The sequence below is a fragment of the Theropithecus gelada genome, chromosome 20 (assembly GCF_003255815.1).
Source record: "Theropithecus gelada isolate Dixy chromosome 20, Tgel_1.0, whole genome shotgun sequence".
NCBI classification, from domain to species: domain Eukaryota; kingdom Metazoa; phylum Chordata; class Mammalia; order Primates; family Cercopithecidae; genus Theropithecus; species Theropithecus gelada.
This window is the reverse complement of record NC_037688.1, coordinates 18580071-18652159: the sequence shown is the minus strand read 5'-3', so window position 1 is coordinate 18652159 and position 72089 is coordinate 18580071.

The following is a 72089-nucleotide window of genomic DNA, read 5'->3' as shown; positions in this document are numbered from 1 at the left end:
AAATATATGTTATATATTATAAATAAAATATACTATGTAACATAATATAGTGCTAATTTATAACATAAAGATTACATATATAACATATAGAGTTGTATATAATATATAAATATATCATATGTTATATTATATGTTATAAATATATATCATTGTCCTTATTATTTGTGATATATATTAAAATATATAAGTATATATTATCTCTACTATTATTAGTTCTTAAAAACAATCCAAATTTTCTGTAAATTCTGCTAAGGTGACAACATTGCCATGCTCTCAACCATTTTAAATATCTTGCTTACTTTTCTCTATGTCTTTTTTTTTTTTTTTTTTTTGAGACAATATCTTGTTCTGTTGCCCAGGTTGGAGTGCAGTGGTAAAATCATAGCTCACTGCAGCTTTGATCTCCTGGGCTGAAGCTATCCTCCCATCTCAGCTTCTCAAAGTACTGGATTACAGGCATGAGCCACTGTGACTGTCCACAACTTTTGATTAAAAAACAAATTTTGAGAGTATTTGGTCAAACATATTTTTTTAAGTAGAAAAAGTAGCTATGAAATTATGAAATGCAGGTATCTACCGTGAAGGCTGGCTGAGCCACCTTCATGGATTTGAGGTATTTTTCTCTTATAAAGATATGTACTTAGAAATATTTAAGGGTAAATTTTACTCATCACCTGTGTTTATTTCCTGTCTAAGAGCTTCTGACCCTCTAATAATACAAAGTGGGAGGGCATCCACCTAGCTTCAGCTCAAGGGCTCCAACAAACTTGATTCAGGCAAAGTGGCAGCAGCACGATCTTTCTCTATTAAACAGTAACTCACAGGAGACTGCTCTGAATAAAAGCAGGAGTTGATTTTGCTAAAGGTGATTTACCTAGAAGTAAGTTTCACAGGATGACTGAGAAGAGTAGCATTACGTAGTAGAAAGAAGCATGAATTTCAGAGTCAGACAATTCAGTTCGACATCCACCTTCATCATTTACACATTCTGCGGGCTTTGATGAATTTCTTAACCTTGCTAAGTCTCTAGATCTTTCCTTGTAAACAGGGATAATGCCTATCGGAAACTTATTTTGAATATTAGTGTTATAAGAGATATTAAATGTTTGTAACCTGACAGATGCTCACTATACATTCATCCTCTTATCTCATTATTTTAGAGGAAGCTACAGAAAGAGAATCATTTTAAAGAAGAGAGTTGATTCAGGCTCATTAGTCAGAGATCAAAAGGAGTATTTACTGTACTAATATAGGGAATCATTCACTCCAGAGAGCTGCATAGACACGGAGGAAGGTTCTAATGCAGGAACAGTGAAATTAGCTTAGAAAGGAGTGTCTGGGAGAGGTTGAAATGTTCTTCAGATGTAAGTATCATTTTATGGCCTCCATATAATGAGGTGTTATCATGTGTTAAACACTTAGATAAGCTTTTCACATATAGGATCACTGGGACCTTAACACATCTCATAAGGTAGACATTAATATATTAATTTTAGATGCAGAGAGACTAAAGTTAAGAGGGGATTCATAAATTTGCCTATGACCAGACAGCCACTAGATGGAAAAACGGTTTATTTGAATATAAATTAGTTTTGCTAAAATTATGCCATTGAAATACACGATTCTCTTTGTTAATTTCAAAGTTATTTGGATATGTTAAATATACACTGTCTGCAGTTGTTAATAGGGAAACAGAATCAATGGAAGATTATAAAAGACATATGAAACTAGATTATAAGCACCACATGGCATGTATGTCTGTGTGTGCATGACAGAGAGTGTGTGTAAGAATGTGTGTATATGTGCATATACACCATAATGTAATTAACTTGAGTAGGCAATGTTTATAAACCACCTAATTTATTTGAAGCATTTCACAAGGATATGAGAACCCAATGGTGAAGACAGAACTAGCCCTGCCCTCACAAATCACAGTTGTCACAATCTGATTTCACACTACTTAAGTGGCACAGTATTAGCTAGGAGAAATCTTTGTGTGTAAAAAAGGCAGAAGGAGCTTTAGGAAGGAAGGAAATGGGGTTTGGGACCTGAGGAACTGAGGAAAGTTGGTTAGGCAAAGTCCAAGAGAACTAGATAACAGCTTCAGAGTCAAACACGTAAACCCCTCCCAAACCATCCAGTGGTCTGACACGTCACTACTCCAAACATATGGCCACTGAATTAGATTTAAAACATTCTGCTTTAAAGACTTCTTAAAAATTGCTTTTTGAAGTATAATCAACATACGCTAAATGCTACATTCAGTGTAGCATATGATAAATTTTGACAAAGGCACACATCCATGAAACCATCACTATAATGGTGATAATTAGCATGTCCATCATCCCCAAAGATGCCCTTGTGCCCCTTGGTACCCCCTCCCTCCAGCCCCTCTTGGTCCTACCACCGAGCACCACAGATCTGCACTCTGTCAATATAGATTAGGGTTTTTTTGTTTGTTTGTTTACTAAAGGTTTCTATGGAGATAGTAAGTCAGTGTGTACTATTTTTAACCTGCTTCTCTAACTTAGCATAATTATACAGAAATGTTTGTGTTGTGTGTATCAAGAGTACCTTCCTTTTCTTTGTTATATAGTATTCCATTGCATAGATATGCCATAATTCGTTTATCCATTCTGCTAATAAACATATTGATCAGTTCCAGTTCCTAGTTATTACAAATAAGGCATTTATGAGCATTCATGTATAAGCTTTTGTGTGAACATATGCTTTATTTTTCTTGGGTAATTACCTAGAAGGTAAATAGCTGGATTATACAATAGGTTTATTTTTAACTTTTTACAAAACTCCCAAACTCTTTTTCAAAGTGCTTGTGCCATTTTTCCTTTCTACAGCAGTGTATGAGAGTTCCAGTGCCTACATATCCCTGCTAACACTTGATATGGTCAGTCTTTTTAACTTTAATCATACTAATAGATATTTTATTTTTGTTTTAAGTTGCATTTCCATAAAGACTAATAATAGTGCTGAGCATCTTTGTATGGGCTGATTGACAATCTATATAATCTCTCTGGTTAAGTGTCTGTTCAAATATTTTGTACACTCTTTTATTGATTTGTTCATGTTTTCTATTACTGATTTTTGAGAGTTCCTTATATATTCCACATGTAATTCGTTTATCAGATGTGTATGCTTTGTAAATGCTTTCTACCCCCTCTTGTTTGTATTTTCATTTTTTAATATTTTTTGAAGAACAGAAGTTATAAATTTTGACATACTCCAATGTATCTCTTTTTTTTCCTTTTCTAATTCAATGTCACAAATTTTCTTTCATATTTTCTTCTGGAATTAAAAAAAAAGCTACAAAGATAGATAAATTTGTCAATGGAATAGAATAAAAATCCCAGACATAGATCCACACATATATTGTTAATCAATTCTGATAAAGGTGCAAAGGCAAATCAGTAGAGAAAGGATGGTGTTTTCAACAAATGGTTCAAGAACAATTGTTTATTCATATGCACAAGATTTGATACATATCTGACACAATACAGTAATATACATAAGTTAATTAAAAACGGGTCAGAGACTTAAAGAACGTTCATTTTCACCTGGTTCTGATACTAGGAAATTATGTCACATTGGCAATTAGTAGTGTATATATAGAGATGTATATACAGAATGAGTGGAAGAATATGTGTGCATATGCTGGCTTTGTTTGGTTTCAGTATTACGGTGATGGTACCACATGGGAAAAAATGGAAGTTTCACCCAACTAGTTTTATGTTTTGGAGTAGTTTGTTTCAGATAAAAATTATCTGTTCTTTGAAGATTTCGTGCATCCAGCTAATCCTGTTCTCTTTGGGTCTTTTAAATTTTTCTACATTTCTTGGCCCATTCCTTAATATTCACACATTTTTACTATAATTAATTTTATTTTGTTCCCCAAAGTTGGTTGGTAGTCTGGCAATGTCTGATATACTGTAGGCACTTTATTTATTTATTTATTTTTGAGACAGGTCTCCTCTGTCACCCAGACTGGAGTGTAGGGGCACAATCTTAGCTTATTGCAACCTCTACCTCCCAGGCTCAAGCAATCCTCCCACCTCAGGCTCCCAGGCAACTGGGACTACAGACACGTGTCACCACACCCAGCTATTTTTTGTATTTTTTTTGGAGACAGGGGTTTGCCATGTTGCCAGGCACTTTAAATATGTGTGTGTGTGTGTATTATTAGTAATAACAGGCTATTAAAAAATAGTAATTTGGTTAAGTACCGTGAGTTTTTTAGAAAACAAATTGTTGATAGTCATGAAGAGGAAATTAATAAGGAAATAGAACCAGAAACCAATTTGAACATGTTTGCTTCTGTATTAGTCTGTTTTCACACGGCTAATAAAGACATACCTGCGACTGGGTAATTTATAAAGAAAAATAGGTTTAATGGACTCAGCTCCACATGGCTGGGAGGCCTCACAATCATGGTGGAAGGCGAAGGAGGAGCAAAGGGACTTCCTACGTGGTGGCAGGCAAAAGCGAATGAAAGCCAAGTGAAAGCGGAAAGCCCTTATGAAACCATCAGATCTCGTGAGACTTATTCACTATCACGAAAACAGTATGGGGAAAACTGTCCCCATGATTCAATGATCTCCCACCAGGTCCCTCCCACGGCGTGTGAGAATTATGGGAGCTACAATGCGAGATGAGATCTGGATGGGAACACAGCCAAATTGTATCAGCTTCTTTGCTGAGATAATGATTTACTCTACAAACGAGATTCTTCTCTGGTAATCTACATTTCAGTAAATGGCAGTAGCATCTACGTAGCTGTTTAACAACAAAGAAAAAAGCCAGATGCAGTGGCTCCTGCCCTAATCTCAGCGATTTGGGAAGCTGAGGCCAGAGGATCCCTCTAGTCCAGAAGTAGGAGCGGCAGTGAGCAACGATTATGCCTCTGCATTCCAGCCTGAGCAAGATCCCGTCTCTTTTAAAAAGTAAAACAGAGCAAGCATAATAGCAATAAAACCTCATAAAATCAAGGTTTACTCATAGATTAAAAATTTAGGATTAAAGAAAAGTAAAAAATCTGAGCTTGAAAAATTTAGATTACTTATTCAAAAATATATGTATTATAGAAAGCCGATGAGATGTAAATATTTTAATTATTTATGTTTTCTGCTGCAGCGTTTTGGTCTGAGAAGAACCCTTCTGTCTTATAGAAATAAGAGATCAATTTGGAGTGGTGGGAACTGAAATAATCGTCATCCATTTTTTCCCAAAATTAATCACTAAAGTATAAGCTCACGTCAAAAGATAATGTGAAACAACAAAATTAACAAATAATTTATACATTTAATTCGATTTTGTTAAAAAATAGCTGTCTCAAAGCTTGCTGTGTGGACTGAGAGAGTAAGAAATCCTGGATCTCTTGTATTCGCTTTTACTTTCCCTTTCACCTGAAATCTATACGTGAAAGAACTTTGAGGCTCAGAAAGAAGAAGACTTAAAATCTAAAGGATGTATTTTATCTCTGACCTTTCCAATCTTATTAAATACTCAGAGTGTCTCTCATCTGTCCATCTATTAATTTTGTGCATATTTCTCTTGATTATTAGCAGACTTGACTCTGAGGTGGGCTAAGATAGGTTTGGAAGTTCAAGAACATGAGGACAAGCTGAAAGACCAGACTGGTTTAAGAATCTTGAATAGCACACTACTTTTCAAATGGAATGCCCTTATAAGCTTGCTGCTCAGATGGACAATGAGCTGTTAGAAATTATGAAAAAGCAAAGCAAACAAAACAAAACAAATTTCTATCTCTGTCTACTTATGCTCCCTGGCTTCCTAAATTCTTTGTCGTCACTGATGGGCTCTTGCTTATACCATTCACTTGTTGGGAAATGCCTACTCTAGTATTTTATGAATACTTGAATCCAATATACCTTTGAAGGCTTGATCAGTACTGTTCATAGAAATCTCTTTTGATATCCTCAACTGGGGATAGCCACCCCATTACATGTTATTTTTTTATACTATCTAGCTTAGAGAAGATAAACATATTGACTAAATGTCAGCTACCTCTTTTTAATTGGCTGTCTACTATAACCACATTTACACTAGTTAATTTAAATTTGGATAGGATTTGCACTTCCTACATAACCACACAAGATAAGCACCATGCTTTCACTTTTCTCCCTCCATCTGTAAGTGTCTTCATTGAGTAGCTAATCTGCAATATCCTAAAGTTCTAGGAAGACTTCTTATCCTTGGTGGCTCTGCGCATAATAGATTATCAAAAGTTATTTTTAGTATATTTAAATTACCTTTGATATTGAATTAATTTACTCCTGGATCTATATTTATCATGTTGAAGATACTCCCAAAGATTCTAATATCATGTGCCATTTGTCCCACAAGATAGCAGGATACATTCATCCTTAATGTGTTGGAAGGTGAGGCAGGCCTTTATCTTCATGACAACCATCCTCCACCAACAAAAAATAGAGAATTTCTACTAATAGATTGCAGGAATAATGCATTGCAGTCAATGAGTTAACTGTTGTTTAAATCTCCAACTGAGACGCTAGATGTGGATATGTGAAAGGTAATTGAAAATGTTGAGAAACGTTAACCTATAGAGAACTATTAATACCTTAATGGTATATGAAAAAATAAACTCAGAACATAAAATGTACCATACATTTACATATATATATTTATATACACCCACACAAATACACAAATATATTGGGATCTAAATTCAGAAAATAGGGTTATACAGTAAAAATAGAAATATAAAAGCATAACATAAAATTACGCATACCTATGTTACAACCTAAACTTAATAAAACTGAACATATTTTCTATTTAGTGTGTGTGTGTGCACGTGTGTGTGTGTGCATGTGTGTTTCAGGCAGTGGCAACTTCTATTTGGTAGAATTAAGGGCCCTCTGATTGCTGACATTTTTCTCAATATTCTATATTATCTGTAATGAGCACATAGTCTTAATTTTTGGAAAACATAAACATTATGGTAACAAGTTTATCAGACAAGAAAGTTAATCTTATTTGTGTGTATGAATCTTCTCACTCTATAATTGTAACTTGCATTACAGAATTTTGCTATTTTACCAAAGATGGATAAGAAGAACAGGAAATCAACCTCTGCTGCATCTGTCTGGTTAAATACGCTCAGCTTATCAGAGAAAATGATAATTTATGTAAGCTTTTTAAAATTTATATGATATTTATAAATACTTATGGAGTTCATGTGATATTTTGTTACATGTAAAGAATGTGTGGTGATGAGTGTATCTGAGAAATCCATCACTTTGAATATTTATTGTTTCTATGTGTTGGGGACATTGCAAGTCCTCTCTTCTACCTATTTTGAAATATATAATACATTTTAGCTATAGTAACCCTACTCTGCTATTGAACATTAGAACTTATTTCCTCTATCTAACTATATGTTTGTACCCATTCATCAACCTCTCTTCATTCCCATCTCCACTCACACACCCTTCCCAACCTCTGGTATCTCTCATTCTATTCTCTGCCTTCATTAGTTCACTTGTCTTAGCTCCCACATATGAGTGAGAACATACAGTATTTGAGTTTCTGTGCCTGGCTTATTTCACTTAGCACACTGACTTCAAGTTCTGTCGATGTTGCTACAAATGACATGATCTCATTCGTTTTATGACCAAATAGTATTCCATTGTGTACGTATACCACAATTTCTTTATGTATTTATCCATTGATGGACACATACCCAGTCATTTATGTTTTCAGGCAGGCATGGCCATAGAAAGTTTACATTCTAATGACAATTTTTGAAAATATTATTTCAATAATTACTCATGGAAAAGATAATGAATGAATCTTCTAAAGAGTGAACAAATACCGAAAATGCAATAAAAAGAGATGCTAGACTTAAAACAGTCCTTCACATAAATTAGGCTATACTTAAAAATGTGTATGAAATAGTTGTTACAATGACATGGAATTATTTCATGAAATGCATACATATACACATATATGAGAAACTGGGTAACCTTTGAAAACAGTGAAAAGTGTCGTGGATGTGGAAGGGAGAAAAGTTTACAATGGCAGCCATGGCGGCGTGCTGCTCAATCTTCCTTGGAGAAATTTTCATTCAGAGTAAAGCTGTGCAGTTAGTTGCTAATGTCCTCAGGATCCATCTCAGCTTTCCTGCCAAGCCCATGCTCCTCCAGGATGGCCCTTGTCAATGATTGAACCCAAAAGAAATACTGCGACTTGGCCCTTTCCTTCCTTTCTCTCTTTCTCTCTCCCTCCCTTCCTTCCTCCCTCCCTCCCTCCCTCCCTCCCTCTCTCTCTCTCTTTCTTTCTTTCTTTCTTTCTTTTTCTTTCTTTCTTTCTTTCTTTCTTTCTTTCTTTCTTTCTTTCTTTTCTTTCTTTCTTTCTTTCTTTCCTTCCTTCTTTCTTTCTTTCCTTCTTTCCTTCTTTCTTTCTTTCTTTCTCTGTCTCTCTCTTTCTTTTTTCTCTCTCTCTCTCCCCATCCCTCTCTTTCCCTCCCTCTTTCCTTCTTTCTTTCTCTTTCTTTTCTTTCTTTCTTTCTTTCTTTTCTTTCTTTCTTTCCTTCTTTCTTTCTTTCTTTCTTTCTTTCTTTCTTTCTTTCTTTCTTTCTTTCTTTCTTTCTTTCTTTCTTTCTCTTTCTCTCTTTCTCCCTCTCTCTCTTTCTCTCCCTCCCTCCCTCTCTTTCTTTCTTTTTCTTTCTCTCTCTCTCCCTCCTTCCATCCCTCTTTCTCTTACTCTCTCTCTCTCTCTTTCTTTTTATTGGACTTTTGTTATTACTCAAATCAGTCTCCTTGAGCAATTGGGAATAAGAGTTTTAAAGGTAATTTGTTGGATAGGGGCTCAGGAAGTGAGGAGTACTGATTGGTCAGGTTGGAAATGTAATCATAGGGGGATCAAAGTGAGGGGTTTTTTTTATTATTTTTAATTTAATTTAATTTAATTTAAAGTTCCAGTATACATGTGCAGGACATACAGGTTTGTTGCATAGGTAAACATATGCCATGCTGGTTTGCTGCACCTATCAACCCATCACCTAGGTATTAAGCACCACATGCATTAGCTGTTTATCCTGATGGTCTCCCTCCCCGTGCACTCCCACGACAGGCCCCAGTGTGTATTGTTCCCCTCCTTGCGTCCATGTATTCTCATTGTTCAGCTCCCACTTATAAGTGAGAGCATGCTGTTTGGTTTTCCGTTCCTATGTTAGTTTGGCCATTTCTATCCAATCTGGGACTCATGAGCAGTCTTTGCTTTGCATCTCCCACTTAGCTATCCAGTAAATTCTCCCAAATCTGCACTACAGTCCGAGGTTTTCAATCCAGCATTCACTCCTCTTTCTTTTCACAGGAAAAATCTGCATTCTGAGTTGGAGCTTTCTCTGCTCAACCACATTTCCTCCCACTTTTTTTGTTTTATTTTATTTTTATTTTTATTTATTTTATTTTTTTGAGATGGAGTCTCGCTCTGTTGCCCAGGCTGGAGTGCAGTGGCAAGCTCTGGACTCACTGCAACCTCTGCCTCCCAGGTTCACACCATTCTCCTGCCTCAGGCCCCCGAGTAGCTGGGACTACAGGCGCCTGCCGCCATGCCAGGCTGATTTTTTTTTTTTTTTTTTTTTTTTGTATTTTTAGTAGAAATGGTGTTTCACTGTGTTAGCCAGGACGGTCTCGATCTTCTGGCCTCGTGATCCACCCGCCTCCGCCTCCCAAAGTGCTGGGATTACAGGCGTGAGCCACCGCACCCAGCCGCTTCCTCCCTCTTTTGAAAACATTAAGCCCCAATAAGTCTTTTGTATTCCTCCCTCCATTTCAGCATCTGCTTCCCAGAAGACCTAATTAACACATGCCTTTTAACTTTTCCTTCTATCTTTCTAGCAAATGTCTTCTGACTTTGCCTTCTAACTTTGTATATCGGTGGTTAGTTATTTGTTCAGGTACTTGAGAATCCACACATCTTAACTCTCCGGTTGTATACATGCATGTATGCATGTACTTATGTACAAACATGCATGTATGTATTTTGGAGAAGTATATATATATATATATATATATATATATCTTTTTATTTCGTTTCTTATTTTAGATACTTTTTCCCCTTTATATCTAGTACAAAATCACTATCCCCCATATAGGCAGTCATTCTGATACATTTAGTACATATCTTTTTCATGAGCTGTATTTAAGAAGACGGTGAATGCGTTTCAGTAAGACATTGCAAGGAAACATGTCCTAGAGAGAAAACGATACTCTCACTAATAAACAATGTCTCCCTCAAAGGTAGCTGGGAATAAAAAAGTCAGTCTCCAGCTTGTTAAGAGTTAGTTTTGTTTCTAGCCCAGGTTGCTTTTTTCATTGTTCAAAGTGTGTGGTTTTACACCTCCTTCTTCGTCCTTGCCATCTCATTTTAGAAATCTCCCTAAGAAAATATTGAACGTTTTGTGCTCTCGTCAGTAGTACATTCAGTACTTTGACCTCTTGCAAACTTTCTTTATTTTCTGTTTCATTTCAAGAGTTATATTAATTGAATCAGATCTTGAATTTAACTTTGAATGAAGAAGACTTTGCTGAGAGTTCTGCATCGTCTTTGATAAGAGAGACTGCTGATTTTCAGCTTTTATTATAACCTGTTTTGTTCTGTCAAAATGTCCTTTAATACAGACTGTTTTTCATCTCTTTAAATTAATGAATCTTGTTAAATGGCTCTTAAGGAAATCATTTTGATAATGGTTGACAGATTTTTTTTCCCCAGTTGGATAGTTATAGTTTCTTTTTCAATAAAAAATAAAAAAATAGGGGGAAAAAGTCTATTCTAAGCTACATTATTTTGTGTCTCCCTGAAGAATATTTCTCAGTGTTGGTTTTCTTGTCTGTGACTGAAGAGTGATTTAGTTGTAGAGGAAAAAATAACTTAGATACACATCAAAAAACAAGACCTCAGGGACAAAAAAGTTTAAGAAATTCTGATATTTTTGGTTTGTAAAACTCTTTTGTTAACTTTGTTTCTAGCCTTGTACCTTGTATTATGGTCTTTTGTACAGTGATGAGCTGTTTTTTTCTTTTTTGAAACTACAGTTTCATGCCAAGATGTCCTCAAAATATACTCACAGGATGACTTTAATTCTGACCCAAGACTTCATTTAGTACTGAAGATACTAGATTTTTCATATCACTTACATTTTAGATTCACATTTTAATCCATTTGGAGTCTTTCATTAAAAGTCTAAGAACATGCTATATCATGCCACCAATTACTACTCAGGACTGGGACAAGGAAGCGAGGAATAGATCAGGGATTTGAGTTATTGAACCTCCTCTACTTAAACAATAATAATTTTGAGTAAATTGTTTATGTTTGTGAATGGCATAGCCTTCAACTACTCTTAGCTTTCTCTTTCAATTACCTCCATTCCTCCAAAAATGTATGTATATTTCACACAGTATAGTAAGAGCAGATGAAAACACTAAGCTTTAAGAAACTTATCAAATGCCCAGACATATATGGTATGTGGGGACTGCAGCCCTATTCAGGACAGGAAATATCCCAAAGCGGAAGGAATGGAAGGAATGGAGAGGAATGGAAGGAATGGCTTATAAAGGAAGCCAGCAAAAGAAAGATATCTAGCAATAGCAAAAGGAGGATAGAGGAAGATCTTTACATTCCATGTTAGGAATGTTAGACCTTTATGTTCCATGTTAGGTTAGGTTCTGCATCTTTCTTTCTCTTTTTCTTTCTCTTTCTTTCTTTCTTTCTTTCTTTCTTGCTTGCTTGCTTGCTTGCTTGCCTGCTTGCTTGCTTGCTTTCCTTTTTGAGACAGAATCTTGCTCTGTTGCCCAGGCTGGAGTGCAGAGGCATGATCTTGGCTCACTGCAAGCTCCACCTCCCTAGTTCATGCAATTCTGCCTCAGCCTCCCAAGTAGCCAGGACTATAGGCACATGCCGTCATGCCTGGCTAATTTTTTGTATTTTTAGTAGAGATGGGGTTTCACCATGTTAGCCAGGAAAGTCTCCATCTCCTGACCTTGTGATCCACCCGCCTTGGCATTCCAAAGTGCTAGGATTACAGGCGTGAGCCACCATGCCTGGCCACATCTTTCTTTCACTGTGGCCTTTCTTAAGACATTGAAAGGCACTGAATAAATCTTAACTGTTTGAATGGAATAGAGAATCAGAGAAAGAGCGAGAAAGGGGATAAAATGTTCTGAAGATCAAAGCGGGATGCTGTTCTTACTGTGGGGTGTGTGTGTGTGTGTAGAGAAAGAGAGAGATAAATAAAAAAGGATAGAGACATATGTGCCAGTTACTTCCTACCTCACACCATAGAATGTAGAGAGATTCCCTTTTTCACATTATTTGTAAAGTCATCACAGAAGAGACAAATCTTTTATTCCTCATCGTCTTCACAGTAGTGTCCATGCCTAGAATCCTGGGTCTTCTGCTCAATAATTATTGTATAGCCCTAGACACAAATGAGGGGAAGAAAGTTCACTAAAACAAAAAGCAAGAGTGAAGCAGGAGGTATAAAGAAAAACAAGTTTTCTAGGCTGAGTCACTCCAAGACCCAGAGATAGGAAGGGCTCTGTCAGGGCTTTAATAGCATTATCTGCAGAATCAGGACCCCCAAGGAATGGGCTCCAGAGCCTCTCCCTCCAAATCTGGAGCAGGGATGAGAAAAACAAGTTTAACAATTTCCCCCTTCTTTTCTGATTGTTCTTTGTTTTGTCATCATAACTATTATTGCAAGTTTGTAAGAGTTTTGCAAGTTCCTGTTTTCCCATCTCTGCAGTATGGTGAGGGTCACAAGACATGCCTAAGTTGCAACACCTGTCACTGTTTAATAAACTGCCCTTGGTCTGCTTCTGTAAGCTTGCTTGCTCACCCTGCAGGTTTTGCGCCACTAAACTGGCCAACCCCCTTCAGTTGCATGTATAAAAGTCAAGCTCTGTCTTTGTTCAGGGCTCAGTCTTTGGATGTTAATCCACTGGCCTGGTGTACCTAAATAAAATCCTCCTGCCCACCCATCGGTCTCTCCTGTCCCTTAATTCCCACAACAAGAGCAGCTTCTGCTTGTTTGTAACTTTACCATGGTTAAGTCCCTTGCTCAGTAGGGAAGATTGGTCAAGCTGTTTGGATCCACGTTTCACAGGACTGGAAGGAAGGAAGTGGTCATATTTACTGATTGTGGAAGGAATCTCATCAGCTTGTCTGAGGGACAGTTCTAACCCAGGGAGAGAGGCTGAGTGGGTTATTGAGCTTTGGAGACTGATGATTTTTTTGAAATTGAAATGTCAGAGTCAAACGAGGATCAGCGAATCTCCGAAGATGAGAACAGGTAAGCATGAATAAATTTAGGACAAAAGATTATATTTGTGTTCTTTTAAGACATAATCTCCAGTATCTGAGGTTGTATTTTAGTGTGTTTCAGTTAAGAGAATGTGGGAAAGTCAAATTGAGTCAGGAGAAAGAACTCTCCAGCTGACTGCAGAATGTTCAGCATTGAGTCAGGAGAAAGAATTCTCCAGCCGACTGCAGGAACTTGAGCATTGAGTCAGGAGAAAGAACTCTCCAGCTGACTGCAGGATCTTGAGCAACAGGGTCTATATATTTTTCAGTATCAATTATAATCTGTTAATTCTGCATCTTATAGGAAAAAAAAATATTTGGTTGGTGCAAAAGTAATCGCGGTTTTTGTCATTTAAAGTAACAGCAAAAGTACTTTAAATGGCAAAAACCATGATTACTTTTGCACCAACCAAATAAATAAAATAATTAACTGAAGCTTCAGGGATTTTTTAATTCATATGACTTTCAAATCACATTTGTTTTCCCAAAAGATATTCAAGAATAAAATTGCTGTATCCTAAGTACAGCAATTCTATTTGTGGAAAGGGAAAAACAGAAGGCAAATCTTTTATCTGCCCTTGGAGTTTTCACAGCATACATTCTAATGCATTTTTTTTTCTTTTTCCCCAGGTGATAGATTATCACAAGGCTGTTAAAAATCCCAGGACTTTTAAATAATATATTCATGAAACTTATAATAACAAAACTTGAAAGTTACAGAGAAAACTGCACATGAAAAAGGTACACATAGTTTGGAATATGGACAGTGGGCACTCTGCCTTTAGTTGTGGATATTTTGAGGGTAAGTGTGCATGTGTGTGTGTGTGTGTGTGGTCTCAATAAGTTAGGGAAAAGGTGGGCTAAGCCATTTGCTTTTTTTCCTCCATATTTTATTCTGTTAAATACTCACACCACCCTTGTAAAATTGATACAAATGCTTTCATTTATAAAATATAGAGAGGTTAAATAACTTGCTGAGATCACTCAGCATTTAATGGCAGAGATAGGATTCTCACTCAGATCTGTCTGTTGCCATGCCATATTATATGAATGATAATCCTTTTTTTTTTTTTTTGTAGAAAGTGATACTTGCTCATTGTAGAAAACTTAAGAAATGAAGATAAAAAGTAAAAGCAAAATGACTTTTAATCTACCATTTAGGGATGGCATTCTGTGTATGTATCTTCCAGGTTATTCTCAGCACACCACCCTTTCTTACTTAACTACTGAGATTCTCTTTCCCTCATCTGTAAAATTGAAGCAAAAGCATTAGCACTTCTACAGTTCCATATAGCTTGAAAATTCTATGATTTTTATACCTCAAGTGCTTTCGCTTTCAATTTTTAGTTCCCTTAATGGAAAAAAAGTACTGACACAGAAAGATAGGAAAATTTCCATGAACAGTTTGATGCCTCCTTCTCAGGGATGACACTAAGGCAGGGAAAGCATCTCCAAGTAGGTTACAAGACACCTATCCATTCCTTGTTTCCTGGACAGACTTCATCTTAGTGTCCTGGCTAACATGTGACTACATCCCAGCCCATAGCTAACTTTAAGATGATTAGAACGGGAACAAGGGAAAGAAAGCTGGCTTAGGAAGGTCATAACATTTGTGAAAATTAATGTGAATATAAAATTGCTGACCAGCTCAGGAACCTTATGGAGTTATTGTTCCAGGTGCCAGCAGCAGATAGATTGATCTAAAGCAGGAGCAGTGGTTAATCAGTCACCTGCAATTTAGAAGTTTAGCCCTTCTAGTTGGCAGTATTTTTTTTTCTCCTGCATCTTGACTACCGCACTGACAGAAAGATTAGAAAGCTACATAATTGCATTAGGATAACAAGGCAGTTCAGGGAGAAGCTGATACCTGGTGGTATTTCTAAAATAATTTGGAGGAGCTGCCATTACCATCTTGTTGAGAGTTGTCTGCCTTTGTCAGGAGGGACAAAAACAAGTGAGTCTATCTTCTGTTTTTTCAGATTACTACTTACTTGAAAGATGAGTCAAAAGCAGAGACATAAAGATCAAGTGGTTTGGAAAGAAAGGACATCACTAACACTTTTTACAATGACTTATGGGTTGTTGTGTTTCTTTTTTTTTTGTTCTTTTTTTCTTTCTGTTAGGTCAAGCACAAGATTTGCATTATTTCAGACTTAGCCTTCATTTCTTCAGCTCCAAATTTCCCCTTATTTCCTGACTATCTCATGTTTCTTTTTCATCTTTCTGTCACATACACAGACACACACAAACACACACACAGACACACACACACACACGGGACACAAAATGTTGTCATAGAAATATAGAAACATAAAGACAAATACACACAGACACCAATACAGGTGAACACACAGATGTATTCCATATTGCAGGAAGATTTCTTTTTCCTTGGACAAATTGCCCTTATCATATATGCCTACACAATATGCTCAGAACGCATCTTTCTAATAACAATTCATAATTTTCCTTTTCTCTCAGCCTCAGTTTCACCAACTGTGAGATTAGGATGAACATGCCATCCTACCTAGGATTGTAATATAATTTTGAAATAGTTAACATCTTTTCAAATGAAAGTGACATAAATTCACATTGTACTCTCTTAAGCAGAAATAGGACCTTTTTTGTAGAGAAATGCATTTGTTTCACAGTATGAATGAACAGGAACAGTTCTGTGTAATGAGAGCTTAGATAGTCTCAGGATTCTCTTTCTATCTCAGTCTTTATCTCTCCACATGTAATTCACATATCTGATTCTCTGCAGTGCTGAAAATTATTTTTAGAAAATAACATGCATGTCATATTATCCAATAATAGTTCACTATTCATGAGGTATTCATGGAACCAAATAGAAGCATTGACAACCGCTTTCTTTGCCGTCCCTCTTTGTCCTTGCCTGCTCCAATTTCAAAAGTCCTCTTTGCTTGGAAACCATTAGTGACCACTGCCATTCGTGATATCTTCCTTCTCTGACACATTGAAATATAGATATAATAAAAGGTAGAAATAAATAAGAAGGTGGAGAACTTGATTTGTTAGAAATTAGATACAAATTCTTACAGAAAAGGTAATTAGTGAGAGAATAATGGAGTGTACCAAGTCTTTACCACCTTGAGAAGCAACAGAAGACAGGAAATCTGAAGTTTTAAGGTCTTTGATAATCCTAGAGCAACTTGAGATGGCTGGTAAGTGGGAAAAAAAAATGTCTAATGGCCACAACCAGAATGGAGGTCCTATTTGGTGGCACGAAAAGATAATGTAATAAATTGGCAAGCACATTGTTAAAGAAGGGAGCATACAGTGTGATCATGGAGTATTTGTCTTCCTGCATCTGGCTTATATCACATTGTGCAATGTCCCCCGGGTTCATCTATGCTGTTGCAAATGGCAGAATTCCTTTACTTATGGCTGAATAATGTCCCATTGCATATGTGTACCACAGTTTGTTTATTGGTTCATCCATTGATAGACATTTGAGTTGTTTCTATATCTTGGCTATCGTGAATAATGTTGCAGTGAACATGGGAATGTAGAGAAGACAAATATTGTATGATCTCACCTATATGTGGAATCTAAAAATGTCAAACTCTTAGTAGCAGAGAGTAAGATGGTGGTCCTCAGGGGCTGGAGAGTGGGGGAAATTGGGAGGGGTTGGTGATAGCATACAAACTTCCAGTTACAGGATGAGTAAGTTCTGGGGATCTAATGTGCAACATAGTGGTTATATTTAATATTTTACTGTTTACTTGAAATTTGCTAAGAGAGTAGATCTTATGTTCTGACCATACTCACCTCCCCCTGCCCTCACACACAAGGGTAACTATGTGTGGTGATGGGTGTGTTGTTTAATTTGATTGTGGTAATCACTACACAATGTATACATATATCAAATCATCACATTGTATATCTTGAATATATGTATATTGTTTATCGATCAATTATACTACAATAACACTAGAAGAAAAGAAGGGAGCATAATATATTAGAGAGAGAGAGAGAGAGAGAGAGAGAGAGAAAACTTATCCCAAAAATTATAAACTAAGCCTTCTCTGCATACTGAGCATAGACCTCCTCTCATCCAAGTATGTGTACTTTCACCAGTTTCTGAGAATAACCAGAGAAATCTTTGTGCTAATTCTAGTAACTTTTTGGATGTTGAGATTATTTGAAACTATTTGCACCAGTTTTTACTTTCTAAACATCAAGACTTTTTTTGTATGTATATAGTCAACAAAGATTGGACCATAAAGAACCATAATGAGTTCCAGGTCACACATGTATTTGTTTCTTCTCCCCACTCACCTCCCGGTCCAAGATCGTGGCTTTCTTGAAAGCAGTGTCTTCCATGACTTGATATTGCCTATCTATTCTTCATGTCTAACACAAGGTTGGAAACAATAGGTTTTCAATGCTTATTTTAGGAAATAAAAAAACGAATGGATGAGACAAGATACAACAGATTGAAAGGAGATAACTGAAAAAGGAATAAGTGGATATGAAAAAGAAAGGATGGGGCAAAAGTCTACCTTCTCTTCCTTCTTTCTGAAGCAAAATAAAAGTGGAATCCAGGCATGCTGTTGCTGACAGCATTGGTATTTTGCCTTTGCAGTAGGTGTAGTATATTCATTTTTTCAGCATTGACCAAAAGAAAACACACACATACACACACAAGCCTCTTACATGTTTAATTTTCCGTTTCTTGTCAACTAGGCTAACTATCCTATTAATTCTATTTTTTACTTGAAAGTTTGGCTCCCAAATCACACACCTGTTTCACACCAAACTCCAGTGATTTTACTCACATGTCTTCAATATCTCTCTCACTAGGGTCATGTTCCTGCTATGAGGCTCTTTTGGCAACTGGGAAGTAGAGCCAGTTTCTAAGAGGAATCTGTTTCCAGGCCAAATTTTTAGATGAATACATGTATTTCTGGCTGAGTACCATCTTTAAAAATACCTAGATTTTTTTAATCTTGACTTCCAAAGCACAACCCAGCAACGGGAGGAGCTTTAAAGTTCCGTGGCACACATAGTTGAATTTGTTGGTTGACTTAAAGAAAGAGAGCAGGTTTAGTACTCATAGATTCTAATCCTGGCTAGCCATTTGATTTCAGAATTTATAAAATGGGGGCTCAATCACTTGACTTTCCATCACCTTTGTGTCTTCAGTGTCTAACACAGTACCTGGTACATAAAGGCTTAACGAGTAACTGCTAATTAAATAAAAACATATATGAATAAAAATTTACCTTTCTGACTTGACAGAAACTTTATGATGGTAAACAGAAAATGTAATTCTAATTATATTTGAAAACTCTTTAAAAGGTGGGAGGAGTGAAACTCTAACACAAAAGCAAGTTATTTATTATGACCTATATCTCGAGCTTGGAAAGAAGTTAATTGTGTATATATTATGTAGGCAATTTACCTACTGTGTATCACAGAAAGTTAGAGCTAAAAGGAGATTAGAAGATTTTTTTTCAACCCCTTTCATTGCCAAATAAAAAACTGCGATCCAAAAATGAAAAATGGCTGACTTCAAACCATGTAATTGGTAAGTAACAGAATGGGTTAGCTTGTTAATGACGGTTTCGATAAAACACTGATTTTCTTTTTCTTTTTCCCAGAGAAGGACCCTTTCTTACCTGGATGGATTTTCTTTAAACCACAGAATCAAGCTAAAATGTCAAGCATCCAGACATCCCTTGGGATTGGAAAAAGCTCACAGAAGTCTGAACTGACGAAGTCACAGTCTCTCTATGGGTTTACTCAGCCTTGTTGGGGCCTTCCGCTCATAGCAGTAGGGCTGGAAACTTTGCCTTATATGATCTGTGATTAAATTTCACTCTTCCCTGGAAGAAGTCCAGGGAGGAGACGTTTGTTAGGGGAGTGAGCAGAAAAGGAGATACACTGTGCCCCAGATACAGCGTCAGATGCTGGAGAGAGAGAGTCAGGCTTCTCAGGTTTCATAAAGAACTCTGTTGTCTCACAAGTAAACAGCAACGACAACTGCAGTGCCCAGTACCACGTGACAAGTGATTTGGCAAAAGCCCACAAGTGATACTTTGTTGGCATAGTAGAAGGGATTCACCTCTTCCTATAGGTTGGGGTTTGGATGGCAGGTGACAGAAAGAGGCAATTACGAAAGGCCTAATGTGAAAAGTTATGCCCAATAAACAAGATGACAGAGTCAAGGTACAGCAAGGCTGAGAGGCATAAAAGAATCTGTCTACATAACTTCTAATAAAATCCTGTGTTGCAGCTTCTGGCCTCCAGAAGGTCTGTTCTCCTAAGTTTCTAACACAATTTATGCTATCTTTTCATGGAGGAAGGGGCTGTGGGATGCTGTCGCTTCTTTAAAATTTGGTATCCAGAATAGGTGAGAGTGAGGAAGAGATATTTAAGACAAATGTTATATAAGAAACTTGCGCCAATATGTCTGATGCTTGGGAGAGCACCCTCTGAAGCCAACCTGTTTGGAAAAATAAAAGAATTTATTCTCAGTCTCTAATCTCATGGACATCATGGTCCATGATGGGATGCCAGCTTTCATAAAAATAGGCAAAAACTGGGCCAGGCGCAGTGGCTCATGCCTGTAATCCCAGCACTTTGAGAGGCTGAGGCAGGCAGATCACAAGGTCAGGAGTTTGAGACCAGTCTGGCCACTATGGTGAAACCACGTCTCTACTAAAAATACAAGAAGTAGCCGGGCGTGGTGGCGTGCACCTGTAATCCCAGCTACTAGGAAGGCTGAGGCAGAAGAATCACTTGAACCCAGAATGCAGAGGTTGTAGGGAAATGAGATTGCACTACTGCACTCCAGTCTGAGAGATAAAGTGAGACTGTCTCAAAAAAAAAAAAAAAATACTAAAATTTCTCATAAGCCAGAGACATAAAATACAATGGGAATAGGGCTTCAATGGACAGAATTAAACATGTGTGTGGATTTTATTTACTTTTCACCGAATTAGTTTGATATATTTTAGTGCCTATATTTAATTCTAATCCTCTTCATTTATCTCTTAATGCAAGTTGAACTCAAGTATCTGCTATGCTCTAAGCCTCTGCCTTAGGTATTGATTAGGAAGGTTGATAGCCTCTGTTGTTCAGATGCTTGAATTAGGATAGGAAAAAATATGATGATTTAGCTAAAACTACTACACAAAAATTTAATAAAACAAGGTAAAATAATTATTAAGAAATGTATGTGGTGCTTAGCCAGCAAATGAAGGATAGATTATACAAAGGTATTCTCAAAAGCAAAGATTTAGGGATAAGAAATAACTTGCATATTTGGAGAACTATGTAGGTGAAACGTAAGGAAGAGTTAGGTAGAAAAGAGGGCATTATGCTGGAGAATGTCCCTAATCTTAGTTGGAACTATTGCTTTATGTGGTAAAAATAGAAGTTTAGTTTAATAATCACTGAGAAAAAAACAGATGGTGCAAATATGCCAAAAATTTTAAGAGTTTATTTTGCTGTTTCCTGAATGATAGGATATATTTTGAAAATTTTCTTCATTCTACATATCTGGTAATTTATACATGTTATTTTAAAGCTCGTATTTATTCAATAATATAGAAAATAAATAGATTACACAAAGGATGGGTGAGGTACCATTGAAGGCTTCTGAAGGCCGGTGATCTGGTTTGGCTGTGTCCCCACCCAAATCTCATCTTGAATTGTAGCTCCCATAATTCCTACATGTCATGGGAGGGACCCAGTGGGGGGAAGTTGAATCATAAGGGTATATTTTTCCCATGTGGTTCTTGTCATAGTGAGTAAGTCTCTTGAGATCTGATGGTTTGATAAACGGGAGTTCCCCCAACACCCTTTTGCTTGCCTGCCACCATGTAAGACATGATTTTGCTCCTCCTTTGCCTTCCACCATGGTTGTGAGGCCTCCCCAGCCAGGTGGAACAGTGAGTCAATAAAACCTCTTTCCTGTATAAATCACCCAGTCTTGGGAATGTCTTTATTAGCAGCGTGAGAACAGACTAATACAGCCAGATATGTGAGGGATATTAGAGAAACAAGTACCAGCAGAAAGAAAACAGTTAGAATAATGAGTGTGAATAATTAGAATATAAAACCTGGGTTTCTTCAAGTAAACCAATTATTATTGATACAAAATGATAGATCATTTGCTGGGAGAAATGCATATATATGCTTGTTGAGAATACAGCTCTCATAAAAATTACCCTCAGCTGATATGCTTATTTTTGGTTCTCAATTCAGAAAATGGATGTAATTCTGCAAATCCACGTAGGAGCCATATCTAAATGACAAGCATCTGATTCTAAAGCTTAAGTGCAGTTATTATGCAAAAATGACCTTTATACTTGCAAATATTATAATTCTATAAAAATTACACTCCTATACAGATTTACTTATAAGTAAATATTTTCTAATGTAAACCCAAGACCAAAAGTAAACCAAGATATCCTTTCTATATTAAGTCACTCTATTGTTCTTTTTAGAAGTAATTCTGAATATTTAAAAGAACTTTCTCTTTTTTCCTTAACTTTGAACAGAAGGAGTTCCTTATTTAAGGCTGATTCAACTCCTCTGACTAAACTTTGAAGTCAGTTTCTCTGCTGCCTTCTGGATTTAAGTGTTTCAGAGGAGAAGTCTGAGACCAGTTGTAGTTTCTTTACTTATTTTGCCTAAAGATATGTAGGATATTGTATTTTTTCTTATAACCAATTTTGAAAAGAACCTGTGTATGCACTTATTGTTTTGAAATAATTGTTTTTCTAAAATCTTCGTATCTATTTTATGTTCAGCTTTGGAAATACACTTTGAATTATTTGTACTTGATTTTTTCCCCCAACATTTGAGAGATTTGTTTTATCATTAATTATAATGTTAAGTGTAGATTTCCTCTAATGCTATTCATCAAATTGAGCAATTTCTCTTCTATTCCAAGTTACGGAGAGTGTAATCACGAATAACATCGAACTCTAAAATTTTTTTTCTCTATCTAATGAGATAGTTATACATACATATATATATACACACACACACACACATATACACACACACATACACACACACATATATTTTTTCATTTATTCTGTTGATTTTGCAACTTACATAATTTGATTTTTCTAATGTGGAACTAGGTTTGCATTCCTGGATAAATGCACTTTTAATATATTGCTGGATTTATTTGCTGATATATTGTTGAGGATTATTGCATCTATCTTTCTGAGGGATAATGGTCTGTCATTTTCTCTTTCTCGTATGTATTTTTCAAATTGTATTATCTGTATTGTGTTGCTCTTATAAAAGAAGTTTGGAAGAGTCCACTTCTCCTCTATGTTTTAAAGGAGAATTGGGAAAGACTGCTATTAATTCTTCCTTAATTGTATGCGATAATTCACCTATGAAGCTATCCAGGCCTTTATTTCTTTTTTATTGTTTATTTTTTGGTTACAAATACAATTTTTAATATGTCCACAACTTGTCAGATTTCTCATTTATGTTAAGAAAATTCATTCCCCATTTTCAAGTACATTATATTAAACTTAAGAAATATTTTTTAAAACTATACAAAAATGATTGCTTTGAAAAAAATAGAAGAATTATTTCCAGGGGAGCAATTTTCTTTTTACATGATGGAAAAATAAAATGTGGTAAATTTCAGTCCTGCCACCAAAAATTTAGTGTTCATCACAGAGGCAATGTTGGTCTTGTTTTACCGAGACCTCCTTATGTCACATCTGGAATGCTATGTTTACTTCTGAGTGCCCTCTATTAGACAAACATCCACTAAATTCAGAGTACTCATATTCAAATCTAGTTATGAGAGCCATGCAAACAGTGTGTGTCAGTGACATAGCCAGCATTCTAGATAAAAGAGGGGTGTTGGATTGTGTATGTATCTAATCTTAAAAGGTCAGTCTAGCTCATTGTTGCCAATTTCTTCAGGAGAAGCAACAAACTGAATTATCATGAAAATATTGGCATCTGACTTATGTGGGGTAAGTTATAATGTAGAATTTGCTTTTGGTCAATTTAAGGAATATGAGTAGTACACAGAAACACACTTTTGAATAACTAAAAATAACAAAAGAAGATTTATCGTTCAAAAGGGGTAATTTAGAGAAAGGACAATACCTGGATTTAAATATTTGCATAGCCATAACATAGAAGGAAGATCTGAAGCATTCTGTTTGAGGCAACAGCGGATGAATAGAGCATTGAGAATAATAAGTACCTACATAGCATTGTAATGTGTGGGATGATTCAGAGCATTTACTTCTCAACATGGAATATAGATGCTCTCTTATATGACTTTATGGTTGAGAAAAGAGAAACATAAAAATGTTTGAATATATTATCTCAGATAACATAGTTTCTAGGTACAATATTAGAGTTGAGAGTTAACCAGTGGTATGCTAGAGACACTGCCTAAGGGCTCCTGATATGGTTTGGCTGTGTCCCACAGTGTGGTTTTCTCATACCATTCTCGTGATCGTGAATAAGTCTCACGAGATCTGGTGGTTTTATAAATGGTAGTTCCCCTGTACCACCTCTTTCGCCTGCCACCATGTAAAACGTCCCTTTGCTTTTCCTTCATCATCTCCTATGATTGTGAGGCCTCCCCCAGCCATGTGGAACTGTGAGTCCATTAAACTGGTTTCATTTATAAATTATCCAGTCTCGGGTATGTCTTTATTAGCAGCATGAGAATGGACTAATATTCCTCCCAGGAACGGATAATGTTCCACCTCACCCAATGTCATATAGGTAGCCAGAAATTATCCTTAAATGATGTATTCACACCACAGAAAATTGGCAAATACTGTAAACTACCCCCTCCCTAAGTGTTAATTGTTAATAATTTACCAGCCTACCATTGGTTTAACCTATACGTGCTGTTGTAAAGACTGTTCTTAACTACTATTTTGTGTAGGAATTACAGAGATCTCAAGGTAAGAAAGAACATTTTCTTTAGCAATACATTTATACTAACAAATTAGAGTATTTTTTAGCTTCTCCTTAACTTGGGGATATTCAACCAGAGAGTGGATAACCAAATTCAGAGCTAAACAGAGAATATACAGACATTGGATAGAGGGATTGAAATTCTTCAGTGTAGGACCATATGCCTTTCTTTCTATATTCTTTAGGTATTAAGAATCTATATAATGGCTTTGTGAGGGAGAAAAAGATCTTTTCCTCACACATTGCTAGATTCATGGCCAAGGCCCTTGTAATGAAATACAAATTGACAAATGTAAAGCACACATGTTTATTTAATATAAATTTTATATTATATGGGATACTTTATGAAGAAATGAAGACCCCCCAAAATGGCAAATCCTGTATATTTTTACGATAGTTTTGATGAAGGAATGGACAGTCATGGAGAAGTATGATTGGATTTAAAAAACTATGAATAATGGTAATAAACTGGAACAAACCTAGTGAGACCTGTTTGTTCAGATTCTTCTCTGTGTCCCTGTGTCTTCAGAGAAAAGGATGTTCCTTTCTTTTTGGTCTAGGGAAGATTTCTATTGAATGAGGGTCTAATGATCAACGTTAGTGGAAAGTCAGAAAATTCTTTTGGAGTTTTATGATGTTTCCTGGGATAAAGTGGAAGAAAGTCAGAGGGAAAGCTTCTTGTTTCTGTTGTTTTTTCAAACGCCAAACAGCCATGTATTAGAGTAGCGTTTCCTCAACTCCACAGGCATAAATGATAGCATTAATTTCAATGGGAATATTCTCACTAAGAAAAACAAAATTTTAGTTCCTTAAATTTGAGCCAGTGTTAAGTTTGGCTTAACATACGTCATTATTAAAAATACAGCATTTTTGAGAATTGAGAAACAACTCTCAAAATCTTGAAGTTTCATTTGAAGTCGAGAGGCTGACTCATAAACCACATTAAACATTTCCTAAAAATGCCATCCAATGTCTGGAAGGGTCATTTTATTTTGGGGGTGCATATTTCAGAGCAGCGTGACATTTTCTTAGAGTCTTGTTTTATGTTGTAAAATATTGCACTAAAATTGAAGTTAAGGTTAACAGACTTTAAAGTCTATTCTTTTAAGAAAAAAATACATGTCAAGTTTGGCCTTTTATGCAAAATGAAAGCCCCCCAGAGTACAGGAGTAATGCTGTTTAACAAAGGTTAATTTAAAATTCATGTGCTGACTGCCCTTGCAGGAAGGGTTTTGGGATAGCAGGGAATTTGACAAAAAGTTTCTCTAATCATATATAATAATTTTATATTATATATAATTTTATGTATGTATAATTTCATATACATATATAAAACAATGAATAATATATATATATTTTGGAAATGAGAGAGCATTAGGGTAAAATACAAAAAGTTTTTTGATGACTATTGTTTCACATTGGTGAAATTCTGGTTTTGGACAGAGAGGGTGCACATGTCCACCTGCTGAAAATAGTCTCATTTCATGGGCACCACCATGGTGATAAGTGCTATTCAACTTTGCTCTTTCTACTTGCATTCTCTCCAGGTTACTACTTTGGAAGTTATTTCACTTCTGACCTTGGCCATTATGATTTGCAGGCAAGTGACCGCAATCATTAGCAGCCTTCACAAATCTGCTTCCCCCCTATGTTTTCTAAGGACAAGTGGATCTCTATTCCCTATGTCATTTGTTATTCATTTCCTTACACTGAATATATTGGAAAAATTATATTTGAGAGATTGTAGATGAACTTTATCATTTAAAAATGGGGTTTCAATGATCTGTAAACCTTCTGAAATATCTTTTCTAATTTTGTATTAAATTATTAAATATAAACAAGTTGATGTTGAACAATGCTATGTATTTTTTTTCTCTTTCCCCACATGCATAGAATGAAGAAAAGTAGGAAGGGTATATAAGAAAGGGAAGGAAAGAAAGAAGAAAGAAAGGGAGGCCATGAAATACAAATGAGCTGTATTAAATATTGGCTAAGCATCATGCTAAATGATTTAATAGTTTTACCATTTTATTTTCTAAAAAACTTATGATGTGCCTATTATTGTACACATTTTGGAGGTGAGTATACTGAGGCTTAACAGGGCCAAGAGACTTACTCAATGTTATAAAATAGTAAAAACTCTATAATGGGAATGTCATTAATTGTTTAACAACAGCAAACTATTGCATGTGATAAAAATAAAAATCCAATTTCTTTTAGAAAATTTTGAACTAGGTTATTAACAATATTGATCATGCTCTTTCCACCCCATCTCACATCAAAAAAAAAAAAAAAAAAAAGTATTTTAGAGTAGATCCAAGTGGTATCATTTTCAATTTGTAGTCTTAAATATCACATAGATGTCCCTATGCATTTTCTATATACAAAATATGGAAACATACCAGTATAGCAGTCTACTTCATTAATACAGATAATGTTTTAAAAACTGAGAATTAAGTCAGAAATTCACTAATGATGCAGTAAAATTGTAGACAGTATCTTATTATAGGACTATAATCACTAGTCCTAATGATTATAAGAGAACAGGACTACTTCTGTAGCTCAGATTAGATCTTTATATTCTCTTTCTTCCTGTGGGAACCTTCATAGAATTTTTTAAAATTTTTATTTCAGGTAACTGTATCCCTAACTTTCTTTATTCAAAATCTGTGTAAGATGAAATGTCATTCCCTTCCTGTACACACTCTGTTGTCTTGATATAACTATAAGTAGCCTATCATACTTGTCTTGGCCCTTTATAGGTTTTAATATAACTCACTAGAGGCAAAAAGTAACTAAGAAACAGAGAAATGACAGACAAAAATCAATCAGGTGATCCTCAGTATTTTTCAGTTTGACTTGTGTATGCACACCACATTCTATTTGTTATGTTGAGATTTATAAAATGTGTTTTGTAGATTGTATTTGGTACAATCAACTGTTTTGACTACACTACGTTAGCACTTTTAAAGAGTAGCAGGTGAAAGATCATTTCAGCTTACCTCTTGAGGGTGCTGCCTGCCATTCGACAGTTTAACCTACATTATTTTACCAGTTCATCAGAATTTCATTGTGTAATAAATGAATAGCTTACTGCATCTTAACCTCATTACTTTATAAAATTGAGTTAGAAGTAAGATCAATTATGGCATTAGTCATAAGCAAGTGTTGGTTCTCAGGGACATTGAAGCAGTTGATGTAAAAGTGATAAAAACATAAAGCATGCATATGAGGGTGAATCATCCATCTCAATCATATGTTCCTCTAAACCAAATAGACAAGCTAAGTGTTGAAATGAAAAGGCATAATTAGGATGTTTATAGTTGTTTTAGCTCTTTGGGAGAGTATAACATGTTTATTGCCCAACTTTTGCAAATTTTGGCCTTATGTGAATTTTAATGACACAATTTTTATTTATTTATTTATCTTATTTTTGTTTGTTTGTTTGTTTGTTTGTTTTGAGATGGAACCTTGCTCTGTCGCCCAGGCTGGAGTGCAGTGGCACAATCTGAGCTCACTTCAAGCTCCGCCTCCCGGGTTCAAGCCATTCTCCTGCCTCAGCCTCCCGAGTAGCTGCGACCACAGGCACCCGCCACCACGACCAGCTCATTTTTTGTATTTTTTAAGTAGAGACAGGGTTTCACCGTGTTAGCCAGGATGGTCTTGATCTCCTGACCTCGTGATCCACCCCATCTCGGCCTCCCAAACTGCTGGGATTACAGGTATGAGCCACTGTGCCCGGCCATGACACAATTTTTAAAAACATAATCCCGATAAAAAGATACTTTAAAAAAAGTGTATATAAATGCTTATATGGACACTTGAAACATCCTTTGCTTACATAGCCAGTTCTTATTCCCAAAGGTGAAATCTAACTCTTATCCCCAAAATTATCATCTACCTAGCTTTTAGCATATTGCTACGGTAATAGCAATATTGATAATCAAAATAAGACAACAATGATGATAATTTATAGCAATAAACACTGACATCAGTAAAAGACATTTAAATGGGTTGCCCAATTTAATCTTCACCCTAGCACAATTTTGCAAATGAAGAAACAGCTGACATTATATAGTATCTCTAAAACTTAACATCTCATAATTGGTAGTAGTAGAAGTTGTACCTAAATCTATGTCTACCTAAAACTGGAATTTCAAGCTCTCCACAACATAAGTAGACTGTTTCTCATATTCAAATTATACATTTTATGTGATACCTTCTTACAGAGCAGAAGGTTTTCACTTCACCATTGCCACCATCATCAGTACCTCCACCACCATTGTTCACATTGTCATTCTTATCTCTTGGCATTCTAGGTGTTTAATTCTTTTAAAAAGGATCAGCTGTATTTATCTGTAGATAGATAGATAGATGGACAGATAGATAGATGATAGATAGATAGATAACGAGCATACACACAGCTTTGGGGAACTTACACACAGTAGTAACATTCAGATATTCACCATCCATATTACACAGTAGAACCCAAGTAGAACACCTGTCACGCCTCCCCTCCATCACTACCCCACCTCTTCCACAAAGGTAATCACTCATCTGACTTCTATCATCATGAATTAGTTGGGTCTGTTTTTGACATTTATATAAATGGAACCACAATTATGTGGTCTTTTCATTTCAAATCGAGTTTATTCTGCTCAATATTACAGTTGTGACATTTGCAAAAGCAGTGGCATATAGCAGTACTTTATTTAGTTTTATTGCTGTATCTTATATACCATTGTACAAATGTACAGGTTTTTATAAGTTATCCATTGAATTTAGATCATATGGGTGTGTTGTGTCTTTGACATTTAGAATCAGTGCTACTGTAAGCATTTTCTGATCATCTCTTTTGGTGCACATTGACATGGTTTTCTTGGGTTTATGCTTAGTAATAGAAATGTTGGTGATAATGTATGCATGAATATCGCTTTACCAGATACTACCAAATGGTTGTCCAACATGGTTATACCAATGTGCTCTTCCATCTGCACCATATTAGATTGCTATTTGATACTCATCCTTTCTAACTGTTGGTGTTTGCAGTCATTTTAATTTTAGCCTTTTTAGTAGATGTGTGACTTTTCACATTTCTGTTTAATTATCTTTAAATATATTTTTGACTTTGTCATAGACATGTTATAGATAGAAGGTGAATTAATAGCCCCGGAAAAGCTACAGCAAAGTTTTATTAAAAGGATGAGGTAGATTTGGGATGGAGTTTATAGTGGTCAAGCAGCCCAAACAAGTAGAACAAATTTATATTTGTGGACATTTGTGTGCATTTATGAACATCTTGAATTGAGTAAAGGATGGAGAATACCAAAAGTTAAAAGGGTCCCAGCAAAACTCTGAAGAACGGAGGGGAAAAAAAGAGTGAACATCTTACATTACCTAAGGACACCTATGATCATAAAACCTGAATAGAGTTATTTTGTCCTAGAGAATGCCCACATCACCTAAAGGAGTAACAGAGGATCATGGAATCACGTGAGGAGTTTCTTCCTAGCTCTCATTCTACCTGAATGAAATTAAAATCTAAGTTTTATCTTTGCATCACAAATCCCAACTGCAGTCTCCATTCAAATCCAACTATCTAAAATTGTATTTATTTGATTTTAGAGATGGAGTTTCACTTATGTTGCCCAGACTGGAGTACAACAGCGCCATCTCGGCTCACTGAAACCTCTGCTTCCCAGGTTCAAGCAATTCTCCTGCCTCAGCCTCCGAAGTAGCTGGGACTACAGGCACACACCCCACCACTCCTGGCTAGTTCTGTATTTTTAGTAGAGATGAGGTTTCACCATGTTGACCAGGCTGGTCCTGAACTCCTGATCTCAGGTGATCTGCCTGCCTTAGCCTCCCAAGGTGCTTGGGTTACAGGCATGAGCCACCGTGCCTGGCCTAAAATTTTAAATTATATTTTTACTAGTCCCTAGCACTCTTTTTGGTCCTAGTGATATCTTTGTATTTTATTTTAAGGAAAATGGAGACTTCATCGACTTTGAAGAGGTCATATATTCCTTTGTAGGTTTCATAAAGACATCACAGCTTAGTTACAAACATTAATGTTGAACTTGCAAACTGAGAGTAAATAAGACCTGGATAATTTCTTCCTTTATACTTTGCCCTCTCATGGATTTTACTAGTGTTCATTCATTGTAGCTTCAATTATATTTGATGATTTAGAGTTACTCTCTTTTACTAACTTCCGTGGTTGTTTTTCATTTTTATATATCACCACAATGTAAAATTATACTATTGAATTTCTCTCTATTTCTTTTTTTTTCATCACAGATTTTATGGCTTTTTTATGGTACCCAACTGCTTGGCCTTTAATTTCCTTCGCTGGAATTGTGCCATTTTATAGATTTCTACCCCTGGGTGAATCTAGGATTCAAGAAGTCTTTTATCTCTTATTCACATCCCACAGTATTCTCTCACATTTATTCTCAAATTGGTTTTCCATGTCAGTAAACAAAACATGAAGATGACAATTTGAGGGACAGTTTAAAAAGACAAGCAACATTCACTTTTTAGTTTCTGGAGATATTTTGTGCTGAAGTCACAGGCTTTCATTATTCAAGACAAATTAAGATTTATGAAATTGCATTCCATCTATATGTATGGGCACAGTGTTGGCAACTGTGGATTTATGAAATAAAAGATGAAGATACATTTTCCTTTGGCTGTTAGAAAGGCTGTTCAAATGGTAATATGCTAGAATTATCATTTAAAAAGATCTCTTATTTTCCTGTAAAATTACAGCAGCCACTTTTAAAATTTTCTATTTCTCAGAGAAAAATGATCCATCATTATGGTTATTGAGAAATTTTCTACCTAAGCTAATGAAGGTAACCCTTCTTTTATGTTATAAAACAATGGACTGATTTTTAAACATCTATCCACAAGTATTTTTTACATTTAGGTATATTACATGGATTCCTAATTTAAAAAATTATAAAGACTATTTCTCTTGAAAACATTAAGCAGACAAAGAGTGTAATAGGATTGCTAAAGTTTGATTTTGACTTTAGCAGTTGGTTTGAAAATTAAATCTCAGCACTGAGTAACTTTTTGTTTTTAATTAGTTTCTTTTTCAGCTTTAGACTTATACCACATGATCAAATGGTCTCGCTTTACGCAAAAATATGAAATTATTTTTTACATGTAACAGGGTAACTGTAGAACTTTGTCCACAACTTCACTTTCAAGATTTTTCTAAGCTAGTATGTGATTAAATAACTAATAACTAATAACATTAATAACTGTCCTGTTTCCCACATAAAGTCTCATTCCTCTCCTCTTACTTAGAAGCCTGCCTTTTACTAAAGATGACATTAGGACAATATTATAGTTTTTGAAACAGTCAGAAAATATGTGTCTGAGATTTGAATTATTCATGCTTTAAGATCTTTCAGTCATTGTAATCTTTTTGTATTCTTAATGACAGATATAATTACTTGACCTTTCCATTACCTTAGATTTCATCTGGGCTCTTTTGTCTATCATTGCTCTTCCTTGAATCTAAAACTTGACATTCATTCCCTCATGGCTAGATGTTGAAATAGATCTCCCTGCCTCTAGATTCTTCCTGCCTAGCATACCCATTGCATTGGCATTAGAGTTTTCTTTCTAATGTAGCATTTAGCAGCATGGGCTTTGGAATTAGTCAGCCACAGGTGTCAGCTCACTGCAACCTTGCTTTCCAGGTTCAAGCGATTCTCCTGCCTCAGCCTCACAAGTAGCTGAGAATACAGGAATACACCACCACTCCCGGCTAATTTTGTATTTTTAGTAGAGATGGGGTTTCACCATGTTGGCCAGGCTGGTCTCGAACTCCCGACCTCAGGTGATCTGCCCGCCTCGGCCTCCCAAAGTGCTGGGATTACAGGTATGAGCCAACGTGCCAGGCCTAAAATTTTAAATGATAGTTTTTTTACTAGTCCATAGCACTCTTTTTGGTCCTAGTGATATATTTGTATTTTATTTTAAGGAAAATGGGGTCTTTGTAGACTTTGAAAAGGTCATATATTCCTTTGTAGGTTTCATAAAGGCATCACAGCTTAGTTACAAACATTAATGTTGGACTTGCAAACTGATAGGCAAAAAAGACCTGGATGTTTTCTTCCTTTATACTTTATAGGTGTGGGTCCAGCTCTACCTTGTTCTAGCTGTGAGCCTAAAATACCTTGCATAACCCCTCTGGGTCTCTGTTTCCAGTTTGGGGAAATTGGGCTAATAATGATACGTAATTCAGAGGACTAAAAGGAATAGCCCAGATCATGTGGGCTTTTATCATACGTAGCGCCTGATATGCTTTGGATATTTGTCCTCACCTAAATCTCATGTTGAATCGTAATCCCCAGTGCTGGAGGTGCGGCCTGGTGGGAAGTGTCTGGATCCTGGGGACTTATCCCTCATGGCAGCTTGGTGCTGTCTTAGTGATAGTGAGTTAGTTCTCATGAGATCTGGTGGTTTAAAAGTGTACGGTAGCTCCCCCTCCACTCTCTCTCTTGCTTTCACCGTGTGATGTACAAACTCTCATTTGATCTTTTGCCATGAGTAAAAGCTTCCTGAAGTCTCACCAGAAGCCATGTTTCCTGTACAGCCTGCAGAACCATGAGCCGATTAAACCTCTTTTCTCTATAAATTATCCAGTCTCAGGCATTTCTTTATAGTAAAATAAGAATGGCCTAATACAGTGTCTGTCATTAGTATTTGCCTAGTACATGCTCAAAACTAGAAGTGGTATTATATTCCCATTTTGGCAGAACTCTTTCTGCCAGGAGATGATGGATTTCTTGAGAAGAGGGAGGATATTTTTGTTTTGGTTTTGTTATTTTTAGCCTTACTGTATAGGATGGAGCTGATATAGAATAAAATCTCCATATGTGATTTTACTTCAATGACAAGTAATTCAACTGAATAATTAGGTCCACTTCGCCATTCTGTATGTCTGTAGTTAATTCTACTGATGAAACTGCCTTTGCAAACATCATGACAGTAAGAGAAATCTGACATGGCTGACTCCATCTTGCTTCTAGCCTCGCAGGCTGACTGTCTTTGCTCATTCCTGGCATGAGCCAAGCTAACTTAGGGACATATTTAGTTTATAGTTTAAATGTTAACAGCCCTTCCCCCAAACTAAACCACCCTTTTAAAACTAATGAAAGGCCACTAGGTTAGGAGGTGGAGAGGGACCTGAATTCTGCTAAGATACAAGCTTAGTTAAATGATTACCAGCCATTATTCTGGAGGTCATGAGATTTCTAACTTCCTCAGGTTCTGTGTAATTCACCTAAGACTGGTCTTTTGAAATGCCTCAGGCTTTTGCATTTCTGACAACTGGATGGTCCAACCAGGATCTGTCCTTGCCTCAACCAGTCCTGAGGCCCCCACCCAGAAGCAGACTCAGCCAGGAGTACCATTTTTCACACCCCTATGATTCCATCCCCAACCAATCAGCAGCACCCATACCCTAGGCCTCTACCCATCAAGCTATGTTGGAAGAATACCTAACGTCTAAGCCTTCTGCGAGATTGATTTTAGTAATAACTATGTCTCCCACGTACAGTGGCCAGCCTCATGTTAATTCAGCTTTCACTTTAACTGCAATGCCATAGTCTCAGAGAACTGACTTTGTCTACGCAGTGGTCAGGAAGAACCCATAAGGTGGTTACACTGATACTGCATCCTCACGACATTTATTACTGCCTCCTCTTGGGGTTCTCTCTATCTGGTGACCCCAGTTCTGGTCATATCCTTGTCTCTGAGATCAATCCTATGACTCGTATGGGAGAGTCAATGATACCCTCTAAATCCTTTCAATATATCCTAACATTCAATCACCATACATCTGCCACTTAAGTGGAACTGAATGTGTTGCTGAATTTGACGCAATTCTGGTTTGTCTGTTTGTTTAACCACTTGTAGCTTAAAAATTTGAGTCCTACATCAACCATGGGCCTTGCCACTCTTCTTCTCTTCTGTAGAATTTACTTTAGCATTCTAATTAATGACCAGAAATAGAAAGGATTTTTTTATGCAATATATGCATCACTCCAAAAAAAAAAAAAAAAGGCTGCTCTTCTCGTAAACCCAAATGATATGAAATTCACTCTCTCCTAAGACATCCCTTCCCTTGTTACTTCTTAGAAAGTTTTCCTTTGCTAAGCTGATTGCTACCTCCAAGAAACTTTCTTCCTGTCCTTCCAGTTCTATTATTTAAGTCCAATAAAGGTAAGCCTAGTTCACTTCCAATATTCAAAGACAGCTCTTGCTTACTATCTGAGGCTGTCTCATTGAAAAAGCAATTGCTTCTTTCACCTATGCTTTATGGACCTTAATCTTGTATTTTGTAAATGATAATCATTAGACAGATTTAATTTTTCTGTGTCCTTCAAAATGACCCACATCCAGACCCAACAGTAGTGTGGCCTGTCCGATATGGAAAAGTTTTGCTAAATATTCTCTGGGTACCAAACTTCCAGATCAATTTTAGACTGATTTAGTAATCCATTAGTATTGATTTTTGCTGAAATTACCATTAACTGGAAACTTAACACTTTTTATTATTTGCTTCTGATATTCATTCACCTCTCTCTTACCTTGAAACTACCAGATTGTTTTAGCAGACATATGTTTTGCCCTATTAAATTTTATTGCTAATTTCTGACTCACTCTTTTAGCACACTGCCAAAATATTTTTGGATCTTGATTTTATCAGCATCTGAAATACAGTCATTTTCCTCCTTAGGCTCCCAACCACTTACCATCCACCTCTGGAATTACTTGTCCTTCCAGCTAACTGGTAGCCAAGTTTATTAATATTTATAGCATTTCTAAAATGACAACACTTCTTCTGAAACATCTCTCACTTTCAACATAGAGTATACTCTGTGAATTCCAAATTTCAAGATATTAAGGAGAATGTCTAATTTATAAACACATATGCATATAATCTTACATCTGAATGCTTTTTTACCATGTTTACACCATAATTTCTTTCATGTACATTAAAAATACTTGTACAAGTACAAATTTGTTTATTACTTTTGCCCACAAATATGTCAGAAAGAAGATACATATTTTATAAGAATACACTAATTATCACTTTTTTCTTTCTAAAATTAAGTTTTAAGTATTTAAATATAAAAATTTATTATTTAAATTATTGACTAATTTCATTTTTATCATTACTATATTCTCCATAACTCATAAGAGCTTGAATTTCAATTACTAACAAATTTCTGAGATAATGTGTTTTAAAATCTTTCGAGGTGGTGGTGTTTAAATCCAAACAGTAGAGAGAAAAAAGCATAAGAAGAAATTCTCTGTTGCCTTTGCATTTGTCTTGGCTTGTTTCAGAATAAATTTACTTTAGACTCTATCTCCTCCCTCCACTTTCTCTACAACCTGTTGTGTCTTCTTTACCTCCCTCGGATAACTTGAGCTAATCAATAACAAAGGTCTCCTGCACAAAGCCAATGGCCTCCTAACCAATGTCCTTTAAGACTCTACCACCTCAACACAGGAAATTAAAAAGAATTTTATAAGTTAAAATCTTATTTTCCTGCCTCTGCTCTATTACTCTTAGAGAATAATTACAACAAATTTCTAATTACTGAGCTCTCAAGTTAAAAGTTTCTGTGATTTGACACCCCCACTCCAAGACAAGTCCTCCCCCATGTCATTTCGTAGAACTACTCACAGTTCAACTTGGTAGGCTTTTTTTTATACCCACTAAATCCTTTGATCCCAGTTTGATGGGAAATGCTGTTGCTTTTTCCATTCATGTCCCTTTCTTATTTTCCTATTGGGCATAGAATTATCACTATTTCAAACTAAGAGGCATAATTATTTTAGAGAACTTTCACATTTACAGAAAAATTGAGCAGGAAGTACAGAGATTTTCCATATACTCTTTCCTAACCCTCTGCCCTAGAGTTTCCCTTACCTTTAAACATCTTGCATTCCTGTAGTACATTGTTTACAATTGATACATTATTAAATAAAGTCCTTAGTCTTTATTAGGTTTCACTCCTTGTGTTGTAGTTCTATGGATTTTTACAAATGGATAATATCATCTGTGTCATCTGTTCCCTGTTATAGTATATTACAAAATAGTTAGTTTCAGTGCCCCCAAAATCATGTTGTACACCTATCCGTCAAAACCCTGGCAACCATTGATCTTTTTACTGTCACTATAACTTTATAGTTTTCAGAATGTCATATAGTTGAAATTATATAGTATGTGGTCTTTTATGATTGGCTTCTTTCTCTGAGTAGGTTTCCTTCTTGTCTTTTCATGGTTTTATAGCTCATTTCTTTTTAGTGCTGAATGATATTCTCTTCTCTGAATGTACTACAGTTTATTCATTCACCTACTGAAAGACAGTTTGGTTGCTTCCAAATTTTGGCAATTAGACTGCTGTGAGCATTCATATGCAGGATTCTGTGAGGGCATAAGTCTCAACTCTTTTGGGCAAATATCTAGAATTGCAATTGCTAGATTGTATTGATAAGACTAGGTTAAACTTTGTAATACACTGTCAAAATTTTTCCCAAATTGGCTATTTTTTATTTCCACCAACAATGAATGAAAATTCCTGTTCCTCTACCTCCTCACCAGCATTTGGTATTGTCAAGTTGTGGGTTTTAGCCATTATAATAGATGTGTCGTGGTATTTTGCTGTCACTTCAATTTGTAATTCTCTAATGATACATGAGGTTAGCATGTTTTCATATGTCTATTTTGTCATTCTTATATCATCCTTGGTGAGGTATCAGTTCAGATAGTTTGCTTCTTTGAATTGCTTTTTTCTAATTGTTATTACAAATACCATTTTTTGCCTTTATATTTTTATTTTATTTATTTATTTATTTATTTATTTATTTATTTTTATTATTATTATTATTTTTTTTTTGAGATGAGGCCTCACTATGTTGTGAAGACTGGTCTCAAACTCTTGACCTCAAGTGATACTCCTGCCTTGGCCTCCCAAAGTCCTGGGATTTCACACTTGACCCACTGCACCTCAAACATCATTTATAAAATAAAAATTTAAGGCAATATCCTCTTAAAACATTGCTTATTCCCATCAGTCTTAGTACTCTATCACTCCTTGTATGGCTCTTTAAATTCTATACATAATTCTATGAAAACGCTTGTAATAACTAATCAAAATGAGCTGCTTACACATTTTCTCCTCTTATAGATGATTGTAAAGGCTTTCAAAACAGAAGCATATCAGGATCCCCAGCCATGTGTGTTTCCAGGCACAGAAGAAGCGTTCAATAAATGATTTTGAATGGATGAATTCAGCTAACACAGTCTCTATAGCCAGTTGTCTAAGTCATTGTCTAAAGCATATGGTAAAATTTCTTATTTCAAAAACATAGCAATAACAATTGAAGGCTTTTCAGAAAGAATAAAACACTTGAAGGAGGTAACTAATCTATCGAACTTTTTTTTAAAATATTTTATTCTTTGCTCCTACTTTGTCTCTGGTTTCTCAACACTTAAAATGCCAGAGTTAGCTAGCTACATAATTCTTGCAAAATCCATTCCCTTTAACGTGAACTCTTTACCAACAAACAAAGGAAGGTCTAAACACTTATTGATCATTTCCACCTAGTCAGTAATCAGTTCTAATGGGGAGACAAAGACAGTGGTGCAATAATTTTCACTTCTTAAATGGACCCAAATTCACTGAACATCTTAAAGAAAAAATTATCATCATTTGTTTAAATTTTGTTTGTTTGAGACAGTGGCATGGTTTGGCTGCATCCCCACTGAAATCTCAACTTGAATTGTATCTCCCAGAATTCCCACTTGTTGTGGGAGGAACCTAGAGTGAGGTAATTGAATCATGGGGGCCAGTCTTCCCAGTGCTAGGCTCATAGTGAATAACTCTCATGAGATCTGATGGATGTATCAGCGGCGTCCATTTTTCCTTCTTTCTCATTTTTCTCTTGCAACCACCATGTAAGAAGTGCCTTTAGCCTCACACCATGATTCTGAGGCCTCCCCAGCCATGTGGAACTGTCCGTCCAATTAAATCCCTTTTTGTTCCCAGTTTTATGTGTGTCTTTATCAGCAGCATGAAAAGGAACTAACACTGTAAATTCGTACCCATAGAATGGGGCATTGCTGAAAAGATACCTGAAAATGTGGAAGTAACTTTGGACCTGGGTAACAGGCAGAGGATGGAATAGTTTGGAGAGCTCAGAAGAAGAAAGGAAAATGTGGGAAAGTTTGGAACCTCCTAGAGACTTGTTGAATGGCTTTGACAAAAAAGGCTGATAGTGATATGAACAATAAGGTCCAGGCTGAGGTGGTCTCAAATGGAGATGAGGAATTTGTTGGGAACTAGAGCAAAGGTGAGTCTTGTTACATCTTAGTAAAGAGACTAGTGGCATTTTGCCCCTGCCTTGGAGATTTGTGAAACTTTGAACTTGGGTGAGATGATTTAGGGTATCTGGCAGAAGAAATTTCTAAGCAGCAAAACATTCAAAAGGTGACTTGGGTGCTGTTAAAAGCATTCTGTTTCAACAGGGAAACAGAGCATAAAAGTTCAGAAAATGTGTAGTTTGACGATGCAGTAGAAAAGAAAAACCCATTTTTTGAGGAGATATTTAAGCCAGCTGCAGAAATTTGCATAAGTAGCAAGAAGTCTAATGTTAATCCTCAAGACCATGGGGAAAATGTCTCCAGGCCATGTCAGAGACCTTCACGGCAGTCCCTCCCATCACGGGCCTGGAGGCCTAAGAGGAAAAAGCAGTTCTGTGGGCTGGGCCCAGGGTCCCCATACTGGGTGCAGCCTAGGGACTTGGTGTCCTGTGTCCTACCCGCTCCAGCCATGCCTAAAAAGGGCCAACATAGAGCTCAGGCCATGGCTTCAGATGGTGCAAGCCCCACGCCTTGGCAGTCTTCAAGTGGTGTTGAGCTTGCAGTGCACAGAAGTCAAAAATTGAGGTTTGGGAACCTCTGCCTTGATATCAGAATATGTATGGAAACACCTCAATGTCCAGGTTAAGTTTACTACAGGGGCAGGGTCCTCATGGAGAACCTCTGCTAGGACAGTGCAGAAGGGAAATGTGGCATTGGAGTCCCCATACAGAGTCTCTACTGGGGCACTGCCTAGTGGAGCTGTGAGGAGAGGGCCACTGTTCTCCAGACCCCAGAATGGTAGATCCACTGACAACTTGCACTGTGAACCTGGAAAAGCCACAGACACTCAACGCCAGCCCATGAAAGCAGCAAGGAGGGAGGCTATACCCTGCAAAGCCACAGAGGTGGGGCTGTCCAAGATCCTGGGAACCCACCTCTTGCATCAGCCTGACCTGGATGTGAGACTTGGAGTCAAAGGAAATCATTTTGGAGCTTTAAAATTTGACTGCCTCGCTGGATTTCGGACTTGCATGGGATCTGTAACCCCTTTGTTTTGGCCAAGTTCTCCGATTTGGAATGGCTGTATTTGCCAAATATCTGCACCCCCATTGTATTTAGGAATATATCTACCTGCACCCCCATTGTATATACTTTTGATTTTACAGGCTCATGGGGGAAGGGACTTGCCTTGTCTCAGATGAGACTTTGGACTATGGACTTTTGGTTTAATGCTGAAATGAGTTAAGACTTTGTGAGACTGCTGGGAAGGAGTGATTGGTTTTGAAATGGGAAGACATGATATTTGGAGGGGTCAGGGGTGGAATGATATGGTTTGGCTGTATCCTCAGCAAAATCTCAACTTGAATTTTATCTCCCAGAATTCCCACACGTGAGGGAGACCCAGTGGGAGGTAACTGAATCATGGGGGCCGGTCTTTCCCTTTGCTATTATCATAATAGTGAATAAGTCTTACAAGATGTGATGGGTTTATCAGGGGTTTCCATTTTGGCTTCTTCCTCATTTTTCTCTTGATTCTGAGGCCTCCCCAGCCATGTGGAACTGTAAGTCCAATTAACCCTCTTTTTGTTCCCAGTTTCGGGTGTGTCTTTATCAGCAGCACGAAAACAAACTAATACTGGTAGAGTCTTCCTCTGTCACCCAGGCTGGAATGCAGTGGCATGATCACAGCTCACTGCAACCTAAACCTCCTAGGCTCGAGTGATTCTCCCACCTCACCCTTTCAAGCAGCTGGGACAACAGGTGCTTACCACCACACCTAGCTAATTTTTACATTTTTTGTAGAGACAGTCTCTTTTCATGTTGCCAAGGCTGGTCTCAAACTCTCGGGCTCAAATAATCAAGTGTGTGCGTGTGTGTGTCTGTGTCTGTGTGTGTGTATGTGTGCATTTATAATCTGAGAGGATGGGAAGATGAAGATGAATTTAGCAATATCTGGTACAACTGAGAAGGTATATACTTTTATCTGACCTAGAATTCATATCTAGGTATTCACTTTTTGAAAACGCTCACACACTTGAAAGCAACCCCTTATGAGATATCATTTTTAATTACAAAATACAGGGAATAACCTAAATGATCATCAATATAGTCATACAGTGGAATGCTATACAACAGATAACATAAATAATAAGGACAACACAAGTTATCATGAACAGGGCTCAAAACCAATGTTAGGCAAGTTGCAGAATGTGCAAAATGGTAGAATTTATATAAATTAAAAAATAATATATTTAGTCTTTATACAAACACATAAAGCATATGTTAAAAGTAGACCAGCGATAGAGGATTCTGGGAAGATGGTAAGGCAGAAAGCCCCAGAAATCTGTCACCCCACCTATATAGCAATTGAACTGGCAGAATCAGTCAAATGTAACTATTTTGGAACTCAAATATATTGAAGGATCCCAACTTTCAGGGTAAGGCTTGAATGATAAATTACGGTTAATTTTGGTCAATTCTAGCCTCTGGGGAAAGGTAGATTTTCTTAAAGAAAAAAAAAACAGGGTATGGTTTGTGGAAAAGGTTGCTGACAAAGCCACACATAGGGCTCATTATAACAGAGACAAGGATTAGACCATGTGATATCAAAGCTCATAATATTTAAAATTACCTTGTGCAGCTCCAGGCATTGTCATGGAAGGTAAAGGTTATTTCCCTTTTAGCTACCTAAAACCACAATGTGGGAATTTTCAGATCCTTAGCAGACCATATATGTCCAAGCACTGATTCCAAATTCCTCTAGTCTTCCAAATACTGTCCTTTCTCCCTAGGGCATATTGCCCATTCTTTTCAGCCAAGCCATCCTTCAGCATTCTGGGCCGCATGAGTGCAGCTCAAATGTAATGCCAAACAAATCAACAGAATAGCTGTCAGGCCTTCACTGGAAACAATATTAGCCTTGTCTGTTCATACTGAGAGCAGAATGGAAGTGACACAAATAAAATGTAATGGGATAAAATATATTGCTCAATGTACAGTAACAAGGAACTATTGGTTGACATTTTTTTTCTCTCTCCTCAGTACAATTCAATATAGTTTCTCCATGATTTCTACACAGTGTTAGTTAATAGAGTGCCTGTATCAGTGTCAAACACATAGTTGGAAGACAATAAATGTACTTTTAATGAACTTATAGATGAATTAAATCAGATTCAATGAATTGGCTATAGAATTTGTACTAAGATTCTATGCAGAATCTCAAAGTTGGAAAAAAAAAAAATCTTTGCATAAAAGCCATTGGAAGGCCAGGCACAGTAATCATGCCTGTAATCTTAGCACATTGAGAGGCTGAGGCAGGAGGATTGCTTGAGCCCAGGAGTTCGAGGCTACAATGAGCCATGATGGTGCCATTGCACTCCAGCCTGGGTGACAGAGGGAGATCCTGTCTCGTAAAATAAATCTATAAAAGTAAAAGCCATCTGGTGCACCTGTTTACCCTAATAATGAATTCTTTCCACTAGATTCCTCACGTGTATTTATTTTGATGCAAGTCTAATAGAAAATGTGTTACCACATGAATCACTTAATTCCAATAACATACCATCCCAAATGTCTGAAAGTTTCTTATACTAAAGTGTAATGATGGTTGTTGCACTGAGTCCATCAGAGATGGATTGTGGGAATTAGATAAATATGAAGACAATCACATAAGCCAACACTATTGCATTGGGATCTATGGCAAGCCTATGTGCTCAGAGGATTAATAACACACGATACATTTTAAAATAACAGAATATCATGCCTTTACATTTACAATTTTATTTTGCTCAATATAGTTCCCTTCTGTCTCAATAAATTGTGCTAAGTTTAAAAAGCAGATGAAAGTCAGAGGAATTGATAGGCATTTTTGGATGTCCAATATTTCCATGGTACTGTTTTGCATTTCATGCACAAAACCTCTTTTCATCTTTGCGATAAAGTAGGTACTGCCATTAATTCTACTCTCAGAGTAAACAGGTGTAGGAAATTTAAGGAACACATCCAAGGTCACACAGCAAGTACATTGCGGAGCTGGCACTTGAGCTTGTGTCTATCTGGCTAGAAAGTCCATTCTTTATTCCTGAGTTCACCACCTTCCAGCTATGTTTATCATTTATTTCCTAAACTGCTCAGGAAAGTAAAAATCCAGATATATACTTGGCAAAGAATTGACTTGCTAAAACACACATGCCATTGGTTCTTCTCTAACATTTAACATTTGTGATACTGTTTGCCGAACAGAGAGAAATGCTAAGACTCGAGACCAAATGTTTACTGAGCAGATTATTCTTGATGGCCTTCTGCTTAAAAGTTTAAAATTAAAAATAGAACACTACTCACTATTTGTCCCCTGCCAAACTGTGTGGGAGCAGTAACACAGATTGCAGGGCAAGGCTTCGGAAGCTCGAAGCTCAGCAATACATCTTCCTTTGCCCCCAGTGTTAATATCCTCTCTCCTTTTCTTTCAGGACAGAAAATAGTAACTAATAGCTTTAATAGCTGCCACTTCCATCACTTTAACTGCGAATAAGCTCAGATTTTCTTTCACCCTTCAGAATCTACAGACCACGGATGGCCACCTACGGCTCTGTGGAGTCCTGGAACTGTTGCTTTGAGGGAATTACTGCCGTGCTTCCCAAAATACGTCTCACCACAAAAATGATAAATGTTGGTAGAGGAGCAAAGATGGGATCTTAGGAGACTGTAAATATGTTCCTCAGTTCTCTGTGTATACCTTGGGTTTCTCACCCTGAGGGAATGTGGTTGCAACTGTATTACGTGGGAAGAGTAAGCAAGAATGTTCTTTTTCCTTTGTCAGAAGTCGTGGAGCAAGGAAATTTTGCCTGGGGAGGAGATGGAATGAAATGAATTATGTTCTTTTCTCTTAATCTGTTTAGGTAAGCAGCGATGTTTATATTGGTGATGGAGGGCATTGCTGTTGATTCTGCAGTCGAATATGTTGATGTGCTAGGTAGATAGGAGGGGAACTCTGAAACAAACTCTGTGATTACAGAAGACAGAGCTGAGTTTTATTTCTACCACTGCCACTTGCTAGTTGAGTGATCCAAGCCCTGTATTATAAGCTTTTTGAAACTTCATTTTCCCAGTTGTATATTAGATGGTATTAGCCTACCTAGGAGAGATGCCATAAGAATAGGGTTGCCAGATTTAGCAAAAATGCTTGGTACTTACTTAAATTAGAATTTTAGATGAACAAGATTTTTTCAATAGAAGTATTTACCAAATATTACATGGGGCATACTTATGTACTATATACTCTATATAATACATACTTATACACTGTATACTCTATATAGTATATACTTATACTATATACTCTATATATATGGTTTCTTTTTTATCTGAAATTCAGATTAAACGTGGTGTTTTGTATTTTATCTGCCAGTCTACTAGAGAAGTTAATAAAGCATCTACTAGCACAATACTTGGCACAGATTTGATGCTCACCAGAATTTATTTTTCTTTCCAATTTCTACATTTTTGTTTCATGCTCCAAACAAGGGCTCATTTTTTTAACAGTCAAAATGAGTCAAAATTGAATTGTGTTTCCCTGAAGCCACAAAATAGTAAAATATCAAATGTTCTCTTTGATGAGGGCACTAGCTAAGGAATTTCTGCTCCCTGCCATTAAAGATTCTAGGGAAGCTCAGGGTACCAAGGTTGAATCTCTTTCACCATCTCACTTCAGAAGTAAATTAGTTTGTCAGCTAGTAAATACAAATAAGTATTGCTTGAGTTTATGTGGCATCATTTTCAGTGGAGGCACAGATATTTAATTTCATGATATTGCATTTGACTATGCAGCAAAAAAGAAATAGCAAAAGTAACTTTTATTTCATACTTAGAGAAATTGAGGAACTGATTGATTTAGCAAATCATTTACTAACAAAGACCCAGTCAATCAGAAGGCAAAAACACAATAAAATCAAAAGTAAATTCCCTGAATTATAATCAAATTTTATTTTTCTATTAGACTTCATAAGATGACGAGAAGAGGAAATAAGACGGGGTATGTGGAAGTATTTAGAAATCTTCAGATAAAAGGGCAGCACAATAAAACATTGTTTTTATGTAGAAACTAAATATATTTGTCACAATTAAGTCTCTTTTCTGTCATTGCAATATTAAAATAAAGAGTAAGTGAGCTGTAGTTAAACAGCATTTAAATTAGATTAACGTCCACAAAGGTTGGTAGTATGAAAAGTAACTCTAACTTCATTTTACAGTTGGATTAAATCCAGCCTTCTATCAATGTGTTATTAAATTCAATTAAAAAACATTCCCTCTGCTGCTAAAAATAACCACTTTTTCTTAAAAGGATAATTATTAGAAAATTATACGGTTATTTTAAATATTTACCTATTAAGTTTAGTAAATACTACAATAGGCGCACAATTGATTTATCTGCTACCCACAGGCAAATGAATATTAAACTTTTTTTACTGGCCTGATATTGTAGAAAAGAACATTTACAATCCTTACCAGTCCTTAGATAATCAGAATACCTACGCTCTGCATTTGATATGGAGCTTGAAACTTGTCCCCATTTATATTTAATCTCACTTCTTTTCATTTTTCAAGTTCAAAATAAAGACCACTTTATAGCTGTAGGAACTATTTTGCAATATACTAAAAATAAATAAATATATAAGATGAGCAATGTGCAAAATATAAACTCAGTTGGCTTAGAAGTAGTCTCTACTTATGTTCAAGAAAAGGTGAATATATCTAAACATATAAAAATATTTGGAGGAAATCGATTTTATGTTGGAGTTGGCATCATTAACTGAGATTAAAATACTGGTCATGCTTTTGGGCCAGATATCTGCAATTATGCTTCCTAGCATTTTTGGAATTCTCCTTCATGCAGATCTTTAAAGAAGTAGAATATTTAATGCTGTTCTATTAATGCCAAATAATTGTTTTCAGGTTTGCTTTTTTTTCAACCTAAATATTTCACCTTTTTGTTTTTCTAAAGGCAGTGTGAGGTCCACAGGAGGAAGTCTATAGCTTTCATCTTGATTTATAGAGATGATGATAAAAGTTTAGTCTCACAGCTTGTACCCCACTCATCGGGTAGAATGCAGCCTACAGCATATGTTCAAAGACAGGTTATCCATAGCTGAATATAGTTTGATTTTGGTAAACATAGCCTACAGTAGGAACATATTGAATTTTGGTTCAATTGCACAGGAAAGAAAAGGAAGAATATTCCAATATGCAATATATTTCCCAATTAGTTTTATGCCTCAGATCTTTGTCTCATTTTGCTTTTCCCCCTCAATCCTTGGGAAGTTTAACTCCCAGTACACAATGGTCAATATACATGATAAACCTATTGATGAAATGTTTAGCCTAAATGTAAGTGTTATGACATTAATTCATTCAGAAAATAATTTTCTTGAATGCTTTATACATGGTAAACACTGTGATAGGGAAGAGGTCTACACTGCCTCAATTCTTATCAGGTTTATAATCTATTGTGAAAAATAGATACATATGCAAATTACAAATAAGGAAGCATGTTTTAGTGAAAAAGTGCAGGATGTTATGAAATAACATGACAGAATATTAGTAAAGACTTTTCTGGGAAGGGATATTTATGTGGAATGAAGAACCAGCCAGACAAAGAGTGAAAGAAAGAATGCTCTTGTCAGAAGACTCTGAAAACTTGAATGTGCTTGGCAAAGGGGCACGGTACCAATCAAAGAGGAAGTCAGATCTTGCTGAACCTTTGGAAAGTCTATAGCAGGGAAATGACAAATTGATTTACATTTTCTCTTTGCTGTGGATAGAGAATGCACCAAAGTTGGAAAGGAAAGAAGAAAGAGAATCAATACAGAAGCTCATTGGAATTGTGTGGTGGTGATGGAGGTGGAGAGAAATGTACTGTTTGGTACATACCTGCAGTCATTATTCCCAATGGCTAAGAGAAAACAAAACAAAACAAAAATCCTAGGCATAAAATTAACTGGAAAATATATTGCATACTGGATTATTTTCACTTACAGAAACATCTTTCCAGTAACCCCAGAGAAGCCTAAAACACACACTGACAAGAAAAACATTAAAGAAACCCTCTGCAATAAATGATAGTAATTAAAAGATACAATTAATGTTATATCCTCTGCAAAAGCATCATCTCATACAGGCAGGGTAAGCTCTCCTTTCTTCTTAACACACACTTCCAAGGCCCACTCTGTTCCAACAGTGTAGAGAAACGGTGTGCTCTCTTGTTGGCCATCCTTACAAGGGTTTCTCATTCATGCTTGACCTTCTCTCGCCTTGCTACTCAGCTCCTTTACAGTGTTTTTCACACAGCAGAAGTTCAACATGTGTGTAAACAGGTGAAATAAATGATTGATGGTTTCTACGTCAAATCAATGCAGGAAAAGCAAGCCCCAAAGTTGGTATTAGGCTGTGAGGGTTCTTGGCTTTGCCCAGGAAAGAATTCGTGGGTGAGCTGGTGGTGATAGACAGCAACTTTTATTGAACCCAAGCTGCTCCTTGTGGAGCAGGGCTAATTCCTAGGCTGTGCTCCCAGAGTGAGCCTTTGTGGCTACTGGCTATGTGTATTTATACCCACTTTTAATTGCATGCAAATTAAGGGTAAAGTTATTCAGAAATCTCTGAAAAAGGGGCAATAACTTTCAGGTGGCTGCTGCCATGGAATGGGGCAGTAACTTTTGGGTCATTCCCGTGGCATTTGTAAACCATCAGGGCGCTGGTGGGAGTGTCTCATGCTGATGAGCAATGAGGGAAACTACAGGTTGCTTTCATTGCCATCTGTTGGTTCTGACCAGTTTCTTCACTTTATCCTGTCTGAACTGGGAAATGAGCCCTGTAGGTCTCCTACCTCAAAAGAACTGGAATGAAAGTGGTTTAACATAGTTGTTAACCGAACAGTCACACTAAGACATGTAAAATAGGAACTCACCCATCTCTGAATTCACCTGGGAACCTGACAGAAGATATCAATGAGATGCTGGTAATGATCAAAATGGAGCATGATTGTTTAAAAAATCAGTAAAGTGTTTGTTTATAACTTTAAAGGTAAAACAAAGAACATGATGGGAAAGCTATACAGTTATCTTTGATATTCTGCAGAAATAAAATATTTTAATCCTTAGCAATCAGTAGAATGTTCTTTGTCATTGATTTGGAGTGATATGCCTTGGGATTTCTATCCACTCTGCTAGGTTATAAAAATGATTATGATATCAAAAATATTCAGGATATAAAGAAATCATAGTAGTGAACTTCAGATGAAAGTTTGTCACTGCAACTTATTCATAAGGAAGCAACCTCTATGGTCTCTCATTCTGCAACACATTTCTTAGATCCATGGTAAAAGTGGTTTAAGAGGAATTCCATTACCGGAGAACTAAAGCGTGATTTTAAGTTCTCTAGTTACACCTCTCATTTTAACTATCATCTCTAAAAATATTGTTTGAAGCATGTAAGCCTTGTTATTTAATTTTGTTCTTTGACTTTACAGAATAAACACAAAGTTGAATGACAGTGAGAAGTGGGTCCCTTCTTATCACACATAAAATAGTTTTCTGTTATAAGCATTTTTAACTTTTACCCTCTTTTCATTATAGTATCAAGTAAAATAAAGATCACTGTGGGTATTTACGTAATTTCACAAGCACTTACTTTCAAACAAAAATGGAAATATTAATGAATATAAGCTGAACTGGCTGATGTGCAAATATCCACAATTCCCTTAGGAATGTTTATTTAGTGGTGTCAATGAAAAAGATCAGGCAGTTTGGAATAACAAGTTAGTTTGAAAATTGAGATTATTTGAGCTTTGCAGGGTTTAGCACAATTGTTGGAATATCCTTTTATTCTCTGATTGAGCCATCAAGTCTCATCACTTTAGAGCACCATTGATTATCCAATTAAACCCTTTGGTTTTAAAAATGGCACTGGCAGTGTGATATCTCTGTTAAAGTAAGTGATTTAAAATACACACAAACACATACACATGCACACACATTTTTTCACAGTATATATACACCAACACCAAGACAAATTCCCTTTGTAGATCACCTTGCATTGGTTATCTTTACCCTTGGAAAGACACAGAATGGGCAAGCAAGGTCAACTGGACGTCATATATCAACGTTTTGAAAAATATCAGGGAAACATTATGTTGTGATAAGAACTAATAATCTCCTGGAGGAATACAAGAGTGACATGCAATGTGTAACAACAACATTTACATCGGAGCATTAGTGGGGTCAGGGGGGAAGGAGTCAAAACTACAGATATGGATGCTAGTTATGAATGTCCTTGTCACTAATAAAAAGTTTTAGGGATGCACTGGCCATCACAAAAGGCGCATTTGACCCAAAGAAGACAGACTGTGTTGGTGTTTGTTCAGTACTATCCTCCATTTCTAACCAACCATTCACAGAGCTGTAATGTAACTTTCCACCAGCTGCTAAACCAAGCCCCAAAATACTGTAATTGGGTTTTCTCTTTCTCCTAATCTCTTAGTATCCAAGGGAAGATGTTTAGATGCTAGTGATAGGAAAGAATTTAGGAAACTTTATTTATCAACTAGAGACTACATAGCTGAAAAGTAACTCTGTCATTGCCCAAATAAACTTCCCCCAAAACCTCCATAAATTAGGGCTAGAGATACATTTATGATTCCTAACAATTGTATATGGACACTCATGAGAAAAAAGCTAAGCATTAAAAACTATTTCTACCATCTATTTTGCTGAGGTCTTCGCCATCAGTTCTGGCCCAGTCCTTACACAAATGAAAGTAAGAAGCTCTGACAGTGCTTCTTACAAAAGAAAGTAATTCAAATGTGGCTCCTTTTCCCAGAGGTCTTAAGGTTTCTTTCCTTCAACCATAATTGAAAAAGATGGTCCTTTTACATTTATTTCCACTATTTGCCACTTTTTTTGTATTTGGCGTAACAGTTATTTTCTTATTTTTCCTACTTCTGAACAAAATTATTATCCTTAGAATTTTTCTCTGCCTGGTTCCTTTATCAACACTACTGATATAAATTAAGATTCACTCTCAAAAGAAAACGCCAGTATCAGGTGGTCAACAACCAGATGCAGTGGAACTCATGTAGAATCAACGGTATCAGGCTACCCAAGCAGGTGTTGAATAGTGCACCCACGTGCAGAGAAATAATTTAAAAAAGAAAAAAAAAAATGTGAAGGATCTGTTGAAACACAGTTGTAAGCAACGTGCAGTAACTTCAAGTGGCTGAAAAATCACAGTAGTTTAATAGACCTCCTGGGCATATCTAAGGAGAGGAGTGAGTTTTTTCTTTGAACAAAGTAGTTGCCTATGCCTAAAGCTCTGTAGGGTTTCGGGACTGGGACTAAGATTCAAAATAACCATTTAGATCATGCTCAGGATGAAAAAAAATGAAGCTATATTTTATTGTTACTTTAGGCCACAAGTAATAATCAACAGCAGGAATAACAGCAACAGTAAGAAGTGAAAACATTGTGATTGGTCACCTTTTTAGGAAAAACATCTTACTGTGACTTGATAAAATGCATTTATCTATGTATACTTTGCATTTACACAAAACTCTTCTGTTAAGAAGAACTGAATTCATAGTGGCTTATGCTAAAGGGAGAATGAATTGTCTCATGTAGTTGGAAGATTTCAGGTATAGCTGATTCCAGGCACTTAGTCAATTGCCGTCAGAACTCATACTCTTTTTCGCTCTCTTCCATGGGGACTTCATCCACAGACAGACTTTCCATTCATACCAGAAGAAGCTACAAGCAGTTGCAGATGTCAAACCTGTCTTCTTAGTAAGCCCCAAAGAGAACATCTTTCCCGGATTATTTTAACCAAAAGTGTAGCAACTGAGTTTCAATACTGCCGACGATTCCCCAAGTCACCTAGTTTGTAAATACAGAGCTAGAATTTGAACTGAGGCTCATTTGATTCTAAAGGATTTTTTAAGGGAAAAACCAACTAACATCTACACTCCAGCTAAACTAAATAAAACAATGTTTAGCTACAGAGTTTGTATCAAAGTAGTTTTATGGTGTTTTCAAAACTGTTGTTAGATGGAAGTCTTTAGTATAAAGTGCATAACATTTTGGTAAATTCATCCTGCTTTAGAAAACATTATAGATGAGGCAGAAAAATTGGTCTATATTCTAAGGTAAAAAAGACTACTCATTGGCAGTTAATAATATGTTTATGCTTGTACAAATAGATATATTGGTTCAAAGATGTAGACAAAATAAGTATTTTTAAAATAGACTTCACATTTAAGAGAAATGGAATCATATTTTGACTCAAAATGCCTTAAATTGAGTGGCTAGATTTGAATGTTGAAATGCTGAACTTCCTGGGAAATGCCAGAAATAAAATTGTTTAGAATGTGACTGTTTCTGCCTTATATTGCATAATATTCAATCCCTTCTACCCTCCCCATCTTCTTGGTGGCTAATGTGAGGGAATATTTGACATGTGAAAAATAACCTTTTTTTTTTCCCTCTCCCTGATGGTTTTACCATATGGCTTTAGCATTTGGTTCCATCCTTTTCACCCTCCTACTATTTATTTATTTTAATCACTACTCGTGATTAGTATAAAGAAGGGCTCTGAGAATCTATTCCTGGCTGTATTCTCACTCACAGTTTGGCCCCAGATCATTCAATTTCCTTTAGACGCAGAGTCTGCCATCTTTAAATGAGCATAATGTTACTCACCAGTTGAATGAAATTCTTAAAAAATGATAGTTCCTTATGTTTTAAGAGAGTTTCTATTATCTGTGAATTTTTTTTCTCCCTCCGTTCCAAAACCATCTGTGCCTTCTCATTTATGACCAAGACTTTTTTGAGTTTCAAATTTGCTTAGAGCTGACAAAACACAACATCTGGATTTCAATTCAAGGAGGAAGGCTCATTTGAAAGCTTTTTAATGCCCCTGGACCACAATGAGATCAAATCGAAGAACATTTTTTATGAGTTGAGTGCAAATGAATTAGAAACATGTGGATTAAATTTCTCTTAAACCTCAAAGGGAATTTAAATATTAAGGAAAAGTGCTTTGCAAACTGCTTCTTGGCTTCTGCCAAAGTCAGAACACTTAAAAAAAAAAAAAAAAAAAAAAGAGTTGGTGATATCTACTGAATTCAAAATGTACTCAGCATTTTTTTCTTCAGTGTATAAAGAACATTTTGATCTTTGAATAAAAGGAAGTAGAACCAAAGATTTGCAAGTTTCATATTCAATACTACTTAGTTTCAAACTAAAATAGGTACATTCCTAAATTTCATACAGCCTTTCCTTTTTATTATTGTAGTCTCTGTTTTGTTTAAGAAAAGCTCAGAATACAAAAGAATTATATAATTGCATTGATATGACACAATCTCTCAGCCATTCACATATTTTGTTTTGGAGAGGGGAGGAATGGATTAGTAAATATTTGTTTCAAATTTGTGGTATATAAATATTTTTGTTTCAATCCAGTTCTTTTTTGTTGCATTTCAAAAGCTCCTCTGATTAATGGAAAATAACTCCCACCTCCACCTTGGATACATATTAGTCATTTAAACACTCACTTCATAGCCATTATTGTCAAAACAACACCCAACAACATTGGGTGTGGGTGTGTACAGGTATGTAAAAACAGTGTTACTGTTTCAGCTCACTGCATGGACCTTGAATCCCCTCTATACATGGATGAAGTAATTTTTTCAATTATTTGCAGGGGAAACTCTGCCATGACCGTGTACCTCAGTAGAGTCCCCACAGACAATAGCCCTGAAGAGGGAAGGCTGAGGGGAGCAATCATCAGTGTAGGAGCTGCCATATTTTCCCAATTTCCTGAGTTGCGGCTCAGAATGATCCTTTGCTGGTAGCCACAAATTCTGGCAGTGACGAGGAGTAATGCTCCCTCTCTGTCCTTTCCTCCGAAAGCCTTGATCTACTCTTGTCCTGAGGGCAACCAATGTCGTGACGTGTCTGCAGCCTTCCTTATGACTACTGCTAATAACAGATTCCCGCCTGGAGACAGTACCATGAGTACAATTTTAAATAGTCTCTTCTAGCACAAAACGATTTTGTAAAGCAGACTCTGTAGTTGAGGCAAATATTCACAAATGTGCCAGTGATAACTCCAGAAGTCACTTGACAACATTAAGATAAAACATTATTACTGAAAACTTGCTCTTTTTTTTCCCTACTACATCTTACATTTTAATGGGAAACCTTCAAAGGAATCCCAGTACTACCACTCTCTTTACCAAGGCATATGGTTGTTAATGCAAGTGAGAAAAGAAGTCTCACAGACACTCTGAGAGACCAATGAGAGCTACCATTTAGGAATGCAAAAGAATGAGCCAAAATAAACACTCCCAGATTTTTTTAAAAAATGAGATAGTTTTAGAAAATAAAGATGTATTTTGTGAATAGTAAAGCTGGAATTGAATATGCTGCAGTAAAAGATACAAACAGGTTTGCCCACCCCCTGCTCTACCTGAAGGAAATCTTTAAAGAAGGTAAAATCTGCAGATTTACAGCTTCCTACTTATCCATAGTAGAAAATACTGAAAAAAAAATGCGTAGGAAAAAATGCACCATCCAAATAATAACCCTAACAAGGAGAACCCCTCTACTTCAGTGAGGGCTTGGGAATAAGCATGGAACAAGAGAAGAGGTGAGTTTAGAAATAAAGATCTCATAAAAAGCAGAGAAGTGTAAGTGCATCACTCCAGTGGATTTTAGTAAAATTCATCACACATTTGATGGGAATGTGTGCTCGGCAAAGGAACAATTCAAAACTTACAAAACATTCCTGATCAATGGCAATGCAGTCACTGATTTAACGGTTTCCTCAAGACACCTGGGATGATTCATTTCCTCTTTAATGCCGCCCAGGATATTCATTAAAGGAAATGTTAGGTGTCTTTATTTATATTTTATAAAATTTCTCTGAAGCTCAAATCTTCACAATGTGTGCTTAGTTACAGTTAATAAGAATAATGCGTTACACCCAATCTAGATGTCAGATTCTAGTGGTATCTAACTTCTGACTCCACTCTTAGACTATATTGTCCCTTGTGACAAAATACAGGAAAAAAATTCTATGTCTTTCATGCCAAGACATCTGTAGGGTGGTTCTCAATGAAAGTTCATGTGCAAGAGTGAACTTTCATGATTTACTTAAGTCTTCCATCTTTTCATGATAATCTATGACATTTTTCATACGTATACATATTAACATTGGTAACTTTTGTCTGCAAATGAGTACTAACCAATGACAAAATGAATAAGTGATAAACGAATATCAACAGGAAAAATGGAAAAATCCTAAAAATAATCTATTTATTTCTGAGCATTATGGATGTTTAACAATGTGATTTTCCAATAAAAGGCATCACTTGTTCAAATTATAGAATAAAATATGTTATTATTGCAAGACTGAAATCAAAGAAAAAGTTTATTTGATTTATTTCAAAACCTATATAAAGATAAGGTGCTTATTGACTCATTCTTTCACTGAGCAACTGTTTGATGACCACATGAGTTGGATGAACACAGTGCAGAAAGACACAATCTAAACTGACAGAATAATAGAAGAGGCAATACTCAACTTTTATTAGCCATTAATTATGACAGCTACTAGCTAAACACTTTATATGTTACCTTATTGAATTATCAGAATAACACTATAAATTAGGTGCTATTATTGCCCTAATGTACAGCCGTGTAAGCTAGGGCACATAAGAGGTTAAACAGCTTACCCAAGCTCATACAAGTAGGAATAACAAGTGATGGGATTGGAATCAACACTACATCCAGAACTCAGTCTCTTCATCACTATGCCTTAGCGCCTTCATCACAGAGATCTAAAACATGCTGCTCCTTCTTAATAAATTGAGCTAAGCCACAGAAAATAGATATGGCCAAATATCTTAGTGCAGCTGCCTCCACTTTGCAGCTAGAGCATCTCTTTCAGGCACCTAATTTAAAATGTGTAATTTCTTGTGCAATGTGTCGTGTTGGTAGCATGGGCTATGCATAGTTATACGAGGGGTCTTGGCAGGACAAGACTGTGCAGATTCTCTGGGACTCACACATAATTCCAGTGATGGATGGCTCAAGCTGCTTTTCAGCACATCCTGTGCTCTCCTTCTCCAGATTTGCCCATAATCAATTTACCAGCTGTGGCAATTATTTCACATACTTTTTTTAAATATGCAAAAGAATTGTATTCTTTTTGTGATACTCCTGTCATCTGGATTTGCTGAAATAAAAAGGGGGGAGGGAGTCTCTAATATGATGGCTGCTCTAGTTTGAGAACTCAAAGGTAATTACATACTAATAATTGGACTTAGTTTCCATTTTACTATTTTAAAAAGAAAAGTTGTTTTGGGTGGAGGAAGCAAGGCTTGGATAAGCAAAATTATAAGCAAGATCTGTCAGCAAGAGTGACATTTACTTTCTGGGATTTTTTTTGTTTAACTCATTTTAACTCAACCTGCACAGAAGGAGTCATGGTGAAACAGAGAGAGAGAGTGAAAGACACAGAGAGAGAGAGAGATACAGAGAGAGAGAGACAGAGACAGAGAGAGGCAGATATAGAAACAAAAACAGAGACAGACACAGAAAAAGGAACTACTTTTCAAAATTTATTTAAGCTCCAAAGAGCCATCAGATAGACGGATTGAAGGCTCCATGACATACGCATTCAGCAAATGCCTAGTGCTCCTTTCAGTCAGCTATCATCTTTTCCATGAAGACCTCCTGGACAACTCCTACCCATCCAGTAGTAATGATTATTCCATCATATTCATTTCCTGTATAACATTCATACTAATCTGTCATGCTTGTTAGCTGTCTTTCACACCACACTGTGAGCTTCTTGGAGGCAGTAGATGATGTGCCTATTACCTTTACATTCTTTGTTTCATCTCAAGAGCCTGGGAAGTTCTTACAGCTCAAAAATAAATGGATGTTTAAATAAAGGATAGAAGTCAGCATTCTCTGAATTCAGTTCTAATAAACATCCAAAAATGTTTTCTATAAGACATTCTTGAGATGTTACATTTGTGATGTGTTAGAGGTTCAAAAGAAGAGCAGAAGTAGGAATAATTAAAGTCAAATAATATAAGTAGCTAATATTTGTTGACCCTAATCTACCTGCCAGATATTCTGCAAAGTGCTTTGCAAGGTCTATCTCTATTTATCTTTCCAACAACCTCACATGATGATAATTTTTGTTATATATATCTTACAGACCAAGAAACGAAGATGCCCTGAGTTTCAATGACTTGCCTGAGAAATGCAATTCAGCTCAGAAGTTGTCAGAATGAATGGGTAGCACAGCAGTCCTATTTAGAAGCCCAGGCTCTCAACCATTATATATACTCCTTTTCTAGAAAATAGTGGCCCTTTTGGCACCTAAATCCAGCAGAGTATATTAAAATGAAATCAAGGAAAGGTTCACTAAGCAAGAACTTATACTACACTGAAGGTACGGAAAAAGGAAACTGTGATGGGACAAACACAAGCCAGTTAAGTGTACAACTCATCAGTGTATCTCTCCGTTGGCTGCTGAAAACATTCATTGTGCACCTATGTACCAGGATTCGTATTAGCTCCAACACAAAGCCAAATGAGACATAATACACGCCCTGGAGCATATCACAGTTTAACAGATCTTTATTCCAGAACTGCACTGTCTGATATGGTAGCCAATAGCTACGGATGGCTATTTAATTTAAATCATCATTAACGTTACATACATTTAAAAATTTAGTTCTTCTATCTTTCTCATCATATTTCAAATGCTTGGTAAGCATATGTAGCTAGTGGTTACCACATTGGCAGAGCACATATAGAATGTTTTATTCATTAAAGATAGTTCTGTTGGGCAGTATTTCTCTAAAGAACTACATTTAAGAGCAAGGACCTTAAATTAGAAAGGCAAGAGTTCAAGCTGTAGCTATACTTCTTTGAGCAAGATACTTAACCTCTTGTACCTCAGTTGCTATTTTGTTGATCTCCAAAATAAATATAATTATAATACTTACCTTCCAGGGCCATTGCAAGGATTATTTTAGCAAGCCCGCATAAACACTTTGACCACTTGTTTAGTCTGCAGGTACACAACAATTATTGGGTTTTAAAATTATTAAAGTGTCACTGGTATTATCACTAAGTTATCTATGCGTTATAATGTACATGCTTTGGTCATCATGTAAATTCTAAAAGACCAGGGTCCCCTTTCCAATTTAAATATGAGAACACTTAAATATCTGAGAAACTACCCACATAAATCAGACTCGCATGTGTGGGATGATGAAAGCACAAATTCATGCCAGACCCTTGTGCTCCTACCACGTACATGGCTACTCTGGGCACAGATTCCTTGTCCAGAAATTTCTCTGCTATATAAGGAAAAGGAAACATATATGATATGTAACAGTAAGATTTCTTTAAAACCCACTAGGAATAGATAGTATTTTAGTTATTTATAAAAAATGAGAGTTTCTTCTATTTGACTTGCTGGTAACAGTAGTCATTTAAAGAGTTAGGATTTTACTACCCGTATTTTTCAACTGAGTTTGCCACTTAACGGGCTGGTTTCCTCTAGCACATGAATTTGAGGTTACTCTTAGACACTGGGATAGATCTTCCTCAAAGGCAGGCACTGGAAGGAGATAGTATAGTCCACCAGAGGGTCTTTCATAGAACATTGGAGAAGTAGACAACTTGGGTGAATGACAGAGGCTCCATGAATCCACTCTTCATTGATCTCAGAACAATTCACCGAGTAAGGTGTTGGGCATCTTGAACCATCCCATAGATTGAGTACCTGAAATTTACCTGTGGATGTAAATTTGTAAGCATGGCTTAACTAAAATATTGCACTTGAAAGTACATTGCTATAAAAATACATATATTATTCATTAGAATGATAATTTTGTTTGACTCATAGAAAATCAGTTAGATGTTGCTTTAATGCTGATGCTCAACCTTCTACCATGTGTAATAAATGAATATAGTGATCAATTACTGTGTGCCTCTTCTATTTCTGGCATTTTAGACTCATATTTATATGAGCAGATATAGAAATAAAATAAAGCAAAACAAAAGCAATGACATGATAGATACTTTTGATTCTATTACTTGCTAGCTATATTCACATTCAATCTTGCTCAATATTCTTATTGGGATAATTCCACCTATTTCTATTTTCTGAGTAAGGATTAAACGTGATGTTGTATATGAAGCACTTAATATATTATTGCACATCCTTTGCCACTCAACAGTTAGATACTAAAATTAGGAAGAATAGTATTATAATATGTGATTCTCACAAAAATTTTAGAAGGTCATTATTATCATCTCTTATAATAAACCAGTAGCTTAAAGTTCACCAAAGCATGTTCAAGCTCAAAAATATCAAAAGGATATCTAGTAGAACCAACCATTTATACCCAGATCTTCCAGATGCCTTCTGCTCCCTTTATTAAATATCATGAGGCAATATTAAAGTCATTTTAATGTAATGCTGAACAAATGATATATAAATTCTACACATCTTCAGAAAAAAAAGAAAGATATATGGGAAAAAATACGCTATGTACCTATGACCCCAAGTATCATTTCTAGTCTGGATTTCTACCTAAATTCCAGACTTGTATCCAAATATTTCCATGACTCTTGGGCTTGTCAAATAATCTCCAAATTAATATGTCTAAAACTGAACTCCTGATTTCATCATCTTCCAACTGCCTCCATCTGTTCTTGCATTATTTTTGTTCTATCTCTCTACCTGGAAATTCCAACCTACCAGTTGCTTAGGCCAGAACCTTGGAGTTATCCTTGACTTCTCTCTTTCTCTTACACCCAATATCCAATTACTCTGGAAATCTCACCAATACTGTCATTAAAAATATCTTGAAGCCAACCACTCTTCACTTCCTAATTTATCTCCCTACCTCTCTATTTTTCTTTTAATTTGTGCTCAGCACAGAAACCAGAATAATCTCCCTATCTCTTTGAGACAAAAGAAAAAAAAGACCACAGTGCATAGAAAAATCTACATGGTCCTACATGATTTGAGCTCTCTGCCCTCGTTAATTCTCTGGCCTCAAATCATAGGACTGATCTCTTGCTCACTCCACTCTAACTACATTGGTATTCTCCTGTTCTATCAACCATCCAAGCACATTTCTATATCAGAGCTGATGTTTTGGTTTTCTTCTGCCTTGAATATCCTCTCTTCAGTTACCCAGTAAGATCAAAGTCCCAATTTCTCCAAGTCTTTATTTATATTTTCTTAATGAGTCTTTCCCTTGTGGTTTTATTTAAAATTGATATCCCTTATACTTCTTCTTTCTCTTTTCTTTCTTATTTTTCTCCATAGTATATATATCACCCTCTGAGATATAGGTTATAATGGGATAGGGTAGAATAGGACATGCCATGATATGATATTCGTTCTTTAGCTCTCTTTGCTAAAATTCAACCTGTAAGAAACTTGTTACAAGTTTTGTTAATTTCTTTGTCCCTAGCATCCAGACTAGTGACTGTAATATTATGCAAGTTTAGTATTTGTTGAATAAATGAACAAGTGAAAAATGTGCTAAAATGGTAGAATGCTATTTCCTTCTTTCTATTTTTCTGCTCTTTTATGTGAGCAATAATTGTTTATACTTTAACTGCCATGTTTTCCTTCATGATAGATTGTATTTTTGAGTTTCTATCAGCATACTTGTAATATTTCATTTCTTTCTGTTTCCCTGTTTTGATTTTTAAAGATCTGCTTTTGGCAAGCATTGGAAGAATCTAAAAATGTCCATTGTTTGAAAACAGACATTTAATGATAAATGTGGTAATAGTTAATGGCTTACTAGTAGTCACGGTAGCAGCAGCAGAGCAATCATTCATTGAGGGTCTTTTATGAGTTATGGACCAGAGCTGATCCTTTATTTATGTTGATTTATTTGACCATCAGAAAAAAATTATGAATATTCATAACTAACAGAGATGGAAGCTGATTCAGAGATATTAGATAATTTTCTCAAGGCCACAGAACTAGTCGTTGAAGGGTTGAAATTTTACTGCAAATGAGTTCTTACCTATATAATTCATAGCATCTTTATTTTAAAACATTAGTGTACAATATATTGAAACTGATTTTTTGTTCAATACATACTTCTTAACAAAATTGTCCATCATATGGATTGAGCATAATCAGAAAGAGTATAGTTTTTTATATATTTACTACAGCAAAGTTTTTAAAATAATTCATAGCTCTCAAGTAAACTCTGCTTCTTTGAGCTAACAATACTTTAATCTTTGTCTGTATGTATTTTTTTTTTTTTTTTTTCTGCTTCTAAAGGTCTTGTAAGATAAGCAAGGGACTCTTTACACAACCTGACTTTCTTTTGGAAGAATGGTCTTGCTGCCTTGAAAAGAAGTCATAATCACTCCATTACCTTTTCTTAGATATGTTTGTTGGACTCCTTGGAGAGGCTGTGAAATCATGACACCTCGTGTAAGTGCAGTGTGTTTGCCAAAAAATATTCTTTGTTGGGGGAAGCTGAGGACTTTTTTTATTTACTTATGGACACAGCATGGTTTATAGCCTCCCAGAGTGAGGATACAAAAAGGGAAAATGGCAAAAACAAAATCGAAACCAGCTAGTTGGTAAAATAACTTATGTTTGCACAAAAGGAGATGGAGAAACTTTGAGAAAGGAAACTTCTTAAAAATTGATCAAGGCCGGGTGTGGTGGCTTATGCCTGTAATCCCAGCACTTTGGGAGGCCGAGGTGGGTGGACCACCTGAGGTCAGGAGCTCAAGACCAGCCGGGTCAACATGGTGAAACCCCATCTCTACTGAAAATACAAAATTTAGCCAGGTGTGGTGATGAGCACCTGTAATCCCAGGTACTTGAGAGGCTGAGGCAAGAGCCTCTCGGGAGGCGGAGGTTACAGTGAGCTGAGATGATGCCATTGCGCTCCAGCCTGGGTAACAAGAGAGAAACTCCGTCTCAAGAAAAAAAAAATTGATCAAAATGGCTCAGAGGAAATGATATTTATTGAGCACTTATTGTGCACTAAACCATGTGTAGAGTACCTATGTGAGATTTTACCACGTGTCTTTTCAACAAGTACTGATGAAGTTGTTATACTTATTTTTTTAGATGGAGGCATTGAGATTTAGAGAGTTTTAATAACTTATTCAAAATCCACTCCCTAAAAGTCTCTTCTATTTGAAAACTATGAGCCTCCAGAGTCAAGTACAGGGGAAGAAAGTCAGGAGACTGCTAACATTAAGGACCCTGTTCTGTTTACTGGAATATAGTTAACTGTTTCCCTTTTTTCAATACTCAACGTATTTTTCTTTACTTTTATATTTCCTCTTCCCACATTAGTTTTAGGACTCTAGAGAAATGAAAAGTAATCCTAGTGAAATGCTCCTCTTGATGGCCAAATACTCATTATTCAGTTAATAGTAATAAACATTCTGAGAAACCTCAGGCTATCATGAGTATCCTGTCAAAGTTCTCTAAAATGTAAGCTAAAGCAAAGATGGAGTTATAGGCGCCAGATTTATCATTTCACTAGAAACAACCATAACAGACAGACAAAATATATGAAATAACATTGTTATGATCTTGCACATTTGACTGTACAAGGCAGTGGTGCCTGAGAGAGTTAAACCCTGCAATTGCCCCCAGGTCGTGGTCTGGTGAGTTTTTCTAGACTACAGTGCTGGGAGGGAGAACCCATTCAGAGCATAGCCTCTCCTGCAGTTGAGGGAATGAGGCTAGGGGTCTGTAAAGTGTGGCATAAGATCTAAAATTCAGATCCAATATTATATGCGGCCTTCATATCATGTGAATCCAAGAGGGACTTGAATAGCCTAACCAAAAGGTTTTCTCCTAATTCTGCTCCCGTTAATAAGCTCCCCTAGCCAGTGAGCCCTCTTAACAAGGGAACCAAAAACAGTTGCTGCATAGTCTGAATAGCAGGGTTCAGTTCCCTGATGGGCCATGGAATTATTCCAACAAGCCAATCATATTCTTCCACGGGAACCAGGAGTCACCACGCCTTCTTAGTGATACAAACCCTGCCTCCCACAGCCTAAAGTTGTTCACTCTATTTCCAAGTGCAACTCCCATGTGGCCCTGTGTTGCATGTGATATCCTCCTCCCCAGGCTCAATGTACATGTGGCTAACAAACTGTTGTCATCTCATCTGTCCAGTGTTCAATTACAATATGTGTTTGGCTAGCATCATAACTGCTGCGTAGAAATTTTTCCTTCACCAATGAGGTAAATAGGAGGCATTTAAAACAGGGAGGAGAAGATGGGAAGAGTTTGCAGGTCAACGTACTCTAGGGAAGTGTTCTGTAGAGAGAAAGTTCTGGAGATCAGTAGAGCATTCTCTCAAATCTTCATTTTTTTCTCATTATTGGCAAACACACATTTGAGAGAAACTACTTGAGGCAAGGGAAAGAACCATGCAACCAGAAATAAAAACCTCACCTTTCACAGGATATCAGATACAGAATTCAGAAAACTAATGCCTCAGTAGGCAAAATTAGATGTAGTCCACTCTAATGTTATGTAACATACATTAGTAACAGTTGTAAAAGAATCTATATCTTTCCAAGTGGCTTATCTCTATTTCAAAAGAAAGCTCAAGAATATTTATTGAAATATGATCATATCCAGTGCCAAAAATGTTAAAATTCACAACGTATGGCAGATCATCAAAAATTGCAAGGCAAGCAAAGAAAAGGAAAATAAAATCCGTAAGGAGGAGAAAAACAAATCAATAGAGACAGATTGAAATAACAGAACACTAGATGAGGCCATACTACTGTTATTATTACATTTCTCTATGTTCAAGGGGAAGTATTAAACATGTTAATTAGAAACATGGATGACACAAAAACTTCCAAATTGAACTTCTAGATTTGAAAACTACAATGTCTGAGATGACGTCTGAGATTTGGATTGACAGCAGAGGAGATGCAGCCGAAGAAAAAAATTGGTGAACCTGAAGACATGGCAATGAAATCTATCCAAAGTGAAACCCAGAGAGCAGAACCACGGGGAAAGAAAAATGAAGAGATCATTAATAGACTGTATACCAACTTCAAGTGGACCAATAGATGTATTATGGCAGTTTCTGAAGGAAAAGAACCAGGCATATGAAGCAACAGAAAAATATATTTGAGGAAATAATGGCTGAAATGTTTCCCAATGTGATGAAATTTTAACCTCACAGATTCAAGAAACTCAACAAAGCCCAAGCATAGGAAATATGAAGAAAACAATGCCAAAGCACATCATAAACAAACTACTTAAAACCAGTAATTAAGGGAATGTTTAAAAAACAACTGAAGAACATGACATTTTCAACAAATAAATAAAGATAAGATTGACAAATTTCTCATCAGAAACAATGTATGTCACAAGATAGTGTAGCAACAAGTTTACTAAAAAATAAATAAATAAATAAATTAAATAAATAAATAAATAAATAAAATTATGCCGAGTGCTGTGGCTCATGGCTATAATCCCAGCACTTTGGGAGGCTGAGGTGGGTGAATCACTTGAGGTCAGGAGTTCGAGACTAGCCAGGTCAACATGGTAAAACCCTGTCTCTACTAAAAATACAAAAATTAGCCAGGTGTGGTGGCAGGTGCCTGTAATCCCAGCTACTCGGGAGGCTTAGGCAGAATCTCTTGAACCCTGGAGGAGGAGATTGCAGTGAGCCAAGATGGTGCCATTGCACTGCAGCCTGGGTGACAAGAGCGAGATTCCTTCTCAAAAACAAAAGAAAAACACACAAAATAAAACAAACAAACAAACAAAAACTGTTAACCGATAATTCAGTACATGGTAAAGTGAGTTTTCAAAAATGAAGAAAGAAAGAAAGACTTTCTTAGGTATATAAAGCTGCAATAATTCACCAGCAGACTTGTACTACAAAAATGTTAGAAAAAAGTTCTTCGGGCAGAAAAAATAATACTTGATGAAAATGTAGATCTACACAAAGCAACTTGGGGTCAGAAATTATAAATATGTAAATAATTATAAAGTACTTTTCTTTTTAATTTCTTTAAGAGTTAATTGTGTAAAATAAGAAGCAATTACAATGTATTTTGAGGTTTACAATATACTTAGAGGTTAAATGTATGACAACACTATTACAAAGGCCAGTAGTGGGGCAATGGAATTATAACATAGTGAGGATTGATGCTGTGCATGACATCATGTAATTTTACTTAAGTTATAAGTTAGAGATAGACAATAAAAGATGATGAAGATTTTTCAAAAGGACACAGAAATAAATTGATATGACTCCCACTCTGGGATATCCTGAATATCAAAATAATAAAGATTATATTATATAACAATCCATTGAATAAATGAGGAATTCATGAGTCTATTCTGATACAATAAATGGTAACAAAATAAATAATTAGGGCAGAAAATAAAGTTCTTTACAGTTTCCCTTAATTTCATACTTTCCTAATGTATAAGTTAGCCTTTTTCATCAAACCATACACATGAACGGAGTTCTGTAGACCCACCCTAAATTCTACTTACTGTTATAATTTTTTCTGATAACATAAAAGGCTCATTAAACTGTACAGACAGCATACTTGATTAAGGAATGAAACAAAACTTTATTATCTATATTTAAAATTTTTCTTGTCGATTCTATTACTTTAGAAACACAATTTAATTTTTAAATTAGTTACACATGTGTCATTTAAATCTTTTTGGAATCTTTATGAAAAGTCTGTTTTCATAATATGCCTAGTCTGGTTTCAAGATCCAAGAAAAAAAGAACTATGACTTCAATAAACACACAACAGTATTGACTCTCTGAACTTTTGAAATGCAGCTATGTGTTCAATGGTGAAACCGAAGCTGATCTATTCTGGTTTTTGAATTCAGAAACAACTGCTTCTTTGTGAAGTCACCTGATGTGCACTATCTCTTTCTCATAATTGCCAAAGATCATATTTATTGCTTCTTATCAAGAATGAAATCAAATTAACTGCTACTTTCTTATGACTAGCTACAGAAATTAGATGGAAAAGCCTTTTCAGTCTCTCCTTTTCTAAAGGAGATAGCGTTATCTAATATCACATATATTGCAAAAATGGCTATTCCAGTAAAATATATCAAACAAATTGGATGATAGAGCCTTATCATATAGAGACATGTAATAAGCTTCAGATTTGCATATCTTGGGATAAAGAAAAAAGCTAACTCGGGTAGTAAATGACAGTAGGAGAATTCTATATCCTTCCTTCCTTCTACCCCTTTTGTTGAGTGTCAATTATGTGCCAGTTTCTCTTCTAGGTTCAAAATACAAACTCTGTACATCCAAGCCTCCTATGTTAGCCATCATTGTCCCACTTAAAAAAAAAAAATCTAATATCATTTTATCCCTTGAACCAAATAGAGACTTCTTTTCAAATTAAATATATAAAAATCACTAAAAATATACTCTAGATATCAAGATTAACATTTAATAAATAATAGTATTATAAAAATAATTCAAAGTGACTTTGGTAGAGGTTTTAATAAATACAGATTTTGGGCTTTATTTAAGGATAACTGTTAGACATACCTTTGAAAATTATCTTCAGGTAATAAGAAAACTGAATATGATCCTTAGGATCTGTAGCAACTGTTATTTCTTTAGAAAAATAAATTAACTGTGCCTTTTTCTTTCTAGATATATTTTAAGGTAGAATTGCAAAGGATAAAGATGTATTTTCTGAACCAAGAAGCTAGCTATTTTAAGGAGCTTAAAATTTATTACATGTGACTTCCACAAAAACAAACAAACAAAAAAACCCAAAAGACCTCTGCAAGCATATGATACATAAAGGAAGAAAACAATTTTATTTTATTTGTTTTGTTTTGACTATAATTCATTTACCAGTACCTCCCACACATGCACATATCTACACTCTCAGTGTGTTTAAAGTTTTTTTTTTTTTTTTTAACTTTCATATTACATTCAAAAGTACATGTGCAGGTTGGTTATCTAAATAAATTGCATGTCATGGGGATTTAGTGTACAGATTATTTCATCACCTAGGTCATGAGCATAGTACCTGATAGATAGTTGTTCATTTAAAAAACAGGTTGAATAAGGTAGTTAACTTAGTTACAATCGTTAATACAATTCCAGAATGAAATTATTGAACTTTCCCAGATGAAGACATCATTATCCTTCTGAAAAAAATCTCATTCTGCTCCTAAAGGTATAATCCTCTAAGCCAAAAGACGATTTATTGAGCTATTCTGTAGCAAATATGTTAACAAAATTTTGATTTGTATTAAACATAGCCAAAAAACAGCTAATCTAAAAGGCTCATGTTGATGTCAAGAATGATTCTGAAAATGATTAAAGTTAAAAACAAGTCAGCAAACAAGCAAAAATAAAAAAGATTTAAATGTCAAAATCTATAGAAAAAATGCTGATATTTTACAAAGAAGATAAATCAAAATTTTAAAATGTTTTTGCTCCTTACTTACCAATGCATGAAATTATTCAAGTTGTATATACTTGCTCCTTGGGTCTAGCAGAACATTTATTTATTTATTTATTTATTTATTTATTTATTTATTTAAAGTTACATACATTTCTAAATGCCTGGCCATTTTGAAACCTAAAGCAGTAAGAAGGTCATTACAATTATGACACATATGCATAAACTTCAACATATGCAGAGAGTGAATCCTCACTCTAACCTTTTCAGTGAGCGAATCCTCACTCTAACCTTTTCAGTGAGCAAACAAAGAAGTGTAGAAGGAAGGAAACAGATGGGTCCAGGATGGTCAGAGCAAAACAGAAGGAAAAAGTACTTTAAACACAGATTTTTATAAAGGGTAATAGTTACCTTAGAAACTTCAGTCTGCTTTCAATATTGAGGTTGGGATCCTTTAGATCAACTATTTATAGATGTAATTATCAAACTAGCATCCCGCGGAAATGTCAGTTTATGAGAAACAAATAATTTCATCTAAGTTTGTATTTATACGTATATATTTAGCCAGAAGTAGGAGGCTACGCAGGACATCTAAATGTGGGTAGTTCTTAGTTAAAGAAAAAAGTTCTCAGGAATGGCACTGAACCTATTTAATACATGAGATGATGAGCACTTACTTGGACACTTGGTGATTTTCAGGTAAATCACTTTGACCTCACTGATGTTAATAACTCAATTTCTGCCCAGACCTATTATATTTACTCTACCCCCAAAACACCCTTTATCACAGGTTTTTGTTGGCATCATTTGGGCCTCAATTCACATATTTTCCCTCACCCTGCCCAGAGACCCTAGCATCACCCCACTCCCAGTACTTTCCAGAATGACATTGTTTCATGTAGTCAATAGTACTCATCACTATGTGAAAATACCTCCAAAACACAGCTCTTTCTATTCTGCTTAACTGACTTGCCCTCACATATAATGTAAGTTCTTGAAAGCAGAGGATTTGACTATTATATTGAAGAGATCCTTACTGGTGACAAATAAAACGTGTATTCAGAGTTTAGGACAGGTTTTCTTACAAAGCAGTCTATTCCAAATATAACTGAAAACATTTGTTGAGATCAAATGTGCTCACATGCTTAATGGGATCCATGAGTACTTTACTACATTTTAACTGAACTGTGAATATAAATAAGAGACTGTATGGAGTGTGCAGCAAGTTCCAAAATGTTTATCTAGTTTTATCTCAATAAGAAAATGAGAAGAACCAGTAGCCAGCATAGTTGAAAATGTAGTGCTCAGATCCTGAATTAATAAATTGTCTCTATTCTGGTCTGGTCTTTCTTTCTTTTCAGCGTGACCCAAAGTATTGTGCTTCTTTGTTGTGACCTATGATTGTTTTATTTTAAGGCTTCGAAGCTCTTTCCAGTATTACTTATGCTTGATCTCACAAATTATCAAAATACTCTGTTAAAGAAAAAATTACTCATTGATATTTATTAAAGCACAGTAAGGAGGACTGTACGTGGGACCATCACAGTAGGTATAGGAATCATTGCAATGGAGTCTTGCAGTGAGCATTAGAGATTGGGCTCAACTCTGAATACAGCACAGACAAGTGAGAATTTATAGCAAAGGAGCAGGTTGGGGTCGTTGCGTGGAAAATTACTAAAAGGAAAGATGAGAGGTAAACAGGATTCTGGCTAAAACCTAAAAGGATTTTTTTATGAAGACAGGTTAATATGATCAGACATCACTGGAAGGATGGCAGAGGATGAAGAACCTGATCAGCTATTGAAGATGACCAGTAGTCAAAGATGGGGGACTCTAGCAAAACTGAATTAGCAGGGTTCTTTTGATAAAACTAAATTTTACAAGAAAGTGCACAGATGGGCCTAGAAGAAGGTCCAGGAGGTGACAAAAGTTTGTCCAAGCAAAAATTCTTTGTCAATCCTTTAAGTTTCAAATGTTAATCAATTGATTGTTACCCATGTTTACTTTACGAATATTCTTTGCCACTCACTCCTATAGACTCTTTCATTATAATCTAGTAATTTTTAAAATCCTGCCTGTGCATTCGAGGAAGCTGGGGAGCTTTAAAAATAATTTTGCCTGAGCCACATCTCAAACATTAAATCAGGATCTATGAGGGTGGGGTTTCACTGTGTCTTTTTAAAAGCTTCCTGGTCAATAATAATGTGCAGCCAAGGCTTAGATCCACTATTTAACCAGAACACCATACTCTGTACTACCTTTCTCTCTCTCTGTTATGCTACAATGATCATAATATTTATATCCTACTCCTTTGGTGCCTATTGCCTTATCCTAGGTAAATTGCGAACCAACAAAGAGCACCCCACTGCAAAGAAACGTAGATATGGTTATACACCCATGTATGCATGTACGCATGTACGTGTGTGTGTGTGTGCACCATTACCTTTGTCAAGGTGATTTATTTCCTAACAACTTACCAAGACATCCATATATAATACTGTATGTTGGACAAGAGCTACCCCAACTTCTTTCAAGTGAGACATGGAAGAAAAAAAAAAAAAGGCTCTTCCAAAAATATTCCCAGGAAACTTTCTGTAGATAAATTCCTGAGGGAGGCACAAATGGAGGTATTTCATCATAACTGAAAAGAACTCTGCCTAACATACACCTTGAATCTTTTACCACAATCAGGTTTTCTATATCTCAATATAATTTTTATGATAGGAATATTTCTTGTTATAATTTCCTGTTATTTTTAGGATATGGATAGATGAAGTACCTTTAAATGTATTAATATTATGGCCAGTTTAAAAATATATATTCAAGCTGTACTTGAAAATGTGTTAATTGAAAAAAAAAAAACAAAAACAACTTAAAATAAATTTTAAATGACACTAACAAAAAGCTATTATAATAATAGAGGTCACTTAACCACCCACCAGTCCTAATGCCCTTCCCTGGGTAGGTCAGAGCGTGTTCTTCAAAAAATGTCTTTGTGCATTTATAGATACATAATTGTTGTGAATATTGTTCCTTTTTTAGAGAGAGAGGGTCTGGCTCTGTTGCCCAAGCTGGACTGCAGTGATGCCACCATAGCTCACTGTAACCTTAAACTCCTGGGCTCAAGCAATCCTCCTGTCTCAGCCACGAGAGCACCTAGGACTACAGACACACCCCCGCGCCTAGCTAATTGTTTTTTGTTTTTGTTTTTGTTTTTGTTTTTTTAAATGGAGTCTCGCTATGTTGCCCAGACTGATCTTGAACTCCTGGCCTCAAACTTCCTTCCCCAAGCGTTAGGATTACAAGTGTGAGCCACATTCCCAACCTGAATGTTTTTTATCCTTTATTATTATTAGTTTATGTGTCAACTTGACTCAGCTGCTGTGCCCAGATAATGTGGTCAAAAATTGTTCTGAATGTTTCTGTGAGGATGTTTTTAGTGAGATTTTTTTTTTTTTTTTTTTTTTTTTGAGACAGTCTTGCTCTGTCACCCAGGTTGGAGTGCAGTAGTGCAATCTCAGCCCACTGTAACCTCTGCTTCCTGGGATCAAGCGATTCTCATGACAGCCTCCCCAGTAGGTGGGACTACAGTTGCCCACCACGACGCCCGGCTAATTTTTGTATTTGTAGTAGAGGCAGGGTTTCACCATGTTGGCCAGGCTAGTCTCAAACTCCAGGCCTCAAATGACCCTCCCGCCTTCACCTCCCTAAGTACTGGGAATATAGGTGTGAGCCACTGTGCCCAGCCTAAATATTTTGAACATAGTTTTTGTTTTGTTTTGTTTTGTTTTTAACTCTTTCCCCATTTGCTACATGTGATTTCTATCACTCAGCGCCCTAATATTGAGAGGCTCTCTACCTCCGGGCTCTTACAGGGCTCACTGCTGGAACATAATTTAAACATGCCAAAAGTCCACAAGAAAAGCATAACTTGAGAGGGGACATTAAAGAAAAACAGTAAAATGTATTATCATTTTGCTTCTTTAGATGATGGCTGAATGTTTATAATAAAACATGGATTGTTATGTGATCGGAGGAGTGTGTCAACTGAAAGAAAATGGAAAAATATCTTCCACAAAATTTCTTTGGAGCTAGGATTAAAGCTGCACATTGATAGTCTTATTTTGTTGATTTACCAAGATTGCCTGAACAAGATCACACCTTGCCTTCTTTATATCCCTCTGGAGGGAAACAGTAAAGACCAGAGCTATTAGTGGGAGCAGGAGGGGAGCAAGAAGTGATATTCCTTATGGCAGTAACACAAATAAGTGGCATTTTCTCAGTGTGTGGTCCATGAAATGCCTATATATAAATGACAGTTGATGCCTGTTCGAAGCGAGTATTTCTGGGCTCTAATCCAGGAACATTGAATCAGAATATCTGGGGGTGAGCCTAGAAATTTTAAAAGAAAACTTTAAAAATCTTTATTTTGAAAGAAAACTTTTAAATCTTTATTTTGAAAGAAAACTTTTAAGATATTTTAAAAGTGCATGAGATGATGCTAAAGCATAAGAAAGTTGAAAACAGTTAAGGCACGGCTTTTATTCCTTTTATTTTGTTAGTACCCCCTCACCACCCTGGGCTCATCCACACTGGATTGGCTCTTTATAAGGCATCTTGGTCAACTGGAACTAAGGCACCTGAAGAAACCAACACAAAGCAAAAGAAGTGAGATCTCTGTAACTTGTTCATTCTATAGGCGCTAGTAAGCAACAACCAATCAAATGAATATCTACTAAGGACACAGTTCAGGGGAGGCCATTCTGGAAACTCAATGAAGTGTGGAATTTCTGACCTTAAGGAGTTTCCAATCTGATAGGAGACAAAAGCTACGCAGAAAAAGTTATTTGAGGAAAAAAAAATCTCTCTAATTATTTGGGTAATGATCTTGACATTTACTTAAACTTTGGCTATAGAGACAGAAATTATGAATTAAGTCTTCTAAACGCTAGTCTTCCCTTAGGTACCACAAATGCATGATCGTAATGTAGTCTAATTTTGTAGTCTGTAGTCTAAAATTTTCTACGGATCTGGTATACATATTAACAGACTGTATTCTGGACTTTCAAGCTATGTCCAGTTTCAGATATCCTGTATTATTTTCTTGAGCTATTGAAAGATTTCAGAAATTCTGTGACTCTGAAGCCTTTTGCTGCTTTTGTATTTAGAAGTATTACAAAATACATGTTATTTTTTATTCCTTCCTTCTTCCCTTCCTTCCTTCATTCTTAGATATAAATTGAGTGGAATCTCTGTGCTGGGGCACTAAAGATGGTTAAAACGTGGCCCCTATTCTCATGAGCTACATCCTAAGAAATAAGGCAGATATAGAAATGAATCGTGTGCCCTAAATTGGGGTTTGGAAAATATATATACATATGATCTGTATATAAAATATGTATTGTCCCTATTGCTTGGCAGATAATGATGTCTTTAGGATGCATAAAGTAGATAAAATGTCTACACAAAGTCATTATATATAAGTTTAGGAGAGACGGAACGTGCATTTAAAACCAGCCCAGATATGGGTAGGCAATAGATAAGGCAGGGAACCTTATTTTAGCAATGGAGAAGCAAAGGACTTGTAATGATCTGCTCAGCGAAAGCAATGTGCTCCTTAAATAGTCACTATATGACATGCGTTTTCCATTTGATAACTACATTAACTGTGACACAATAAGATTCAGAGCAGGAATGAGGGAAGGAAAGAAGAGGCGCTCTCAATACAGAATGGAAACAAGGCTAAAGTGTGAGATTGCCTTGCCCCACCAAGGAGACATGTCACTTGGAAGGAAAGCAGCCATCAAAGCATTTTCAGCATAGAATCCTGGGATGCCTTCATTTGTCACCGT